Source organism: Bos grunniens, chromosome 2 (genome assembly GCF_055505025.1).
Source record: "Bos grunniens cultivar Pamir isolate PY7600 chromosome 2, Bosgru_T2T1.0, whole genome shotgun sequence".
Classification (NCBI taxonomy): domain Eukaryota; kingdom Metazoa; phylum Chordata; class Mammalia; order Artiodactyla; family Bovidae; genus Bos; species Bos grunniens.
The window spans coordinates 8,656,074-8,727,390 of NC_141166.1; the positions used below are offsets into that span (position 1 = coordinate 8,656,074).

The 71,317-nt window shown below is 46.8% G+C and overlaps 1 protein-coding gene and 1 long non-coding RNA gene across 6 annotated transcripts; one reads left to right on the forward strand and one right to left on the reverse strand.

The window, feature by feature from the left end:
* The first annotated feature begins 1,708 nt into the window (after nucleotides 1-1,708).
* NCMAP (non-compact myelin associated protein) lies at nucleotides 1,709-49,780 on the forward strand. 5 transcript variants are annotated; one of them, XM_086328505.1, is made up of 4 exons: nucleotides 1,709-1,802; nucleotides 39,384-39,474; nucleotides 41,463-41,547; nucleotides 46,467-49,780. In XM_086328505.1, the coding sequence occupies exons 2-4, from the start codon at nucleotides 39,393-39,395 to the stop codon at nucleotides 46,606-46,608; spliced, it is 309 nt and encodes a 102-aa protein (XP_086184631.1). In that variant the 5' UTR covers nucleotides 1,709-1,802; nucleotides 39,384-39,392; the 3' UTR covers nucleotides 46,609-49,780. The 5 variants fall into 5 exon arrangements, with proteins under 5 accessions (XP_086184631.1, XP_086184645.1, XP_086184663.1 ...); XM_086328519.1 differs by having other exon boundaries at nucleotides 1,786-1,923; XM_086328537.1 differs by lacking the exon at nucleotides 1,709-1,802 and adding an exon at nucleotides 23,897-23,941.
* Nucleotides 49,781-54,941: 5,161 nt separating this feature from the next.
* Nucleotides 54,942-58,764, reverse strand: LOC147377404 (uncharacterized). Its single transcript, XR_015137623.1, has 3 exons — nucleotides 58,672-58,764; nucleotides 57,749-58,530; nucleotides 54,942-55,322 (listed from the first exon to the last, which is right to left on the reverse strand). It is a non-coding gene; the product is annotated as an uncharacterized LOC147377404 (long non-coding RNA).
* Nucleotides 58,765-71,317: the final 12,553 nt, after the last annotated feature.

Genomic DNA, 71,317 nt, shown 5'->3' on the forward strand with positions numbered 1-71,317 from the left:
CACAATCCAACTTTAAAGACAGCTATAGAGTGGGAGTAAACAAAAAGACAAACACGCGTGTTAACGGCTGTGCGCGAGCACTCGGGATGAAAGCCTGAGCAGGAATGGCCTCACCGCAGCGTTGATGCTGGGCAAATAGATGGTGATGGCAACGGTGTAGAACACGTGTTCAAAGACTAACCCTAAAACCCAGAGTAAACATCTATGCTCAGAGTTAGCATAATTTGGAGCTATTCAGGAATTGCAGAGAAATGCATTTTCACAGAAATCAAGATGTTATTTTTGTATACTATATCACTTAGACAACTGTGTTTCATTTGCTGTAATCAGTTTTTAAAAGTCAGATGGAAAAAGCAACTGAAGTCCTAGAAAATAGAAATGTAATTTTAAACTATCCAATAAAGCTGGAGGAGGAAGGGGAAAAAAAAAAAAAATAAATAAAGACAGCTATACAGGTACATAGGCTGCGGTCCATGGGGTCGCTAAGAGTCAGACACGACTGAGCGACTTCACTTTCGCTTTTCACTTTCATGCACTGGAGAAGGAAATGGCAACCCACTCCAGTGTTCTTGCCTGGAGAATCCCAGGGACGGGGGAGCCTGGTGGGCTGCCATCTATGGGGTTGCACAGAGTCGGACATGACTGAAACGACTTAGCAGCAGCAGCAGCAGCATACAGGTACAGCCACTACAGAGAATAGTATGGAGGTTCCTTAAAAAACTAAAAACGGAACTAGCATATGATCCAGCAATTGCACTTGTAGGCATAAACTCAGAGAAAATCATACTTGAGAAGGTACCTGCACCCTAGTGTTCATTGTAGCACCATTTACAGGACATGGAAGCAACCTAAATGTCCGTAACAGAGGACTGGATAAAGATAGAGCTCATATATTGCTCAGCCATTAAACAAGAAAAGAACAAAATTAATGCCATTTGCAGCAACATGGATGAACCTAGAGACTGTCATACTGAGTGAAGTCAGACTCAGAAAGACAAATATCATATGATTCAGCTTAATGCGTAATCTAAAAAAAAGGAGACTTTTTTGTAAATGAACTTATTTACAAACCACAAGTAAAGTCACAGATGTAGAGAACCAACCAGGGGGTAGGGGAATGGGGAGGGGTAAATTGGGAGATCGGAACTGACATATGCACACTACTATATATAAAATAGATGACATTATACAGATAAAGTAGATGACTAATGAGAATCTATTGTATAGAATAGGGAACTCTACTCAATACTCTGTAATGGCCTATATTCCAAAAGAATCTAAATAAAGGGCGGATATATCTATTTGTGTAATTGATCCACTTGGCTACATAAGTAAAACTAACACAACTTTGTAAATCAACTATACTCCAATAAAAAAAAAAATTTAAGGCCACAAATATTATTTTAAATAAAAAAGACACCTAACGAACTCCCTGCAGTTCACATCTAGCTAGCCTGGCATGTTTGTAAAGCTCCTTCTCCCGTTCGGCCCTGGCTGAAGTGGCCTTGGTGGACCGAGGGACTGGGCTGGGCGAACTGGAACCCCAAGAAGGGCCTGGACCCGGAGAAGCGTGAGGACACGGCCAGGAAGCGCCGCCCAGCCAGTGCCCCGAGCCTGGCGCCCCTGGGGCGGCCCCCAAGGCAGGGACCGCGGGGGCAACGGGGCCCCTCCCGGGATCACCTGCGCGCGATGGGGCGGGGCCGGGGGCGGGATCCCGGGGCAGCCGGAGCCCGGGCTGCTTCTGCGGCGCTGGCGGGAGGCGGAGCGGGGCGGCGGCCGGTGCGCGGGGCTCCCCCGAACAGGTAGGAGCAGCGGAAAGTGGGGGACCCCGAGTCTCCGGGGGCACGGGCGGTCCGGCTCGGGCGCGGCGGGTCACAGGCCACCTGCCGGCCTCGATCCTCGGAGGGGAGTCGGGAGAGGAAGGTGAGGGGTCCCCAAGTCCCACCCACCCCCCTCCCCCTTCGTTGGAGGAAGTGCCTGGGGTCTGCTCCTGGAGGGCGGTGGGCTGTGATCCGAGTGGAGAGGAAGGTCGGTTGTCTTTTTCGGGCTTTGGAAATGGGGACGGGACACGCGTCGCAAGCTCGACCCTCGCGGAGAAGCCCGCCTTTGGGGCGTGTTAACCCGAGCATCTGGCAGGCGAGTCGTTTCCTTGTCCCACCTCCCTCACTAAGCCTTTGGCGGAGGGGCCGAGACTCCCCGGAAGAAAAGAGACCCGGCCAGCCAGGAGGTTGAAATGATTTTAAAGCACTCAGGACCTCTGTTGGCTTCATCTGTGAAATGGGCATCTGGAAGGGTCGGCCCTGTGCGGAAGCCCCTCTTGGAGGAGTATCTACAATGAAAACTCACAGCTAGGAGGAAGAACCCAGGGTTCTAGTTCAGATCAGCCAACTCAGCAGCTCTGGAGAAAGGAGGCGGGACACGTTCTGTGGTCTGGGTACCTGTCAGGAGGAGGACATGGGTGTGTCATATACTAGGCGGGCTTCCAAGAATCTAGGAATCCCTCTAGTCTGGGAGGAGAGTCGGGAAGTTTCCTTGGAGGAAGTGGGATTAAGTGGCGCTAGTGGTGAAGAATCGGCCTGCCAGTGCAGGCGCTGCGGGAGACATAGGTTCAGTCGCTGCATGGGGAAGATCCCCTGAAGAAGACTGCCTGGGAAATCCCATAGATGGAGGAGCCTGGCAGGCTACAGTCCATGGGGTCACAAAGAGTCAGACACGACTGAGTAACGAAACAACAGCCATGAAGAAAGAAAGCATAGTGCTAAGAGCTTCTGCTTTGCAATCAGTCAGCCTGGGCGTTGGAATCCCTGCTCTGCCCCTTAAGTAAGGGTTAGTCGCTCAGTCGTGCCCTACTCTCTGTGACCCTATGGACTGCAGCCCACCAGGCTCCTCTGTCCATGAGATTTTCCAGGCAAGGATACTGGAGTGGGTTGCCAGTTCCTTCTCCAGGGGATCTTCCCAACCCAGGGATGGAACCCAGGTCTCCTGCACTGCAGGCAAAGTCTTTACCGACTGAGCTACAAGGGAGTCTTGGGCAGGACTTTGCATTTCTCTATTGTTTGCTTTACTCTGTAAACAAGGCAATTTCTTTGACATATTGTCAGATCCTCATCTGATTATCTGACAAGTGCTTAGGACAAGGTCTGTATATTATAGGCACTCAGTAAAAATGAGCTGTTAATTTCCACCAGACTGTAGCTTCCTGGAGTCAGGGGCCACGTCTCTTTGTTCACCATTATATGGTGCCCCATGGACAGAGGAGCCTGGCGGGCTCCAGTCCCTGGGGTCACAAAAGAGCCGGATACAACTTAGAGACTAAACAACAACAAAAACAGTAGGTCTCACCGCGCATTTGTTGAATGAATGAACGGTAAGTGAGCATGTAGTACCACAGTTGGCGTGTGGCAAGTAGTCAATAAATAGTGAATTTAGAGATGGCCAGGCCCTAACAGATGGGTATGGATAGGAGACGGTGGTCTAGGTGGATGGAGCGGTGTAACAGATTAAGATAAGCCCAAAGCAACAGATTTGGGGCACCCCTTCTTGAGAGGGGCAAGGGAGTAACATGATAAGCTCAGCCAGAGCGCAGAGTAGGGGAAGGCACACAGAATGCTGGAATCCTGACCTGGTGGCCACATGGCAGTAGATGGAGCAGCTGGAACTCTAGGTAGGTCAGATGCCTTTCTCACATCCTCTAAGTGTCCATCCCCAAGTTGCAGGGGTCAGGGATGCCAAGAGACAGCAAAGGACGGCGGGTGCCTGATGAGAACGGAAGAGGAAGCGGGAAAGGGGCTCCCGTGGCCCCTTCATGGCAGTGGGACCTTTCTCACCTGGTCCTGCTGTGTCCTGGCTGCTGGTGAGATAGCTGAAGGGGGCCGTGTGGGGCCAGGAGGGCCGACCCCCCCCAGGTGTGCGTGCTGAGCCAAGCTCATGGGGAGCTGGGCCAGGGGATCGTGCTGGGTCTCTGGGGAAATCTGCTCTGTGGGGAAAAGCTTATCCCCACAGCTTATCCCCACAGTCCTTTGTCTCCTCCTGTGGACCATGGCCACTGCTGCCTCAGGCCGGGAGGGAGCTGTGTCCTCGAGGTGGAACCACTCTTAGCCAAGTGAGGAGCCTACAGCCTGTCTTACGTCCTGGCAGGCAGCCTGTTGAGGGTTCCATCTCCCTGCAGTGACTAGGAAAGCAGAGATCTGAACTGGAGGTGAGAGATTTGGGCAAACACATCAAGAGGACATGGGAAGCACTGTATCTCTCTCAAGAGCCAAGTTCAAAACATTTCCTCTTAGCACTTTCCATAATTGCTCATAATCGTTGGATATCTGTGTTTCCCACTGACTTGTAAACTCAGGGAGTAAGCCTGCCGCCTTTCTCACCATATGCCTGCCTACAACAGTGCCCCTGCACAGAGCAGGCATTCAGTGAATGTCTGTGGAATGCATGAACCCAGGCTGAGAACTGGGGCTCTTGGCTTTGAGAGGAGAGCTTTGATTTTCCAGAGAGAGCATCTCTTTACAGAAGTGATGTAGACACCCCAAATTCTCCCCTCCTAACCACCTCCCCACCGCCACCCTTATCTCCCATCCAATCCCCACCCTCTACCTTGAAAGGCGTGTCCCCCATCACATCTTCTGAGCCTCTGCCTTCTCTCCTGCCACCATCAAGGTCTTTTCTCAGGGAAGAATCCCCTGCTGGTAGAATTTACACCTGAGGGACAGGCCTGGACACTGTGCTGCTTCTCCCAGCCGGATAGTCAGCCCTCTAACGACCCCCTAGGCTCTGAGAGGAGGAAAGCAACATCCAGTCTGATCCCTATCCTGCAGGATCACAGGGTATAGGAGCTACAGTTCAATTCAGTTCAGTAGCTCTGTCATGTCTGTCTCTTTGTGACCCCATGGACTGCAGCCCGCCAGGCCTCCCTGTCCATCACCAACTCCCGGAGTTTACTCAAACTCATGTCCATTGAGTCAGTGATGCCATCCAACCATCTCATCCTCTGTCATCCCCTACTCTTCCCACCTTCCATCTTTCCAAGCATCAGGGCCTTTTCAAATGAGTCAGTTCTTCACATTAGGTGGCCAAAGTATTGGAGTTTCAGCTTCAGCATCAGTCCTTCTGATGAATATTCAGGACTAATTTCCTTTAGGTTGGACTGGTTGGATCTCCTTGCAGTCCAAGGGACTCTCAAGAGTCTTCTCCAATCAGCTCAGTTCAGTTCAGTCGGTTAGTCGTGTCCAACTCTTTTTGACCCCATGAACTGCAGCACACCAGGCCTCCCTGTCCATCACCAATTCCCAGAGTTCACTCAGACTTACATCCATCAAGTTGGTGATGCCATCCAGCCATCTCATCCTCTGTTGTCCCCTTCTCCTTCTGCCCCCAATCCCTCCCAGCATCAGAGTCTTTTCCAATGAGTCAACTCTTCGCATGAGGTGGCCAAAGTACTGGAGTTTCAGCTTTAGCATCATTCCTTCCAAAGAAATCCCAGGGCTGATCTCCTTCAGAATGGACTGGTTGGATCTCCTTGCAGTCCAAGGGACTCTCAAGAGTCTTCTCCAACACCACAGTTCAAAAGCATCAATTCTTCAGTGCTCAGCTTTCTTCACAGTCCAACTCTCACATCCATACATGACTACTGGAAAAACCATAGCCTTGACTAGACAGACCTTTGTTGGTTATTGATATTTCTCCCAGCAATCTTGATTCCAGCTTGTGCTTTTTCCAGCCCAGCGTTTCTCATGATGTACTCTGCATAGAAGTTAAATAAGCAGGGTGACAATATACAGCCTTGATACACTCCTTTTCCTATTTGGAACCAGTCTGTTGTTCCATGTCCAGTTCTAACTGTTGCTTCTTGACCTGCATACAGATTTCTCAGGAGGCAGGTCAGGTGGTCTGGTATTCCCATCTCTTTCAGAATTTTCCACAGTTTGTTGTGATCCATGCAGTCAAAGGCTTTGGCATAGTCAATAAAGCAGAAATAGATGCTACAGGAACCCTTAAAGATAATAGAGGGCTCCTTCAGGTGAGGAAACTGGAGTCCAGAAAGGATGAGATATACCCAGTGAAGAACTGTTAGGGGAGACTCAAGTCTCCTTATCCGAGTGCTTTGTCACTACAGCGATCTGGGAGATTCTCTGGGAATATGAATACTACAACACTTCCCTTTACTTTCCAGTCTTCCAATAAAATAGAATGGAAGGTTAAAAAAGGAAAGGTTAAGTGGATTTTAAGTTGCCCAGTAAACCCTTTTAATTAAAAAGAAGAAAAAAAAAAACCTCATATATATTGAAAATAAAGACCCCAAGTTATATATGTTCAATTTACTTTTTAAAAGATATATGTTTGATATTGGAGAAAAATAATCCAAAGCAGGAATCTCTCTAACCTTGGCCAGGTATTGCTGGCCAAGCAGTGCCTGTGCTGGGGTGGACCCTGCAGGCTACCATGCCAGGGCCTCTGCAGGCAGCCCAGAATCAGTGGCGGGTTTGTTTGTCCTGGACCACCTCCAAGCACAGAGCGCACTGCCCTATCGGTTTCTGCATCTCCATCCATCCGGCCTCCTGATGCAGTCATTGGCGTCTGGGTTTCTGATATCCCACTCTTTGCTTCGGGATCTGGCAGGGTGGATCCTGCTTTGTCTTTTTTCAAAGGAGTTCCTCATCAGGACGATAGGTCCTCCGTGGGCAGGAGGAGGCAGGAAGGGAGAAAGGGGACCAAGCCAAGGCCAGAGCCTGCCAGTCAGCAAGTCTCCGTGGATTCCTCAGCAGGGCTGGGTGTCAGTACAGTTGAGGGGTAGGACCAGAGCATGGCAGCTGGGCTGGAACCTCTCCTGTGGTTTGATGCTCCCGGGGCTGGTGGCTGTAGTTTGGCCTAAGGAAGGAAAAGGGGGTGTGCCGATCTCTAAAGACAGAAGAAGCCTGTTCTTCAGCCAGCTTCCAGGCCTGTGGTGAGGAGCCTCCTGCCTGGGCCGGACACTCCTGAGCCGTTGGGGCCCTCAGCAGGGCTGCCAGGTCCTATGGTACCCAGTGGGTGGCTCGAGGAGGTGGAGGGGGCAGGGTTGGAAGCTCCTGGCATGTCAGGGGTCCGTCAGACCCTGGATGGCCAGGGCAGCCTCAGCCAGCCGGGAGGATGGGGCGCAGAGCAGGGAGGGAGGCCTCGGTTTTTGAGCTGTGGGATTTTGTTCAAGCCACATCACCTCCCTGAGCCTCGGCTTCCCAATTTATTAAAGGGGATGCTATCCAAGGCCCTTAACTTATAAAGATGCGTTTCCCTTCCCCTTCAGAGAAGCTTGTCTCGGTACCTACTGAGTCAGCTGTTCGGGCCAACGAGCATCAGGGTGTTTCAGTTCTTCCACAGTTCACCCATCGTTCATTCATTCACTCAGTCACTCACTCATTCGTCAAGACTAACACCTGCCTCTGGCCTGTGCTGAAAGTTCAGGGAGACCTCGTTTTCCTGCTGTGTGTCTAGTTTCTTGCAGAGCCCCCAGCACATGCGGCCTGGCCTTCCGCAGCTCCCATCTGTTCCTCTACCAGGGATCATCTCTTTCAGTCTGCTGTGCAATAAAAAGCAATAGTGTGGGGCTTCCCTGGCGGTCCAGTGGTTAAGTCACTGTGCTTCCAATGCAGGGGGCGTGGGTTTGATCCCTGGTTGGGGAACTAAGTTCCCACATGTCCCGTGGCACAGCCAAAAAAAATTAACCCTATGAGGACTTCCCTGGTGGTTCACAAGTGGTTAAGACTCCACTCTCCCAATGCAGGGGGCATGGGTTTGATCCTTGGTTGGGGAACTAAGATCCCACATGCTGCACTGCATGGCGGAAAAATAAATAAAATGAATAAAAAATTAAAAATGCAGTGGTGTAACTTGTTCCCTCAGCTGCTATCCCTGATCCCCTAATGCTCCTTCAGATATTCCTAAGGTTTTAGCCTTCAGGTCTCAGAGAGAGATAAATGGTCAGTGGTTAATTCCTGCTTGCTGAGGGTTTGCTGGGGCCCACACAGCACTAAATGCGCCACATGCCTCCGTCCCTTTCCCACCCACGGCAGCCCAGGAAGTGAGTGGTTTTCCCTCGCTCGCTGCCGAGGTTCCCAGAGGGCTGGCGGTCACAGAGCTCACCCGGGATGCCATTTTGCCTTGGTGGCCCCTTGCTCCATAAAAAACATTCAGTTATATTAATAACTGTATTGGTACATTAAAACATTTTCTTCATCCTAAAAGTTCCTGTTTTCTTCTGATTTTGAAAGAAATAAGAAACATTTTTATGTTTCCCAAAAGTCTTGTGAGCCCTGGGCACTTGGTCTCCTGGGTCCTGGAGAGATGCAGACCCTGAGGCTAGGCAGAAGCTAGGCTGAGATTCCAGGAAGTCCTAACCTCCTCCCTGTACTGCCCTTCAGCAATTAAGAAAAAAAAAAAAGAACAGGCAAGAAACTGCAGAAAAGGGACTAGTTATCCAAACTCCTAATGCCTGTGGTGGTGTTAGTAGTTCTTTCTGGAAAATGTCACTTGGTTTATTTCCTCACCTCCCTCCCAACTTTTCTCCCTCCCTCTCACTATTTCTTGACCAAAACTTTTCCAAGAGCCAAGTCCAGTCTGTCCTCTTTTGTGGAAACTGTAGGTGCCCTACGTTGGTCTTCTCTCCAGTCTCAGACCTTAACGGTAACTGGTTTGCCCAGAGGACAAAAGAGGATTGATTTATTGTACAGAAGCAGCTCCATGTTCCTACCTAATCCCCAGAAACGATGTCATTGGTCAGAGTAATAATAACAACAGCGATTCATATTTTTGAGAGCTCTCAGGGTGCTCGGCATTTGCTAATCATTTGTAATCACTTGGCATGAATTGTCTCCTGAAAACCTAACCCTATGGGAGAGTAGGGGGAAAATTGAGATATCTTCTCCGTCCTCCAGAAGAAAAGGTGGCAGAATGTGAATCTAGAATCAAGGTTGACAAATTTAGTTATCTTTAAGCATGAGGTATGTCAATTAAAGAAAAGCAAGATGATATTTTTTTCATCTCCATTTTGCAGATGAAGAAACTGAGGCTTAGAAAGACTAAGTGAGATGCTCGAAAGGCAGGACCAGGATGGGGACCTTAGTAGGGAACTAGGCTGAGTCTGTTAGTCTGCTATCAGAGCGTGAACCCCGCGAGGGCAGGGACCGTATCCCATGGTCTCCCCCATCATCTGGCACAGTGCCGTGGTACACACACTTACAGTGTGGAATGAGTGACTGACGTCTGCACTGTTCTCTAAAGACACTTACCCGCTTTGGGTCCCTGCTCCTTGTCTTGGGACAGTCACTGCCTCCTGTCCCTGTAGTGCAGAAGTTGGCAGCTACAGCCCTGGGGGAGTCTGCTGTTGTTTTAGTCGCTAAGACATGTCCAACTGTTTTGTCACCCCATGGACTGCAACCCACCAGGCTCCTCTGTCCATTGGGTTTCCCAGGCAAGAATGCTGGAGTGGGTTGCTATTTCCTTCTCCAGGGCATCTTCTTGACCCAGGGATCGAATCTGAGTCTCCTGCATTGGCAGGAAAGTTCTTTACCACTGAGTCACCACGGAAGCCCCTGGAGCAGCTCAAAGCCCTGCTGAGATGAGGAATCAATCAAAACAGACCAAGGCTCAGGTATTCACTTGCCCATCAATGCCCTTCCAACCCCAGCCCCCACCCTAGTCTGTAGAATCCCTCCGAAGGAGTTGACCTCCTGCCAAGGCTGCTGCTCCCTGGAACTCAGAGATGAAGCCTGGCAGACACACAGGCAGCGTGCCAACCAGAAGAGAGTGGCTGAAGGAGTCTGTGTCTCTCTGCCCCTGGGCTCATTTTTTCTTTTCCAAGTGCCTCTGGCTCTTCCGCAGGGCATATTACCGGGCTGAGAGCAAGTATCCCCAGGGGAACCTGAATTCACTCACCAAAATAATTAGATGCCTAAGAAGTACAACTGTTATAAGAGACAGTAAATCAAGCAGCATATGTCATCTGAAGCAGAACGATTGAAGTAGATGGACCAAGATTTTGAAGTAAAGCATGATAATTTTATTATCTTTATTAAAAAGACAAGAGAAGACCTTTGTAGAATAATACAAGGACAAGTCATAGGAGACAACCAAAGCACAAGATTAGCTATGAAACTTCCAGTTTTTGTTGGTTAACTGCTAAGGGGTGTCCCACTCTTTTGCTACCCCATGGACTGCAGCACCCCGGGGTCCTCTGTCAATGGGATTTTCTAGGCAAGAAGACTGGAATGGGTTGCCATTTCCTCCTCCAGGGGATCTTCCTGACCCAGGGATCAAACTGTGATGCCTGCTTGGCAGGCGGATTCTTTGCCCCTGTGCCACCAGGGAAGCCCATGGAAGATATACTACTTAAAATAAAGGACACACCTGGCAGAAGTCCTCGCCTCCCCTCTACTTAGCCGCAGGTCTAAGCACCACAGAGGAAAGCGCTCTGTTCTCACGTTCCGTAAACAGAACAGAGCTCTGCAATCCAGCCGGACCCTGTGCCCCAGCGACGAAAGAGACATTGCTGTCTCTCAGCCTGTTCCTTTCTCCACTTCTTCATTCAGAAATGCTTCACATTGCCTCATTATACGTTTTGGGCCAATATGGCTGTCAAATTAACTCTGAATCAGGTTCTGGCACAAAAGAAAAAAAAAACAAATTTGTAGTGAAAAAAAAAATAAAGGACACAATAGATGGTTAAAATATCAGGTTGGATACAATTGAATTAACATTTCCCAGCTGGTGCTAGTGGTAAAGAGCCTGCCTGCCAATGCAGGAGACATAAGAGACACACGTGGGTTAGATCCCTGGGTCAGGAAGATCCCCTGGAGGAGGGCATGGCAATCCATGCCAGTATTCCCCTAGAGAATCCCATGGACAGAGAATCCTGGCCAGGCTATGGTCCATAGGGTCACAAAGAGTCAGACACAACTGAATTGACTTAGCATGCATGCATTCAGTAAAGAGGAAAATCAGATTGAGAACTGTCCCAGAAGGAAGCAGGAAAAAATAAAAAGATAACAAATGAAAAAGAAAATCAAAGAGAGACGGAGAGTAAAAGTAGGTGTCCTGAAAGGAGAGAAGACAAAAAATGCAGAATAAGGAAGAACTGAAGAAATAATGGAGATTAAATGTTCCAGGATTAAAGGAAAATGAATGAAATCAGACTGAAAGGACTCATGGAGTCGCCAACAGCAGAAAAATCCACACAAAATATCGTGATAAAATTGAAAATCTGAAAGACAAAGAGGAAGGGCAGAGAGAAATAGCCTCCCTTACAAAGCGCCAAGATTTAGACTGATGTTATACATCTTAATAACAACACTTGATCAAGGAAGTCAAAGAATAATGTTATTATAAGAATTGAAAGAAGACAGCCCTTTCAATCCAGAATTTTAAAGGCAGCCAAATCGTCATTCAAACATGAGGTCATACTAAAAATATTCTTAGACAAATAAAGCCTTAGAAGGTGGAACACACAAAGACCCACATTGAAAATACTCTGAAGGAACTACTTAAATAATAAAAGAAACAAACCCAGGAGCTGCTGCAGGAGCTGTCGGAAGTCAGGGGTCAATGCAAGAAACAGAAATAGAAATCAGCATTTTTGGTAGGAAGGGATTTTATGCACCCGATTCTTTTAAAATATTGGAAAGGCCGGAGGCTTCCAAAACACTGCAGACTGGAGAGCTCTGGCACCTGCCATAGTCAGGAAGGCGAAGGAATCATGAAGCTTCGTGGAACTACTGAATTTAAGGATACATGACCACGGTCATGTGATCCAGGGATCCAGACGCTGGTCTGCTGTAACTACCTGGATTCTGAATCTCAGAGTCTGGCTACAACACTCACTCCATCTTTTTAAACAGAAGACCTGCCTTGGGACCAGACAATTTGGGAGGTAACACTGTCCAGCTAGAATGACATTGATCTGTTTCATCTAATTTATTTTGTTGCTTTCTATTGATGGCAAGTTTTCCATTTTCAGAAATAATAAAACATTTCTGTTTACAGGTTATTTTTTAATGTTTTAAAAGAAAAGTCGGTCCAGGGATCTCAAGCCATCATAATTGGTGCAAACAATTATTATAAGTAGTCAGAGGTGGAAGAGGTGTCCTGGGGAGGAGAAGATAGTCGGGTGTCATGACCAAGGAAGGTTTAGATTGGGGTAGCATTGGGAAGACGGCACTGGAGGAAAGGCCAATGTGCTGATTGTCTGTCCCTGTGTAACCAGCTGCTCCAAGACTTAGTGGCCTGATAGCTCTAAGGTTGAGCGGACTCAGTGGAGAGGTCCTCACTTGGGGTCTGACACGTGGTTTCTGCCTGACATTCACGTCTCAAGGCTCAGCTGGTCTGGGTGTCTATGGTGGCTCACTCACGTGGCGGCTTAGTGACACGTGGCTGTCAGTTGAGGGCACAGCTGGGGCTGTCAACTAGCACATCTACCCATGGCCTCTGCACAAGCCTGGGGCTTCTCAGAGCATGTCAGCTGGGTTCCAAGAAGGAGCGAGCATTTTTAGAGGCAGGAAGCAGAAGCCTCCCTGAAGGGCTTTAACCCCAACAGCCAGTATCACTTCTGCCATATCCTAGGGGTCCCAGCAGTCATGGGGCCCACCTAGATTCAAGGGAGTAGAGAAACAGACTCCATCTCTTCAGTGGGGAGATAACTGTGCAGCTAGTAATAGCTTCCCAGTGTGGGAGGCACAGGTGAGGCATGGGTGAGTTTAGGGAGACAGGAAGTCACTCATTCCTGCCTAGGGTTGGGAAGAAAGGGAGGAGACAGGTGCTGGTGGATAAAACTGGAAAAGGTTCATGGAAGACTTTGGTTGATAAGACAGAGAATGATGGTTTTATTCTGTGACCAGACAGAAGTAGATGGATGGTACTGGAATAAAAGAGAGACACCATGCAGAAGGCCAAGGTCTCAGCAATTTTTTCTCCAACAAAGGATCCCTAGGGGAGACAGTAGTAGCTTCTGTTTCTTTACAGTAGAATATCCCAGCAGCATGAAGGAGTGGAAAATACACACACACACACACACACACTGCCCTCAATCCACTAAGCACTTGTTAGACAATTATTGTATGGCAAGTGCATGGCCACACCAGGCACTGTGGAAAGAAGTCTATGATTCAGAAACCACTGGGCTGTCCTGCAAATTCTGGCATTTCTACATTCATTCTATAGCTTCTAGTTCTCCTCTTGGACTCTTCATTGCCCCTAGATCCTTTGCAAGGACAATGAAAAAGCAAAAAGATAGGACACTGAAAGATGAACTCTCCAGGTGGGTAGGTGCCCAATATACTAACACCCGGTTGAGGATATGACTGGTGATACAAGTAAAGTCTGATGCTGTAAAGAGCAATATTGCATAGAAATCTGGAATGCTAGGTCCATGAATCAAGGCAAATTGGAAGTGGTCAAACAGGAGATGGCAAGAGTGAACATCAACATTTTAGGAATCAGTGAACTAAAATGGACTGGAATGGGTGAATTTAATTCAGATAACCATTATATCTACTACTGTGGGCAGGAATTCCTTAGAAGAAATGGAGTAGCCCTCATAGTCAACGTAAGAGTCTGAAATGCAGTACTTGGATGCAATCTCAAAAATGACAGAATGATGTCTGTTCGTTTCCAAGGCAAACCATTCAATATCACAGTAATCCAAGTCTATGCCCCAACCAGTAACGCTGAAGAAGCTGAAGTTGAATGGTTCTATGAAGACTACAAGACCTTCTAGAACTAACACCCAAAAAAGATGTCCTTTTCATTATAGGGAACTGAAATGCAAAAGTGGGAGAAGGCAATGGCATGCCACTCCAGTACTCTTGCCTGGAAAATCCCATGGACGGAGGAGCCTGGTAGGCTGCAGTCCATGGGGTTGCTAAGAGTCAGACACGACTGAGCGACTTCACTTTCACTTTTCACTTTCATTGGAGGAGGAAATGGCAACCCACTCCAGTGTTCTTGCCTGGAGACAGCAGGGCCTGGTGGGCTGCCATCTATGGGGTCGCACAGAGTCAGACACGACTGAAGTGACTTAGCAGCAGCAGCAGCAGAATGCAAAAGTAGGAAGTCAAGAGATACCTGGAGTAACAGGCAAATTTGGCTTTGGAGTACAAAACGAAGCAGGTCAAAGGCTAACAGAGTTTTGCCAAGAGAACACAATAGTCATAGTAAACACCCTCTTCCACCAACACAAGAGAAGACTCCACACATGGACGTCATCAGATAGTCAATACTGATTTCGGACTGATTATATTCTTTGCAGCCAAAGATGGAGAAGCTCTATACAGTCAGCAAAAACAAGACCGGGAGCTGACTGTGGCTCAGATCATGAACTCCTTATTGCCAAATTCAAACTTAAATTGAAGAAAGTAGGGAAAACCACTAGACCATTCAGGTATGACCTAAATCAAATCTCTTATGATTATACGATGGAAGTGACAAATAGATTCAAGGGATTAGATCTGGTAGATAGAGTGCCTAAAGAACTATGGACAGAGGTTCGTGACATTGTACAGAAGACAGGGATAAACACCATCCTCAAGAAAAAGAAATGTAAAAAGGCAAAATTGTTGTCTGAGGAGGCCTTAGAAATAGCTGAGAAGAGAAGTGAAAGGCAAAGGACAAAAGGAAAGATACACCTATTTGAGTGCAGAGTTCCAGAGAATAGCAAGGAGAGATAAGAAAGCCTTCATCAGTGATCAGTGCAAAGAAATAGAGGAAAGCAATAGAATGGGAAAGACTAGAGATCTCTTCAAGAAAATTAGAGATATCAAGGGAACATTTCATGCAAAGATGGGCTCAATAAAGGATAGAAATGGTATGGACCTAACATAAGCAGAAGATATTAAGAAGAGGTGGAAAGAATACACAGAAGAACTGTACAAAAAAGACCTTCATGACCCAGATAATCATGATGGTGTGATCACTCACCTAGAGCCAGACACCCTGGAATGCAAAGTCAAGTGGGCCTTAGGAAACATCACTATGAACAAAGCTAGTGGAGGTGATGGAATTCCAGTTGAGCTACTTCAAATCCTAAAAGATGATGCTGTGAAAGTGCTGCACTCAATATGCCAGCAAATTTGGAAAACTCAGCAGTGGCCACAGGACTGGAAAAGGTCAGTTTTCATTCCAATCCCAAAGAAAGGCAATGCCAAAGAATGCTCAAACTACCACACAATTGCACTCATCTCACACGCTAGCAAAGCAATGCTCAAAATTCTCCAAGCCAGGCTTCAAAAGTACATGAACTATGAGCTTCCAGATGTTCAAGCTGGTTTTAGAAAAGGCCGAGGAACCAGAGATCAAATTGCCAACATCTGTTGGATCATCAAAAAAGCAAGAGAATTCCAGAAAAACATCTACTTCTGCTTTATTGACTATGCCAAAGCCTTTGACTACGTGGATTACAATGAACTGTGAAAAATTCTGAAAGAGATGGGAATACCAGACCACCTGACCTGCCTCCTAAGAAATCTGTATGCAGGTCAAGAAGCAACAGTTAGAACTGGACATGGAACAACAGACTGGTTCCAAATAGGGAAAGGAGTACGTCAAGGCTGTATATTGTCACCCGGCTTATTTAACTTACATGCAGAGTACATCATGCGAAATGCCGGACTGAATGAAGCACAAGCTGGAATCAAGATTTGCTGGGAGAAATATCAACAACCTCAGATATGCAGATGACACCACCCTTAAGGCAGAGATTGAAGAACTAAAGAGCCTCTTGATGAAAGTGAAAGAGGAGAGTGAAAAAGTTGGCCTAAACTTCAACATTCAGAAAACGAAGATCATGGCATCTGGTCCCATCACCTCATGGCAAATAAATGGGGAAAGAGTGAGAGACTTTATTTTGGGGGGCTCCAAAATCACTGCAGATGGTGACAGCAGCCATGAAATGAAAAGATGCTTTCTCCTTGGAAGAAAAGCTGTGACCAACCTAGACAGCATATTAAAAAGCAGAGACATTACTTTGCCAACAAAGGTCCTTCTGGTCAAAGCTGTGGTTTTTCCAGTAGTCATGTATGGATGTAAGAGATGGACTATAAAGAAAGCTGAGCATCGAAGAATTGATGCTTTTGAACTATGGTGTTGGAGAAGACTCTTGAGAGTCCCTTGGACTGCAAGGTGATCCAAGAAGTCCATCCTAAGGGAAATCAGTCCTGAATATTCATTGGAAGGACTGATGCTGAAGCTGAAACTCCAAAACTTTGGCCACCTGATGTGAAGAACTGGCTCATTTGAAAAGACCCTGATGCTGGGAAAGATTGAAAGCCGGAGGAGAAGGGGACAACAGAGGATGAGATGGTTGGATGGCATCACCAACTCGACAGAAATGAGTTTGAGTGAACTCCAGGAGTTGGTGATGGACAGGGAGGCCTGGTGTGCTGCAGTCCAGGGGTCACAAAGAGTCAGACACAACTGAACGACTGAACTGAACTGAGGACAAGTGTCCTGAGTTTTGACTAAAAAATTGTGGTACAAGTGCAGGTACAATTATTTAACCTTATTGTATAAATAAATCAGGCATTTATGAGGGTTTTGCATGCATAAGGCATTTAGCAGTGCTTTTCAAGCCTCTAGGAGAGTGACTGATGCTTGTTTTCCAGTCGCTAAGTCGTGTCTGACTCTTTGTGACCCCATGGACTGCAGCATGCCAGTCTCTTCTGTCCTTCACTGTCTCCCGGAGTTTGCTCAAATTCATGTCCATTGAGTTGGTGATGTTATCTAACCATCTCATCCTCTGCCGCCCCCTTCTCCTGTTGCCTTCAGTTTTTCCCAGCGTCAGGGTCTTTTCCAATGCATTGGCCTTCGCATCAGGTGGCCAAAGTATTGGAGCTTCAGCCTGAGGCATAGTGGACTAATAATAATAAGTACTAGTTTCCTCCTCCAGGATCTGTCCAAAGTCTCCCCCGGATCTCAAGTAGGTCAGTCTTTTCTGAGAATTCCCAGCACCTCTTAGGTACTTTGCTTATAGCACTTATCACATGAAAGTCTTATAATTAGCAAACAGGTCTGTCTTCCTTTCTATTTTAGGACCTCCTTGGGAAATGAATTCATCCACGCATAGAGGCTGCATGGAAGAGATGAGTCCGGTTATTATTAGCAATGATTATCTCATTTGATTATTGCAACCAGGAAAAAGACAGGAATCACCAAGTCTAGTTTACAGATGAGGAAACAGGCTCAGAGAGCTTAAGTCACAAGCCTAAAGACACTCAGGTCAGAATTCAAGCCCATTGTTGTTCAGTTATCAAGTCGTGTCTGACTCTTTACAACCCCATGGACTGCAGCGTGCCAGGCTTCCCTGTCTCTCACCCTGTTCCAGAGTTTGCCCAAGGTCATGTCCATTGCATCCGGATGCCATCCAACCATCTCACCCCTGTCTCCCTCTTCTCCTTCAAGCCCATGTCTAACTCTAAACCCCCACCTCTGTCACCTTCACCACACCACCATGTCAAAGAGAGGAGAGGACTTTCCAGGAGAGAGACAAATCCTATGAGGTTGTGGGGGACTCAGTAGTCCAAGGTTAGGGGCATGTCGGTGCCAAGGGGGAATGGGGGAGCAGACAGGAGAGAGATGGGAAGAGCTTCGAATGCCAGGCCTGGATGCAGGGAGCAGTCTGGAAAGACCTGCCCGAGGGTCCCAGCATTCCCCAGATCACACCGTGATCTCTCCTCCCAGCTCACTAGTCGCCTGATGTCCACGTCCTCCCGGTCAGGACTGGGCCTGGAACACAGGTCTCCTGACTCGCAGCCCTGAACTCACCTCCCCCAGCTTCCTCCTTGTCATGGCCTCCCTTTCAGGCTGTGGTGTTTGCTCAGAGCCCAAGCCCGGGGCAGAGAGCAGAGAAATATTTATTTATGTCACCGCCAACCCTGCCTCCTGGAGGCCCCCAAGGGCTCCCTCACAGAGAAGTTCAGTTATGTAACCCCGAGTTGACACAGCAGGAAGGAGAAGGACATAAATTATAATTACTCATTTTTCCGCAGTCTTGGACGCTCTTTGGATAGCTTGACACTTTGGGTACCTCCCTTCTTCCTCATCGAACTGACCTGGGGCCTCCAGGGGGAACTTGGCGGTTCTCAGCCGATTTTAGCCTCAATTGGGGTGAGCCTGGGGCTTTGAGGAGACCTTCCTAGAGGCTGGGGAAGGGAGAGAAATGAGATCTCAAAGGGCTGCTTTATTCCGAGCACTCTGCCAGGGGCTTTATATTCATAACCTCGTTTTTGCCTCATGAAGAAGGTCCTGTTTATTACCTCCATGGAGTGGGAAAGGGATGGAGGCTCAGACAGGTTCAGTAACTTCCCAAAGGGCGCCCAGCAGAGCCAGGTCAGGAGCTCTGAGGCTCCTAGTTTTCAAACAGCTCACGTGGAATCTGCGACGTAGGGATTCTGGAGAGAGTAAAGTGTGCTAGCATCTGCCTGTGCAGGAAATTCTTCCCTACCTTAATCCCCAAACATCCCTCACATTCACTCTCCACTGTGACCTTCCCTGAACACTCAGCTCCTTTGTGCTGGGACCCTCACAGCCCCACCCGGCTCGCTGCCCCACCCCCCTCCCCAGTCTCACACTTCCCTTTCTAAAGTGTTCATCCTCACCCCCATCTCCCAGTCTTCATGCTCACTGTTCTTCCCAGCCACAACGTCCCTCCTCCTTTCTCCACCTGACAAAATCCTAGCAAAATAATAATAATAATGCACCTTCATAGAGCAGAAGGTGTGGAGTGGAGTGGTTAAAAGAATGAACTCTGAAAAGAGTTAAAAGAATGAAACTCCAGGTAGTTAAATCACTTTTGCTGGCTGTGTGACCTCAGGCAAGTTAGTTAACCTTTGTGCACTACAGTTTCTTCACTTGTAAGATGGAGATAGTGATACCCAGCTGACCTGGAAGAAGGAGAAAAAATGGGATGAAATGAGTTCTAAAAATAAAAAAGATACAAATAAAAGCTTCTTTGTGAATTCCTTAGAAAAGTTCTTGGCACAGAGTAAGTGATCAAATGCTCTTTCTGATGGTCAGCCCTTTGAAATGTGGAGCAGACTCTGAAGTCGTGTTGCTTGAGTTCACATCCCACCTTGGTTGGTGACCTTAGACCAGTTAGTTAATCTCTCTGGGTCGTGGTTTCCTCTGTAAAAAAATTTCAACAGCAATGTGCTTTCCACTTAGGGTGGAGGAGACAGTCAAATAGACTTACAGTGCCAGAGGATTTGGCACTTAGTGACAGGTAAATACGGGGAGCCCTTGTTTAATTAAAACCTTGTTTAATGTTAATGTTAGCTTCCCTGGTGGCTCAGATGGTAAAGAATCTGCCTGCCATGCAGGAGACCCGGGTTTGATCCCTAGGTTGGGAAGATCCCCTGGAGAATGGAATGGCAACCCACTCCAGTATTCCTGCCCGGAGAATTCCATGGACAAAGCAGTCCATGGGGTCGCAGAGTCAGACACGACTGAGTGACTAACACTTGTTTAATGACCACATGGCGCCACTCAGCTTTTCCCTCCCTGTGCAGCTTGCCCTGTTCTCTGGTCCCCTGCTCAGCACCCTCTCCCACACTGAGCTCCATAGCATTCACAGCCTGTCTGTGTCTTACCGTCTCATTACTGGTGCCCACTTGTGGTGGAAAGACTCAAGCCCTATGACCTGTGCTTGGTCCTTACTGGATGCTTTGGTTCAGCCAGAAGCTATTAAACCCCTAGTGCTGTGAGGGTGCACAGCATGGGAATTTGAAGTGATGCTTGGGTTAAAGTATCAGAAATGCCAGGAGGTGAGGAAAGAGTGCTCTGGCATATGCAAAGGTCCCGTGGCCACAACAGGACAGAGTGACAGAGCAGAACTCAGACAGGGAGGCGACTGGAGGGGTCTGCAGAATCCTGATCCTGTACAGAGGACTTGCTGACCATCGTAAAATTCTAGTGTGAAGTAGACTTGGGGTTTTTAAAGATCACTGCAGCTGCTGTGGAGGACTGCAGGGACGCAGAGCAGAGGCAGTCCTGGCCCGCTGGGCAGCAGTGGCAGCATACAGGTGAGAGAAGACAGAAGCCTGGACCCCAGCAAGGATAGGGATGCTGGAGGAGGTTAGTTAGGAGATATGTAGGAAATGAAGGTAGATCTGAAAGGGCTTGGTGATGGGGGTGGCAGACTGGTGACAGGCAATGACTTTAGTGGGTTTCTGGCCTCAGAGGCTACGTGGATGGCAGTGACATTTCCTGCCACGGGGAACTCTGGGAGAGACTAGATTCTGTGAATCGCTGGGGCATGACAGAGCCCAAGACACTGCCCAGGCCCTCAAGAGGGGGAAGGCAGACATATAATGGTGATGGTGGTGACCACAGTGGCTAATTGAGTGCGGATGTGAACCCAGTGGTCCGACTCCAGAACCTTTGTTATAACACCCTGCACCATTTGGCGAACAGGCCATCATCTTATTTTCCTTTTGTTTTTTTACATTTTGGCTGCCCTGGGTCTTTGTTGTGGCACAAGGGCTTAGTTGCCCTGAAGCATGTGGGATCTTTTTTTTTAATTAATTAATTTATTTATTTAATTGGAGGATAATTACTTTACAATACTATGATGGTTTTTGCCATACATCGACATGAATCAGCCATGGATGCACATGTGTCCCCCCATCCTGAGCCTCCCCCCCACCTCCCTCCCCACCCCATCCCTCTGGGTTGTCCCAGAGCGCCGGTTTTGAGTGCCCAGATTCATGCATCGAACTTGCACTGGTCATCTATGTTACATGTGGTAATGTACATGTTTCAATGCTATTCTCTCAAATCATCCCACCCTTGCCTTCTCCTACAGGGTCCACAAGTCTGTTCCTTAACATCTGTGTTTCTTTTGTTGCCTTGCATATAGGATTGTCATTACTGTCTTTCTAAATTCCGTATGTATGCATTAATATACAGTGTTTGTGTTCCTCTTTCTGACTTCACTCTGTATAATAGGCTCCAGTTTCATCCACCTCATTAGAACTGACTCAAATGTGTTCCTTTATAGCTGAGTAATATTGCATTGTGTATATGTACCACAACTTCCTCATCCATTGATGGACATCTGGGTTGCTTCCATGTCCTGGCTATTGTAAACAGTGCCGCAGTGAACACTGGGGTACATGTGTCTCTTTCAATTCTGGTTTCCTCAGTGTGTGTGCCCAGCAGGGGGATTGCTGGGCCATATGGCAGTTCTGTTCCCAGTTTTTTAAGGAATCGCCACTCTGTTTTCCATAGTGGCTGTACCAGTTTGCATTCCCGCATGTGGGATCTTAATTCCCAGATCAGGGATGGAACCCAAGTCCCCTGCATTGGAAGGTGGATTCTTGACCACCAGGAAAGTCCCATCTTCATTATCTAAGTGCCTACTAAGTGCCAAGGACTGTACTAGGCACTGGGATGTCATCTCTGAACAACAAAGACAAGTGCCTGCTCTCACAGATCTTAGGGTCTGGAGGGTTGGATGGGTCACAAATGAGATAGTTTCTGCTGGTGGTTGATCTAAGAAGGTTAAAGAGGGTAAATGAGACAGTTCCAGGGGTTGGGGGAAGGGGGCATCTTAGAGTGATGACGTTTAAACTGACACAATGGTAAAAGTGCACAGTCACGGTTAATAGTTCAGAACCCCAGCAGGGACTGGGGGTAGGAGTGAACAAACTGCATGAGGTAATTCTTTTTTAACCGAAACATTTGACTTAAGTGCTTAAAGTGTTGGAAGGTTTGGGTTTTGAAGTATAAATAGGAATTCACCAGGTAGACAGGATTAAGAAGTCATTTTACAGAAAAAATATGAGCAGCAGCAAGTAACCCTATGGGATATATGTGTGTATTGTTCAGTCATTCAGTTGTGTCAGTCTTTGCAATCCCATGGACTGCAACATGCCAGGCTTCTCTGTCCTTCACCATCTCCCAGAGCTTGCTCAAACTCACGTCCCTTGAGTCAGTGATGCCATCCAATCATCTCATCCTCTGTGGTCTCCTTGTCTTCCTGCCTTCAATCTTTCCCAGCATCAGGGTCTTTTCTAATGAGTCAACTCTTCGAATCAGGTATTGGAGTTCAGCTTGGAACTACTGTTGTATAGTTGAAAGTTGTATTGTTGAAAGTATTGGAGCTTCAGCTGCAGCATCAGTCCTTCCAATGGATATTCAGGGTTGATTTCCTTTAGGATTGACTTGTTTGAGCTCCTTGCAGTCCAAGGAACTCTCAGTAGTGTGTAGGATACAAGTATAGTTCATAAGCTCCATGTGAGCAAATGCCAGGCCTATATTCTTTCCTCATTGCCTCTAGTGTTTAGCATATGGTGAGTCGGACATGACTGAAACGACTTAGCAGCAGCAGCACTGAATGAATACATGCATGAAGAAATGAACAAATGGGGACTCCCCTGGTGGTCCACTGGTTAAGACTCACATTTTCACTGCCAAGGTCCCAGGTTCAATCCCTGGTTGGGGAACTAACAACCAATGTGGCATCGCCAAAGAAAGAAGGAAAAAAAAGGAGCCAATGAATAAGCTAATGTGGGTAGGAGAGGCAGCAAAGAAAGGACAGAATATAAATAAGTGTAGTTCAGTACATTATGAGCCACATACGTAATTTTAAATGTGGCCACATTAAAAAAGTAAAAAGAAACAGATTAAATTTTGATAATATATTTTATTTGACCCAATATATGCGAAGGGCCTATGACTCACTGGGGAAGACTGAAGGCAAAAGGAGAAAGGGGTGACAGAGGATGAGATGGTTAGATAGCATCACCGACTCAATGGACATGAATTTGCGCAAACTCCGGGAGATGGTGAAGGACAGGGGAGCCTGGTGTACTGCAGTCCGTGGGGTCCGAAGCGTGGGACACGAGTTAGCGACTGAACAGCAACAACAATCCCAGTATTAGCAAACGTCTAATCAATATTTTTTTTAACTTACTAAGATAAGCAAGATATAAATTACTTAGCTCTTTTATTATGTGCTAAAGTCTTTGATGTCCCACGGGTATGTTACACATATAACACATCTCAATTCAGACCGGCCACATTTCAAGGACTCCACAGCCGCCTGAAGCCAGTGGCTACCACATGTCTGAGCACGGGTCTACATGCTGAGGGGTTTGGACTTCATTCATCTTAGCTGGTGAGATGTCACTCAAGGTCTAAGCAGAGGTGACCAGAGTCAGATTTGTTTCTAGAAAGCTTGCTCTCTGGGGTGGCCGTGAAGCTGATGATTTTTTCTTTTATCCTGGTTGTACTATGTGGCATGTAGGATCTCAGTTCCTTGACCAGGGATCAAACCCGTGCCCCCTGCATTGGGAGCAAAGAGTCTTAACCCCTGGACAGCCAGGGAAGTCCCTAGCTGATGGTTTTTGAGTGGAGTGAGCCCTCTCCAACCTGTCCGCTCTGGGTAGAAAGGTCACACTCAGGGCGTACCCCATTCCCCTGGCTGCCGTGTGACTGGGTGGAGACAGGCGCCCTGCTCCCAGCAGAAATCTCCCTCCTCTGGCGAACGTCAGAGCCGGAGCCCCCAGCCTGCAATCCTCCTCGGTGACTCTGAGCTCCTCTTTCAGGGGCGGTGCTCCCTGAACAAACGGGATCTGCCTCGGTGTGTGCGGAAACAGGTGCGGCCCTCCACAGTTCAGAGAAAATAAAGTGCCTACAGGCGTGTCTGGCAGTAGCCCTGCCTGGCTGAGTTTCTTGCCGGCTCAAGAAATCAACACAGAGGCAAAAGCTGGCACGCTGGCCCTGCCTCCTTCCCCTGCTCTGCCCACCACCCCCAGGAGGTGTCCCTGGCACACTCAACCCCTGACACACCTCTCACACCCTTCCTGGCACTGCTCTCCTGCTCATTTTCATATTTTCTTGGACCCCAGGCTCACACTGCCTTGCCACGTTCTGCACACCCTCCAAGCCTCTTCCCTGTTCCCGTTGAGTCTTCACAGATGGCGGGGTAGGTACCGGGAGGCCCCTGGTTTGGGAAGTTGAAGACTGGATGCTTACCCTGCTCTGTGACTTTGGGTGAATTGCTTGACGTCTCTGAGCCTCAGTTTCCTTGGGTATCAAGCAGAATGGGTGTGACGAGGGGTAAAGGAGATCATGAATGTGAAGCCCCAAGTACAGTGCTAGACACAGCTGCTGCTGCTGCTGCTAAGTCGCTTCAGTCGTGTCTGACTCTGTGCGACCCCATAGATGGCAGCCCACCAGGCTCCCCCGTCCCTGGGATTCTCCAGGCAAGAACACTGGAGTGGGTTGCCATTTCCTTCTCCAATGCATGAAAGCGAATAGTGAAAGTGAAGTCATTCAGTCGCGCCCGACTCTTAGCGACCCCATAGACTGCAGCCTACCAGGCTCCTCCATCCATGGGATTTTCCAGGCAAGAGTACTGGATGGGTTGCCATTGCTTTCTCCGGCTAGACACAGTTCAGTTCAGTTCAGTTCAGTTCAGTCGCTCAGTCGTGTCCGACTCTTTGCGACCCCATGAATCGCAGCACACCAGGCCTCCCTGTCCATCACCAACTCCTGGAGTTCACTCAGACTCACGTCCATCGAGTCAGTGATGCCATCTAGCCATCTCATCCTCTGTTGTCCCCTTCTCCTCCTGCCCCCAATCCCTCCCAGCATCAGAGTCTTTTCCAATGAGTCAACACAGAGGTGGTCCCAAAAGGGACGAGTGGTGATTGTGAGTGTTAAGTGCCCATCACCCCAACCCCAGCTCCTTGAAAGCCAGGCTGACCTACACACCCAGGGCCTCTGGACTCTCCCTGCTGCCACACCTGCTGAGCTCCTGGGACCCGACAGCCATGGGCAACAAGGCTCATATTGCTTTGAAACAAAGATAATGGCAAAAACAAACGTCCACAGGCTCAGCTCTGGGGGGTGGGGGGTAGGCGTCAGTGACCCACTAGAGCTGCTTCAGAGATGGCACTGGGGGCCCTTCCTGGGACAGGGCAGCCCGGCCAGGACCCTGACCCAATACCAGGCCGACTTACCCACTGGGCAGAGCAGATACAAGGCCATCTAAATGTTTTAATTTCTTTTAAAATCGGGAGGGGGGTGGGAATCCATTTTAGGGTGGAAACAGCCTGCAAAAGCTACACCGCAGCCCTGACCACATCTTCATTCATTCAACCGCATATCCTGGGCAGGGTACTTCCTGTTGGTTCTTATTTGATCCTTATGATCTTGTCTGGCGGCACACATCATTTTTCTCCCTGAGATGAGGAAGATGAGGCTCCTGGAGGGTAAATAAGTTGCCTCCAACTTAGATGTGACAGAGGTGGGATTTGAACCCAGGTCCCCCTGAGTCCAAATGCTTTTCTTCCCTAGACCACGCCCTTTGCAAGTTCATCATCTTATTTGATTTACAGCATAAGGTGGGATAATCAGTCCCAAGTTTTTTGGGGGTTTTTTTGACTGCACCATTCAGCTTATGGGATCTTAGTTCCCTGATCAGGGATCAAACCCACACCCTCAGCAGTGAAAGTGTAGACGCCTCACCACTGGACTGCCAGGGAATTTTCAACCCCATTTTATTTTCTAAGATTTTTTTTAATGTTGACCATTTTTAAAGTCTTTATTGAATGTGTTACAATATTGCTTCTGTTTTATGTTCTGTTTTTTGTCCACAAGTCATGAGGGATCTTAGTTCCTCTACCGGGCATCCAACCCACACCCCCACCAGAGAAGTCATCTGACCCCATATGAAAGCGGAGGAAACTGAGGCCTGAGGCGAAGGGGACCCCTTGCTCACCGGGTCCTTTCCTCGTAGTCAGTGAGGGTGGGGAACAAGCCCCCGCTCCCACGCCCCTCCCTACGTACGGCCCCTGTCTGGTCCAAAGCCCTTTCCTGCACCCCCCACGGTGCCCACCCGCTGCCCTCACTGTGGGCACCCTGTCCACGTGGCTCGCCTGCCTTTCTTCCCGCCTCCCTCTTCCTGTCCAGTTTCCCAGCCCTTAGAGGAGCTGCCGACATCCCACCTCCTACCAAAGCTGCCACCTGAGAGGGAGGGAGAGCACGAAGGTTCAGATGCAAACCTGGGTCCCCCAGACAAACGCCCCTCTGTATCTTGGGGCCCGTGGTGACTGGCTGCGGGCCAGCGCTCCCTGCGGGCGGGCGGCTTGAATGGCCAGGATTGTTCCCGCACCTCCTGTCCCTGTCTGCTGCCCAGCGCCTGCCAGGCCCCCCCCCGCACAGACAGGAAAGGGGAGGGCCGTTCCTTCTGGAATGGAAGGTGTGGGAGGCAGGCGAGCCGTGGGGAGGGTGTGGGGGGTGCTGTGTCCTGAACCAAACTGGGGAGGCAGGAGAGTCGCAGGATGGAGGGAGCGTGAGAGGGAAGTCACCGTCCCAGCCTGAGCTCTCTGCAGGAGAGCAAACTGAGGTGCAGACAGGACAGGTGACTTGCCCAAGGTCGCACAGCACGGCAGTAACAGAGGTAAGACTCGAACCCTGGACGCCTAACTTCCAGCCCAGGGTCCCTGCCCTCCCACGTCAGGCCTCACGCTGGGGTTTGGGTGGTGAGCCTGCTGAGCCGGTGAGGTGGTGAGCGCCATAGGCTGGGACACTGAGCTGCAAAGGAAGAACGTCAGGTAGCGGCTGCACAGCACCAGGTTTCCTCTCGTTCTGTAGTCATGTGCAGATGCTGCAGACAGCGTTCATCCTTAACTCCTTCATGACAAAGACTCGGAGGTTAGCCAAGCCCTTGCAAAAGGTGGAGGAGAGACCATGCATCAAAGGCAGACCTCTGAAAAGTCAACATCAGGGATAACCTCAGATGATTGGATTTTGTAGGACGGCACTGGCCTGGGTTCTTAAATAAGCAGCAGCTAGCTAGGGGCATTGGAGGTCAGGGCACCTGGTTCTGAAGAGACTTGGGTTTGGTTTCTTCTCTGCACTCCCAAGCCCAATTTATTTTCCTTCAGAGGTTCACAGTGGCCTGCCCACGGTCTACACACTGTTACATCTCTGTGTTCTTGCTTCAGTGGCAGCAATGAAAAGTAACTCAGAAGCCTCAGTTGGTGTGTTTTAGAAACGTGGCAGTTACCAGGCAGGGTGGCTGAGGGCAAAGCTGAGGGGGGAACACTGGTCCAGGTGGGACTTAAGTGCACTCACCGGCCAGGGTTCCTTCGGGTTGTCTTTGGTTCTTGCTATTGTTGTTACTGATCTTGTCTTGAACGAATCAGAAAGGAGTTCTGGAAAGAGTACCCAGTGAACGACCAACGCACCTTCCTGTCTGTGTGCCCTGGGCCCCTCGCTGGCCCCTAGCTTTCTCGTTTGTCAGGAGAGTTTTCAGAGTGGCTTCCACCAAATCCACTGATCATGGGCGCTGCCTCCTAGGATCACCACAGAAGGTGTGGGGAATCAGGGAAAGAAACCTTGTGGGAAGAGGAGTGGAAGGGAGGTGCCTTTTGGAGGAGCTGGATTTTCCATCATAAGTTCATCCCCCAAACTCTCCCGCAGAAGAGTGGATCTCCTTTCACTCTGAACAAACACATAGAAAATCGACCAGTTTCACTTTTTTCTTGACTGGCAGAATTCTCCTGCACCTCCCTCCTCCTCCTAGTCAGACTGGCTACCCCTGGCATCATCCGGGCGCCCCCTGGTCCCTGGGTCCTTTGAGTGTCTCATGCAGTTCACGCCTCTGCCTTCACGGGGCAAATCCTCCAGGAAAAGGTGCATGAGGCGGGCTGGATTTTTTGTGTGAAGCTTCTTCTGCCCCTAAATGTTGTTCTTCTACCCTTCCACTCAATATTTAGTTTGGCTTCTGTCCACTTCTAGGCTGGAGATAATTTTCCCTTAGAATTTTGGAGAGTTAGCTCAGAGCTTCAGGACTGCTGCTGTCAAATCCATGGACATTCATCTGAGTGTTGGTTCATCTGGTTTCATCTGAGTGTTGATCCTTTTCTGGATATTTGACCTTGCTATTTTTTATAATTGATAGATGTGTGGGACATTCTCTTTACACCCTGCATTCTGGGAGGTAATGATGATGAGCCCCGTTGTGCGTCTTTTTTATTCACTTTTCTGGTGAGTCCACAGTCTTCTCATTCTGAAAATTCATGTCATTCATTTCCGGGAAATTTCCAGGTATTCTTTGGTAATTGCTTCCCCTTGATTTTTGTTCCACTTAATCACTTCTGACATTCTTATCATTAGAATGTTGGACCTCCTGGAGTAATTTGTTTTTGCCTCTCTTCTCTCTCAGTCTTTTTTGGTTCCACTTTATGAGACATTTCCTCAGCTGTCTTCGAATGCTTCTATTGAACTTTTACTTTTGTCATATTTTAAATTCCTAGCACTCTTTCTTGTTCTTAGAATATTCTTTTCTTATAGTATTCTGTTCTTGAGCCTCAGTCTCTTCCCCAGACCGGGGATCGAACCTGTGTCCCCAGCATTGGCAGGTGGATTCCTATCCACTGCTCCACCAGGAAAGTCCAAATTTGTGTTATAAGTTGTAATTTTGTTATGGCAGCCGTAGGAAACAAGCATCCTAGCTCCGCTATATACTAGCACTGAGACCCTGGATGGGTCACTTAACCTTTCTGAACCTCAGGGCTTTTTTATCTGGAAAATAGTGATAATGTAAGTGAGAAGATACATACAAGTGTTTAGCGTGGTAACTGACACATGGTAGTCACTTGCTAAATGACAGCTGCTGTGTTTGTGGCCACCACCATCATCACCCTCATCCTTGATGTTACCGGTGGTCTACCCACAGATGTCAGTACAGATGGGACCTTTCCTGTTTGTCTAGACCTTTTTGAATAGAAAGGCTAGGAAGCTGTTATGAGACAAGCCTATAGCTCTCCTCCAGTAGTTCTCAGCCAGGGGCGATTTTGCCTCCCAGAAGACACTGGAAAACGTCTGGAGACATTTTTTGTTGTCGTAGGTGGAGGATGCTACTGGCATCTGGTTGTAAAGGCCAGTCCCACAATGCACAAGATGCCTCCACAACAAAGAATGCTGTGGCCCAAGGGTACACAGTGCCAAGGCTGAGAAACCCTGCCATTCTCTGAGTTCTGTGGTACCTCCTGGGCTCAAAGTATCAACACGTAGTGTATCGCTGTTCGCACTGTTTGCGACGCCAGTTGTCTCGCTGTATCTCACTTACGCGAATGGTTCGTTGAACCCGGTAGACAAGGTGCAAGCGGGGAAGCTGGAGGAAAACTCAAGGAGCTGTAGGAATTGCTGATGGGTTTATTCTCTCCTGGCTGGCACCGCGGCCGTAGCAGCACACACGCTACATTCTCTTTTCTCCTGGCTGACCCCACGGACACAGCTGAGTCACCGCCGTTTTCTAGGCGGAGCTCACGCAGGCCTACTGCACAAAGTAGCACGTGACCAAGTATCTCGTGATGCGCATGCGCAGTGCTTTAATACGCTCAGCTGTTACACAGTCATTATTTACAAAACGTGGGGTGAGAGAGCCTGAACATGCCATCTTGGCTAATTTCCTCTCTCCCCCCACGTAGTAAAAATACTAAGAGTCCTGCCCCAGCAGGGCCACTGACCCTCTGAGTAGCCCCAGAAAAATCGCTTACCTCCTGGAAGACTAGGCAGCCACTCCAGTTTGGAAGTAGATCTGAATTTGAGATTGAGCATCTCACTCATTTGCTCTAAGACTTTAGGCAAGTCCCTTAACCTCTCTGAGCCTCCATTCCTTTTCAGGAGAGTGGAGATAAAAGACCCACCTTGTCATGTTGATTAAGTGAGAAAACACGTGAATGCATAGCACCTGACACTTCATTAGCATCCCCTTAAATGTTAGTTTCCTTTCCTTCCTGATCAGAATGTTGGGGTCGAATTATTTTCCTCTGACATATTCACATAGAGCCATCAACTCTTTACCCTTGTGCCTTTTTTCCCTTGGGGACAGTGGGACACCTGGAGATTTATATAGAAACTCAGGTATATTTGAGAACCCTTGGAAGTTGGGTCCTTGGCTTGAGCCCAAAGACTGAGGGGTAAATGGAAGGCATAGGTCACATTCCGGCTCTCAGTCAGTCTCAACCAGGACGCCCACTGGTCTCCTCCTCCCACTGACTCCTGGCACACCCTATGCCTCCCATTTGGCACCAGGCATAAGTCCGCCTTGTGACCACTCTCGTCTGGGATTTCCATCTGTAACTTTGTACATGGAACTTAGACTTGCAGGTCTTGGGTGGGAAGCTCCTTGCGGCATCTTTCTATATAATGTGGGCCACAAAAATCAGAAACACAGGATGTTCAAGCCTGAAATTGACAGGTGGGTAAAAAAAACTTAATAGATGTGGTAAACCTAGAACCCAGACTTCCAGATCTACAGGCCACTGCCTTTTCCAAAGGACTTCAATATGATGTTAATCAGCTACCTCTCTATGATCAAGGCTGGACCAGGCAAGAGGGGGATAACCCCCCACTAACTACTGGTAGAAGGAAATTTTCTTAAAAGAAATATTCTCATCCTCTTTGCCTGAGCTGTAGAGACATGATCCCCATGGCCCCTCTTTGAATCATCTCAGAGCTGTGTACATGGTGGGTGCTGGGTGAATGAATGACGGAAAGTGGACAGAACAGGTGGGAGAATGAGTGTGTGCACAGTGGGTGGGGGGGTGGGTGGATGAGTGGATGGGAGGATGGAAGAGTAGATGGATAAATGGAACAAGAAATGGGCTTCCTAATTTCTGAGAACCAACAGCAAGGAACATATTCAGTATGTAATTGTGGGGGGCGGGGACCTAAATTCAAGGTAGCATTATGCCAACTCAGCCTCACCTTTGGGACCTCTGACACACAAGGGGACAGAGCCAAGTACAGGCAGAGCAATTAGAGTGGGGGGAGATGATATGGAACCCAACAGGAATGGAGGGTGTAGGAGGGAGCCAGTCTGGATTCAGGCAGACTGGGATCACCATATACTCAACAAAGCATTTGGAGGTTCCTATAACACCAGGCTATGGTAATTTAGGTTTAAAGTCTCCTCTGTGTTGGAAACAATTAAATCATACTAAGGATAATCAGTCTAGTAACACTAGAAAACTGGGCTATGTGCCTTATAGACAGTGTTGCCAATATATAATTTCCCTGGAAGATAAGATTCTACAGAGTAGACTAAGTCAGATGACCTGAGATATACTGGGCTACATCTAATAGAAGCTCTTAACTTAAGTCTTACTTGTGATTTTACTAATACTGCTGGCTATGTTATTTGTTGCAGAAGGAAATGGTAACCCGCTCCAGTATCCTTGCCTGAAAAGTCTCATGGACAGAGGAGCCTGGTGGGCTGCAGTCCATGGGGTCGCAAAGAGCTGGGCACAACTGAGCGACTAACACTTACGAACTTACTAAAGGGTCCAATATGCAGTCTGCTGCCATGTCAAACCCCTCTGTAGAGTTCTCCTCGTTTTATTACAGTCCCAACTACCTTCCAGGAAGGATTCCTGCCTTCCATCCTGACTTGTACACACTGTCTTCCCTCATCCAATATCCCCCGAGTCGATAGCTACAAAGAAAGATGAGCTTTAGGAAGACACAGGTTCTTGAGATCAGCTATGAATGGCTGGTCCATACCCTAGAACCACAGGTTGGAAAGGCCGTTAGACATCGTCTCCAAATTAGGCCATTTTGCAGGTGGGAAAATCAAGGTCTAGGCAAGACGATGACTTTCCAAAGTGTTATGGCAAGTGAGTAACAAAAGGAAACCATGTCTCCTGATTCTCACCCCAGGTTAAGAATTCTTTAATGCTTTTTCCCGGCACGCCCAGCAGCCCCCAGGCCCTACCAGTCCTATTAGGACTTTTGCCTGCTTGGGGTTGGTTTCACTCTTTCCTCTGTCTCTGCCCTCGGTGGAGATGCAGGAGAAGGTCAGTGTTCTGGATGTTCTGCTGAGTCTCTCCTCAGATCCCCTCCTTGGGATATCAGCCTTTACAGTCTGGCTCCCTGACTTCTTTGTTCATACTTGAACTCGACCAAGCGCAGCAAACACTACATCAGGTGGAGAACTGGGGGCTCCAAGAAGAGCAGGGGGAACACAGACTGGGAGACAGGAGGGGAAAGAGAAGAGGAGCTAGGATGAGCGTTCACCAATCACCCACCATCCAGCAGGCACTGTTCATTGTTCCGTTGCTCAGTATCTGACTCTCTGCAACCCCATGGACTGCAGCACACCAGGCTTCCCTGTCCTTCACTATCTCCTGGAGTTTGCTCAAAGTCATGTCCATGGAGTCAGTGATGCCATCCAACCAACTCATCCTCTGTCACCCCCTTCTCCTCCTGCAGGCACTGTGCTGGGCAGTTATAACATCTCATTTATTCTCAGAACCCCACAAGATAGGGAATGTTTTATAAATGAGACTGTTTTTCCTGTTTTATAAATAAGAATGCTGAGGCCTAGAGAAGTGGCTTGGCTTGTAGAGCTGGTCAGCAGGGATCCCAAGATTAAAACCCAGGACTCCCTGACCCCAAAGCCCCTGCCAGGTCCGGAGCTCCCAGACCACGTGCTTTGTCACAGTAACATCAAGAGTTCTCGAACCACCAGCAGGAGCTGGAGTTTCTCTCCTAAGGGCCCAATCAACAAGGTCAAGGCTAACAGGAATCAGTGCAAAGTCCTGCACATAAGTTCAAAAAGACAATTGCATAAGAGTGTCCTGGAGGTCTGGTTACTAGACCGCAGCTCATCATAGGATCATCACCAAGTGTAATACAGCTGTCATTGCCTTCTAGTTCCAAAGGACTCTGAGTGTAGAAAGTCCTAGGCTTTGACAGAACATAAACAAGCACAAGATAAATGAAGAAAAGGTTTGGGGGTGGTGTCTCAGCAGGGTGTGTGGAGCAGTGGGCTGTGGCTGCCTGAAAAGCTAAGGAGCTATTTGTTTGCATTAATCCAGTGTAATATCAATAGTTTTGTGCCCAGTCCCTGTGCTAAATGTATCACATGTTTTATCTCATTTAATTCTCACATGACCCCGTGGAGTCTATAATTCTTGTTTTAGATCAGAAAACTAAGAAGTGAAGAAAGTTGACCAAGGTCACGCAGCTAGTAAATAACTGAATTCAAGCTCAGGTCTGATCACTGTCAAGAAAAATGTCATTCTGGACAGTTCAGGTCCCCTTTGGAGTCAAGCATCCGCTTTGGGGTATTTTATTTAAGGAAGATACTGACACATAGAGAAATGAGGAACCTATTCATGAGGGGTACTAAAGACTGTTTGAAGAAGCTGAGAATATTTATCCTGGAGAATAAAATCCTCAGAGAACATATAGTTGCTGTTTTCAAGAGCAGAAAGCATCTCGACTTAGAAACAGGTTGGATTCACGGGACATTTGTATGTGCTCAGTCATGTCTAACACTTTGCAACCCCATGGACTATAAGCCACCAGGCTCCTCTGCCCATGGAATTTTCCAGGCCACAATACCGGGGCAGGCAACCATTTCTTATGCCAGGGGATCTATCAAACCCAGGGACTGAGGCCCCCGTCACCTGCATTGGCAGGCGAGTCTTTGCCACTGAGCCACCTGGGAAGCCCAACTGGACGTCTACCGATCATTTGTTGGTTAAGGTCAGAGGGGCACACTATAGCCGACTGCTGTTGCCGCCTACTGGTAGAAGGTGAAAATGACATGCTGATTTCAGCTACCATCACTGTTCCATTCATAGAACTTTAACTTTTTGTACGTGTAAGGGCTTTTAAACATGACCATTGTCATGTGTAAGAGGTAATATAGGTTACTTCTGTGGGAAGAGAATTAGGACCAATGGGTTAAAATCACAAGGGAAGAGATTTTGGTTCCAAAATGAAAGTTACTTTTCTGACAATTAAACCATACCACTAACCTAAGGGACAGCTTGGGAGTAGTTAGGTTTTTGTCTGTGGAAGAAACCAAGTCATGCTGAATCTCCCATCTCTCAGATGAATGAGAGAAATCAATCCCAGTGTCTTGGCGGGTCTCAGGCATTCATGGCTTCCCGATTCTGAGTTATAGTTGGCCATTTGGGTAGCGGTCTGCCAGGCTTGATAGCATCTGGGTTTTCTTATCCGGGGAGGAACATCTAGGCTAGGCCAGACAGAGGAGGATACCATGGAGGCAGAGCGGAAGGGAGAGGGATATTCTGGACAGGTGGGGTCTGGCAACATTGATCCTCAAGTTATGACCTTATGGACTTGCCTGGTGGCTCAGACGGTAAAGCGTCTGCCTAAAGTATGGGAGACCTGGGTTCAATCCCTGGGTCGGGAAGAGATTCTGGAGAAGGAAATGGCAACCCACTCCAGTGTTCTTGCCTGGAAAATCCCACGGACGGAGGAGCCTGGTGGGCTACAGTCCATGGGGTTGCAGAGAGTTGGACATGACTGAGCCACTTCACTCACTATGACCTTATACCTGACCAAGGAACAGAAAAGGATGGTTCAGTGAGTAAATGGTCATGACTCTCCATCTCTTTCCAAACTGACCTCCCACATGCAACCATGTGTAAACAACCCTAGGAAACAACAGCTCCTTGTAGATTCTGTAAATATGATTAAGGCTCTGCTGGAGACAAAGGTTCAGAGTATAGGCAAGGTCAGGGACCAGTCTGGGTCAGGGTTAGATCAAGAGCTCTGCCCTCTCTTCCACAGCCTGTGAGGGCCTTCTCATCAAAGCCCTACATTGATTTGGCCCCCAGATGCTGGCCATTGCACCTTGTGCATTGTCTGGGGACCAGTCTAGTGAGAGTTTATGGAGACGGGGCGGTGAAATTAGACAAACCCTAGCTTGAATCCTAGCATAGCTACATATTAGCCTTGTGAAGTTAGATTGATATCTTCTCTGATCTGAGTCTCAGTTTCCCCATCTGTAGAATGGGCACAGTGACTGTATTCTAATCAGACAGATATGAGGATTCAATGAGACCTCTCACATAGATCACTGAGTACAGTGCCTGGGGCACATGGTAAATTATTATTAAATTAACCTCTGTCCATAAAGTTCAGCCTCACCTCCCTGTACACTCCCCCATTTTCTGTGGCCATGGGCCCTGGTCATGGACATACTTGACACTGACATCTCCCTGCTGGACCTCACTTGGTTAGCAAGAATCACAGGGGCCCCACACATGAAAACACCCACACCCTTGGCTATCAACACTCCACCACCCTCCCTCCCACCTTCTCTGATGTGGTAGGAACAGAGATGTAATTGAGAGCCCTTGGCCCTTAGATGAGGCAAGATATGCTCTGGGATTACTCATTCTTCTCTCAGAAAGAGGAGCAGCTGGGCCCATCCAAAAGGGAGTCCCTCCTGGAACCCGGCACCCAGGAGGTCATCCTGAAAGGCCTGCGGAGGAGCCTGTGCCCTGGTGGCCCTAGACGGCTCCGTCACCGGTCAGTATGTGTCTGTGTGCACGTGTGCGGGTTCCTGCAGTGACTGGTCTTGAGCCCCTGCCCCCACCCCCGGTGTGTGCCAGGGTCGGGTGGTGCAGAGGGAAGGATACAGGCTTCGAAGTTTGCAGTGCTGGGTTCATTTGCCAAGCCTGCAGCACTCAGGCCATAAAGTCTCAGGGTCCTCGTTTGAAACAAGGGGAAGGAAGACCTAGTTTACATGGCATTTGCTAATGAAATCAGAGGATGGATAAAAATATCTGGCACAGGGTCTTCACACATGGCGGACGCTCAGATGATGGCTTCCGTCAATTCTGTGCTTGTTGGTTTAACGGGGAATGAGTCCACGACAGGGTTTAGTTTATCTAGTGATTATGCCATCTCTCTCTCCTTAGGTGACCCTTGGTCAACGGCCACGTATTTGCCTCTTTTTTCTATTTTTAAAAGGAACTGTGGGTAATTCCCTAGTGGTCTAGTGGTTAGGACTCGGTGCTTTCACTGTCATGGGCCTGGGTTCAATCCCCGACTGGGGAACTTAGATCCTGCAAGCCGCAAGGTGCAGCCAAAAAAAAGGGGGGAAATTGTGAGAAAGCATTACTGGTGAGTGTTCTCAGCTTGATATTGGTGGAGACAGAAGCAGAGAGTTTAGGCAAATGCATATTAAAAGTCTTTATGTGCCAAGATAGCAGTGTGTGTTGCAGGAGGGAGCAGTTCAGCTACTTCTCCCTGGGAGTAGGAGTTGGGGGTGGAAGGTTGGGGAAGACTTTTATTCCATGTTCTCTTGTTGGTCCATACTTGTTTTTATAAAAAGAATTTTTTTTTTTTTCCTGTTTTGAGCCCCTGTCTCTAATTAGTTTGGACTTCCCTGGTGGCTCAGATGGTAAAATCGTCTGCCTACAAAGTGGGAGACCTGGGTTCGATCCCTGGGTCAGGAAGATCCCCTGGAGAAGGAAATGGCAACCTACTCCTGTACTCTTGCCTGGAAAATCCCATGGACGGAGGAGCCTGGTAGGCTACAGTCCACGTGGTCGCCAAGAGTTGGACACGACTGAGCGACTTCACTTTCACTTTATCTAATTAGTTCAGCCAATATTCATTAATACCCGCTGAAATCCTAAGGGATACCCCTTATTGAGCACTTAAAAGCACTTTCCATACTTAACCTTGAACCCTCAGTTCCCTTGGGAAAACCTGCCTCCTTTTACAAACAGCAAAGCCAGCTAGGAGAAGTTCAACCACTCACCCAGGTCCTTCCACCCACAAAGGTGAGGAGAGCCAGACTCTTTTTATCTGAAGGAGGCAGAAAGATGTGGGAAAAAAGCCAAAAGCAGTCTCTAACTCAAGGGCCTGACAATGAATGCAGAAAGTTGGCTGCCAGACCCAGAACGGAGGCACGGGCCGTGGCAGTGCATCTTTGCTGAGTGCTGCTGTGGGAGAGCGGAGGGCAGGAGGGTTGATTCCGTCTGGCGGGAAGTCTTCCTGGAGGTGACCGGGCTGAATCTGGAAGCTTCCTTTTGGAGGGGGAGTGGGCAGCAGAGCATGGCTGGCAACCCAGGCCTGTTTAAGGTGGACTGGAGACAGGAATCTCAGCCAGGCCAGAAGGTTGGCCAGTGTGGGGATGTCAGATAGCGCCACAGAGGGGTCCTTCAGGGAGCCTGAGTCATCCAAGTCCTGAGGATCTGGTTCGGGGGAGGAAGGGACAGACAAAGCGGGGCTTGGGTCTGTGACTGAGGCAGGACTTCAAGACTTAAAGGAAGGCAGAGACAGGGAAGGCAGAGCCCATCCTGTGGATCAGCAGGCCCAGCCACACGGGGTCATTCTGTGGTTGAGAATGGGAGGGCTGGCCGGGAACAGGTCGTAGCCACCAGAGCCACCAGCCTGGCTGCAGGTGGCCCCAGTGGAGGGGGTGCTGGCCCCTGTTTCCATCACGAGCTGGCACAGGTAGGAGACCTGGGGCGAGCCAAAGCCTGTAGCCACAGCTCAGAGACAGCAAAGACCGGGAGTGATGTGGGAGGACGGAGTGGCCCATTGTCCCAACGATTTGACAGAGGTTGGTGTGGGGAGCCAGGAGGCTGAAAAGGAGGTTGGAAACAGCCAGTGAAGGGCTTTCACTTCCAGACATTCAGGTGTGGGTACTGGGGAGATGGCTTGTTTTTTGAGCCTGGGAATGCCGTGATCAAACCCAGGGTCTCTCACGCTCACCAGAATGCGAGCTTCTGGAGGCAAGGAGTTGGCCTTTGGGCCAAGTTCCACGTCTCCCTAGCTGGGGGACCATGGTCGAGTCACTCAGCCACACCGAGCCTCAGTTAGTTTCCCAGCAGAAAAATGCAATGATTGAGAGCATTAAATGAGCTGACAGATGCCACATGTGAGGGCACCGCCAGCAGCCTTGTGCAAAGAAGATGCTCTCTTTGCTTGGAGGGTTTTGCGAAAATTCAGCTGCCTCTCACCCCACCCCCAGCCCAAACCATGCCCATCCTTCAAGGCCCATTCAAATTAATCATCTTGAAGTCACTCTTCACAACCCAATAGCTCATCTCACTGACTGCTTATATCATACATCATAGTTAGTTTTTTTAGCTGCTTCCCCCCACCCCCAGCTTACATTGTAAAGATTTTGAAACCGGGAGCAGCATCTCAGGCATTGTTGTAGGGTGGTCAGAGTCTCACTAGCATGGGCAATAGATGCCCTGGGTTCAGTTCTCCTGGGTAACTTGGGGCTCCATGTGGTATGGGGGGCTTCAGTTTCATCAGTAAAATGGCAACAATAACCTTCCTCACACATTCTCCAGAAGATCAATTTAGATACTCGGTGTGAAACATAGTTAGGAGGAGTTGAATAAATATTGTTGAATAAATTGAAACTGCTTTGAAAAATGGAATCTTTAAAAATGTCAAACCTTATTTTTAACTCTCCATTGTTCATTGTTCAGTTGCTAAGTTGTGTCCCACTCTTAGCAACCCCATGGACTGCAGAACACCAGCCTTCCCTGTCCTCCACTATTTCCCAGAGTTTGCTCATGTTCAGATCCATTGAATCGGTGTTGCTATCCAACCATCTCATCCTGCCGGCTTCTCTTTTTATCTTCAGTCTTTCCCAGCATCGGGGTCTTTTCCAATGAGTTGGAACTCCCATGCTGCTGCTGCTGTCGCTAAGCCGTTTCAGTTGTGTCCGACTCTGTGTGACCCCATAGACGGCAGCCCACCAGGCTCCCCCATCCCTGTGATTCTCCAGGAAAGAACACTGGAGTGGGTTGCCATTTCCTTCTCCAATGCATGAAAATGAAAAGTGAAAGTGAAGTGCTCAGCTATGTCTGACTCTTCGAGACCCCATGGACTGCAGCCTACCAGGCTCCTCCGTCCATGGGATTTTCCAGGCAAGAGTACTGGAGTGGGTTGCCGTTGCCTTCTCCGTGGACCCCCATAGTATATAGTAAAAGGCCTGATGTTTACTTGCTGCTAAGAGAAACTTGCCAACAAAGGTCTGTCTAGTCAAGGCTATGGTTTTTCCAGTAGTCATGTATGAATGTGAGAGCTGGACTATAAAGAAAGCTGAGCGCCGAAGAATTGATTCTTTTGAACTGTGGTGTTAGAGAAGACTCTTGAGAGTCCCTTAGACTGCAAGGAGATCCAACCAGTCCATCCTAAAGGAAATCAGTCCTGAATATTCATTGGAAGGACTGATGCTGAAGCTGAAACTCCAACACTTTGGCCACCTGATGCGAAGAGCTGACTCATTGGAAAAGAGCATGATGCCGGGAAAGATTGAAGGTGGGAGGAGAAGGGGACGACAGAGGATGAGATGGCTGGATGGCATCACCAAATCGATAGACCTGAGTTTGAGTAAACTCTGGGAGTTGGTGATGGACAGGGAGGCCTGGCATGCTGTGATTCATGGGGTTGCAAAGAGTCGAACACAACTGAGCAACTGAACTGAACTAACTGAAGAGAAACTACATGCTTAAATATTTTCTCCAGTCACCCAGATGAAGACCAAAAGAGGCATCATACAGGGATTATAAAATAACTGGTTTTAACCAAAATTTCATCTTCCTTCTCAGCACATCGAGATGACCACAGCCACCCCTTTGGGGGGTAACACCATCTTCTCATTGAACATGACCACCAGAGGAGAAGACTTTCTGTACAAGAGTAAGTCAACTTGGCTTGGCGGCCAGGGGATCGAGGGTGGGACAGAGTTTGTCTTTAGCTCCTGGTGTCAAGGTCAAGAGCGTGGCCTCTGCAGACAAAGTGCTTGGGTCTCAATAATGCCATTTGCCAACTGCGTGAACCTGAGCACGTGACTTCACTGCTCTGGGCTCGTTTCATCATCTGTGCTGCTGCTGTTGTTTAGTTGCTAACTCGTGTCTGACTCTTTTGTGACCCCATGGACCATAGCCCGCCAGGCTCCTCTGTCCATGGGATTTCCCAGGGGACAATACTGGAGTGGGTTGCCATTTCCTTCCCCAGGGAATCTTTCTGACCCAAGGATCAAACCCAAGTCTCCTTCATTGGCTGCTGCTGCTGCTAAGTCACTTCAGTCGTGTCCAACTCTGTGTGACCCCATAGACGGCAGCCTACCAGGCTCCCCCGTCCCTGGGATTCTCCAGGCAAGAACACTGGAATGGGTTGCCATTTCCTTCTCCGATGCGTGAAAGTGAAAAGTGAAAGTGAAGTCGCTCAGTTGTGTCCGACTCTTAGCGACCCCATGGACTGCAGCCTACCAGGCTCCTCCGTCCATGGGATTTTCCAGGCAAGAGTACTGGAGTGGGGTGCCATTTCCTTCTCCAATGCATGAAAGCAAAAAGTGAAAGTGAAGTCGCTCAGTTGTGTCTGACTCCTAGCGACCCCATGGACCACAGCCCACCAGGCTCCTCTGTCCATGGGATTTTCCAGGCAAGAGTACTGGAGTTGGGGTGCCATTGCCTTCTCCAAGGGATATTGATCTTGAACCTAAAATTAGAAATTGACATTAGGATTGGGCGCTGATATTGAAAGTAGAATCTGAGATATTAAGCTACAAGGACATTCATTATAGCTTTGTTTTTAATAGTGTAAAATTGAATGCAACATAAATATCCTCAATAAAGAATTGGCAAATAAATCATGGCCAGCCAACCAATGGAGTACTATACAGCCTTCAAAAGTCATGAAGACAAATATATAGCAATATGATCAAGATATTTTGTTATAAAACAGTTTATGGAACATGGTTCCATTTTTATCAAATGCATATTTTTCCATATTATAAATATTTTCTTAGGATAGACTTTCAGACGTAGGATTATTAAATTATTCAAAAGGTTATGGATATTTAATATGTATATATGCAAAAATATGATCACATTGGTAAATGTATACATATGTAGACTCTCAGTGGTTCTTGGGGCAATGAGGTCTTATCCTCCCCTCCTTTTTGGCTTGTATTTATATTACCAAATTATCTACAGGGGCTTCTCTTGCAGTCCAGTGGTTAAGACTTCACACTTTGAATGCAAAAGCATGGATTCAATCCCTGGCCAGGAAACTAAGATCCTACATGCTGTATGGTACAGTCAAAAAATTATATAAATCTACAAAAATGGCATATTACTTTTGTATTATCAAAAAGAAGCAAGGATGTTTTGTTTCATGCAAGAAGTTTGAAGTTATGTTGGGGATGATAAAAGCAGGACGGACCTTCAGCAGAATTTTGGCAGGTAATGTGCTGAGGGCCCTCACACACACAGCAAGTAGAGGTGCTCTGCCACTCTGGAGCGATTCTCTCCTGGGGTCCGCAGTGAGTGTTCCAGCAGTGAGTGTGGCATTCTGTCCTCTCCTGGACCCAGGGAGGATGCAGGGTGCCACCATATGGGTCCCGCTCCCACCTTCCAAATCCTTCTTTGGACTCCGTTTGCACACTAGCCTGGGCTTCCCTGGTGATTCAGACTGTAAAGAATCTGCCTGCCATGCTGGAGACCCAGGCTCGATCCTTGGGTCGGGAAGATCCTCTGGAGAAGGGAATAGCTACCCACTCCAGTATTCCTGCCTGGAAATCCCCTGGTGTGCTGCAGTCCATGGGGTCACCAAGAGCTGCACATGAGTGAGCAACTAACACTTCCACGGCACACTGGCCATCTCCACTCCTCTCTTCCTCGTAGGTTCTGGAGCCATCATTGCTGCCGTTGTGGTGATTGTCATCATCATATTCACCGTGGTTCTGATCTTGCTGAAGATGTACAACAGGTATGGGACGCCCTGGGCTTTAGAACCATCTGGTCCCCTCAGCGATGCTAGAATGGAGGCTAATGCTTGTGGTTGCCTGTTACGTGCCCAGCAGTATCTTTGAGTTCATTTTCAAATGCTCTTACCTTTTGTGGGTCCTTTTTGGATGTTTATTCTGCTGGAAGAATAAACTTGCCTGGTGGCTTGGACGGTAAAGCGTCTGCCTGCAGTGTGGGAGACCCAGGTTCGATCCCTGGGTCGGGATGATCCCCTGGAGAAGGAAATGGCAACCCACTCCAGTACTCTTGCCTGGAAAATTCCATGAATGGAGAAGCCTGGTAGACTACAATCCATGGGGTCACAAAGTCAGACAACTGAGCGACTGGAAGAACTTCACAGTGACCATAGATTTTTATATTTGGAGAAGTATTTTCGATATACAATAATGATAATGGCTTTTTTTTTTGGCTACCCTGTATGACATACATGATCTTAGCCCAACCAGGGATCAAACCCGTGCCTCCTGCATTGGGAGCGTAGAGTCTTAACCACTGGACTGCCAGGGAAGTCCCATGATAATGATCTTGAGCTCTGTGATAAACTCATGTAATTTACAGATAGGAAAGTGGTGTTTCAATCCTCTTCTGTTGGAGAGCCCTCTGTGAGGTTATACTGAGTGGCCCATGTAAGCGCTTGGTGTGACAAACACTGAAATGTGCATACCTGCAACTTTATTTTCTGGGATCAAATAAGAGGAAATAAAATAATATAAATTGATTGCAAAAAGAATAAATGTTGTGTTATCACCTCTAGTCACAACTTTGCTAGTTGTTCTTTGGAGAGAAGAAATCAAAATAAAAAGACTGCATTCGTTTACATCATAGAAGACCCAGAAGCCATTAAAAAAAAAAAGTTTTTATAGAAATGTATTTATTGATGAGAAAAACTGTTTACAACATATTGTCAAAATTTGCAAGGCAGTAGGTATATCATGATCATATGCATGGGTTGCACACACACACCCAGGAAAAGTTCAAATAATACACAGCAAGGTATTAACAACCGGTACGTCTGCATAATGGAATTTAGAGTAGGTTAGTTGGTAGGTTGGCTTTTGCACGGTCAGGGGGTGCACTTCTTGATTTCTGCATTGTTTTTATAATGACAATGTTATTTGTAAAGGTAGCTAACATATATTGATCTCTTACTATAAGTGAAAGTGAAAGTCGCTCAGTCATGGCCAACTCTTTGCAACCCCATGGACTATACAGTTCATAGAATTCTCCAGGTCAGAATACTGGAGTGGGTAGCCTTTTCCTTCTCCGGGGGATCGTCCCAGCCCAGGGATCGAACCCAGGTCTCCTGTATTGCAGGCGGATTCTTTACCAGCTGAGCCACCAGGGAAGCTTACTATGTGCTGGGACAATTCTAAGCTCCTTACATGTATTAACTCAGTTAGTCTTCATAACAGTGTCAGAAAGTGGGTATTCTATATCCCCAGTTTTGTACTTTTGAAACAGGCAGGGGAAGATTAAGTGACATGTCCAAGTTTCAGTTCAGTTCAGTCGCACAGTCGTGTCTGACTCTTTGCAACCCCATGAATCGCAGCACGCCAGGCCTCCTTGTCCATCACCAACTCCTGGAGTTCACCCAGACTCACATCCATCGAGTCAGTAATGCCATCCAGCCATCTCATCCTCTGTCGTCCCCTTCTCCTCCTGCCCCCAATCCCTCCCAGCATCAGAGTCTTTTCCAATGAGTTAACTCTTCACATGAGGTGGCCAAAGGACTGGAGTTTCAGCTTTAGCATCATTCCTTCCAAAGAAATCCCAGGGCTGACCTCCTTCAGAATGGACTGGTTGGACCTCCTTGCAGTCCAAGGGACTCCCAAGAGTCTTCTCCAACACCACAGTTCAAAAGCATCAATTCTTTGGCGCTCAGCCTTCTTCACAGTCCAACTCTCACATCCATACATGACCACAGGAAAAACCATAGCCTTGACGAGACGGACCTTTGTTGGCAAAGTAATGTCTCTGCTTTTGAATATGCTATCTAGGTTGGTCATAACTTTTCTTCCAAGGAGTAAGCGTCTTTTAATTTCATGGCTGCAGTCACCATTTTCAGTGACTTTGGAGCCCCAAAAAATAAAGTCTGACACTGTTTCCACTGTTTCCCTATCTATTTCCCATGAAGTGGTGGGACCGGATGCCATGATCTTTGTTTTCTGAATGTTGAGCTTTAAGCCAACTTTTTCACTCTCCACTTTCACTTTCATCAAGAAGCTTTTTAGTTTCTCTTCACTTTCTGCCATAAGGGTGGTGTCATCTGTATATCTGAGGTTATTTATATTTCTCCCGGCAATCTTGATTCCAGCTTGTGCTTTTTCCAGCCCAGCATTTACTCAACCCTGATTGATAGAGTTGGGATTCACACTCATCCATCTTGTTTCAGAGAAAATATTCCTACCATTATACATATAATAATAATATTATTATTTCATACGTTATTTTAAAAAATATTTACAATTTGGGTCTATTTCAAACCAAGAAGTGGCATCCAACCCCAAGGTCTACCTATCATTCTTCTCCATCATTGCTGGAACTCTGAGCCCCGTTCTAGGTTGAAATCCAGATGGAGGCTCTGCTCAGCCCATCCTACTTACAATGATGCCTGAGCTGAGAACTGAGAAACCTGGATTCGGTCTTAAGTCTGTCAAAAGCAGTCAAGTTACTGAACCTCTCCATGCCTTGATTTTATCATCTTTAGAGTGGAGATGTCTCTAAATAGACATTGCTCCAGAGAAAACACACGGATGGCCACACTCAACATGACTGAATGTTAGAGAATTGCAAATCAAAGCTATAATGAGGTCGAGTTACAGATATATCAGATATACTTAGGGTTGCCAGTTGGTAAGGAGAGAGGGACAAATTGGAAGATTGGGATTGACATATAAATAGTATTCTATATAAAATAGATACTTAATAAAAACCTACTGTATAGCATAGGGAACTCTGCTCAGTACTCTGTAATACCCTATATATGGGAAAAGAATCTAAAAGAGAGTGGATATATGTATATGTATAGCTGATTCACTTTGCTGTACAGCTAAAATTTATACAATATTATAAGGCAACTATATTCCAATAAAAATTTGAAAAAAAAAAACACCTATAATGAGGTATCACCTCATACTGATCATTATAGTTCAGTGGTCCCATTTGTGTTTTTGAATATTTTTAATTAAAAGTACTTTTAAGAAAAAATAGCAATTTCCCTTTAAAAATGTGGTGGCCCAGTATCACGTGGTGTTGCTTCCTCCAGGCACTGTAAGTTAAACCATACACAGATTAAATTGGACAATAGAAACATGTTCAGTGTGTGGAATGAAAAAATACACATATATTTTTTGGAAAAAAAAATTTTTAATCTGCAAATAATAAATGCTGGAGAGGGTGTGGAGAAAAGGGAACCCTCCTGCACTGTGGGTGGGAATGCAAATGGTACAGCCACTGTGGAGAACAATACAGAGATTTCTTAAAAATCTTAAAATGAGAGTAACCATGCGTGAGTGCTAAGTTGCTTCAGTTGTGTCCAGCTCTTTGCAACCCCATGAACTATAGCCCACCAGGCTCCTCTGTCCATAGGATTCTCCAGGCAAGAATACTGGAGTGGGTTGCCATTTCCATCTGTTCAGTTCAGTCGCTCAAGTCATGTCCAACTCTCTGCGACCCCACAGACTGCAGCACACCAGGCTTCCCTGTCCACCACCAAATCCTGGAGCTTGCTCAAACTCATGTCCATCGAGTCAGTGAATCCATCCAACCATCTCATCCTCTGTCATCCCTTTCTCCTCCTGCCTTCAATCTTTCCCAGCATCAGGGTCTTTTCCAATGAGTCAGTTCTTCACATCAAGTGGCCAAACTATTGGAGTTTCAGCTTCAGCATCAGTCCTTCTGATGAGTATTCAGGGCTGATGTTCATATGAACTAGCAGTTCCACTCCCGGGCATATATACAGAGAAAAACCATACTTCAAAAAGGTACATGCACCCCAATGTTCATAGCAGCACTACTTAACAATAGCGAGACATGCAAACAGCCTAAATGTCCATCAACAGATGAATAGATAAAGAAGATATGGTATGCATACAGGATGGAATACTACTCATCCATGAAAAAGAATGAAATAATGCTATTTGCAGGACATGAATGCACCTAGAGGTTATCATACTAAGTGAAGTAAGTCAGAAAAAGACAAATATCATATGATATAATTTATTTAAGGACTTCCCTATAGCTCAAACGGTAAAGAATCTGCTTGCAATGGAGGAGACCAGAGTTCGATCCCTGGGTCAGGAAGATCCTCTGGAGAAGGGAATGCCAATCCAATCCAGTATTCTTGCCTGGCGAATCCCATGGACAGAGGAGCCTGGCGGGCTACAGTCCATGGGGTCACAAAGAGTCGGACACGACTGAATGACTAACACACACATCATTTGCATATGGGATCTAAAATCTGATACAAATGAACTTATTTATAAAACAGAAACAGAGGCTTTCCCTAAGTGTGGCTAAGATACCACACTTCCAACGCAGGGTGTGCATGTCTGATCCCTGGTCAGGGATTCTTTTTGGCAGTGTGGCCAAAAATGAAATAAGTAAATAAGATAAAACTGAAACAGACTCATAGACATAAAAAACAAACCTATGGTTACCAAAGGAAAAAGGTGGGGTCAGGGGAGAGGAATAAATTAGGAGTTTGGGGTTAGCAGATACTATATAGAAAACAGATAAACAGCAAGGTCCTGCTGTATAGCACAGGAAACTATATCAATATCGGTATCTACATTAATCTCCTCGATGGAGCTGTGGTTACAGAGCCTGTTCCGCAGGGCACACACGAGGAAGACTCAGCCTTATGTGGGTGTCTCCTTATAGGAAAATGAGGACGCGACGGGAGCTGGAACCCAAGGGCCCCAAGCCAGCTTCCCCTTCTGCCCTGGGCGCAAACAGCAACAGCAGCCAGCAGCCTGCAACGGTGACCTTCAGCCCTGTGGATGTCCACGTGGAGACTCGGTGACTCCCTCACTGGTGCTGTCTCGGCCACTGTCCAAAGAGCCTTCGGTCAAGACCAAGAAGCACATTTCTCCTCTGGCAGCTTCATGATGAGTCCCTTCTGGTCAGGTTGACGGGGGCATCTCTTACTCAATCCCTTATGCTTCTGGCGACCCCCAACCCCATCCTGCCAGGCCCCAGCCCAGCTTCATCCGTATCCCTGTCACCACCCTTCCTAAAAGTTCTGCTAACGTTGGGAATCCACTGATGTGGGTTTAGCTGTCTCCCCTAAATGCAACAGCTAGACAGACAGGTAGGCAGGCAGGCAGATAGCCCGGGCCTCTTCTGGTTAGGAGTCAGGAGTCAGGACATGCTCCTGAGTGGGTCTGCCTGGGGTCATATCAGAGGAAGGGCCCTATCCATAGCTTTGCAGCCCAATACTCGATCCCATAATCAGGCACAGGGGAACTAACTGGGACTAACTAACCAAAACTCAACTTGTTCATATATAACTTGTTTTAGGACTAAATGAATACTAGCTAGCTTCTGACACCTCATCTGCATATTTCTCCATCTTCAAGAAAGGTTATAGAAAAAACTGAATTCTCCAAAGGTGTCTACATCTTTAGTAAAGAGTCAAAGTCAAGGACACAGGATGACCTTAGGAAAACATGGGAAGAATGGCCAATGGGATGAAAGCGTATTGCAGTGTCCACGGCCAAGAATGAGCCTGGAGACTGGCCAGGGCCCCTCCCACCCCAGGGGGTGGTGTGGCTGGGTTAACCTGGACTCGGGCTCATTTCTTGGCTTCCCTGTATCTGGATTCTGAGCAGTCCTCACTCTCCAGTTACCACCTTCCCTCCAAGGTCAGGTATTTGGAGACTGATTAGATTTCAACTCTGTTAATGTTACCTCTACCCTTCCTGGTCACTTTACAAAGATTCTGGATCTATTCAAAGTACCATATTCACAAACCATTCCCCTGGACAGAACTCATCTCTTTGACTCCTTAGCCTGGATAACAATTGAAAAAGGAAAGAATTGGGATTAAAGTGACCTGTTTTCTAAGCCCCACTTCCTGGTCGTGAGACCTTGGGAGAGAGACTCGACTCCTCCCTATTTTGTTTCCTAACATGAAGTGGAATAATGTCTGCCCCACTGGGTGACCATGACAAGTCAAGGACCTAGGAAAGTAGCTCAGGTGGTGCCTGGCACCCAACAGATGCTTTCCAAATGGGAACCACCATTATTATCATGAATTTCTTCATTGCAAGACATATGCTTGTTCCCATTTTAATGATTCTGAAGTCAGAATATGTTTTAAAATTGATGGTCCATTAACAAAGTTGTATTTTTTTTCCTCTCAAAAAGCTGTTTTTTAACCAATTGTACATTTTATAATTGACAACATCTTGGAAACAAGGTAATAAATCTGTATTCTGTTACAGAAAGTAACACACTCCAACATTTAATCTTAAATTCTAGGAGGTAGTCAGATATCCCTTTTGAGGGAAAACTGAGGATCTTGGAGGTAGGAAGACTGACCCAGAGTTATACAGCTCCTGTCATCCCACTATAAAAATGCTCACTTCAGTATGTCTGGAGAGGGACTTCCCTGGCAGTCCAGTGGTTAATACTTCACACTCCCAATGCAGGGAGCACAGGTTTGATCCCTGGTCAGAGAACTACAATCCCTGAGGGCCATGTGGCCAAACAGACACACACAGACACACACACACAGAAACACAGACACACACACAAGAATACGTCTGGAAAAACACTGCCAAATTCTTTCTTTCCAGACATCTCTTCTCCATCCTGTGTTTAAATATCCACTAGACACTTCGCAAGGTGCTTTCATGTAAGTTTTCTCCTGGGATTTACCTTTCGCAGTTACCCTGGGAGATACTATTTTTTCCATTTGCCATTGAGAATTTCAAACTCAAAGAGAAAAAATACTTGCCAAAAGTCTCACAGCTAGTAAGTTGCAAAGACAAGATTCAGATCCAGGTCTCTTTGACTCCAAGGTCCATCTTTGTGTTGTATTACACTCTTCCCTAACATCCTGGCTCAAAGTATGTGGATTCTTCTGTGAGTTCAACAAGAGGAGGACAGGCTTATCCACATGTCTGAGTGGAGGTCAGGGTCTAGCTTCCACAACAAAAGTGGGGTAAATTCACTTTGGTAGCTTCTTTGGGCTTCTGTAGCCAAGGGGGCCTTTTCCAAGTCCATTCAAGATCTAAGGAGTCCTGCTTCATTCCCCCTACCATTCAGTCTCAAGGAGCAAGGCATGAGATGCCTCAAAGCAGGGCTAAGCCCTTTAAGGACTCAAGCCCACACAGATATGTTTCCCAAAAGTATTTTGCTTAAAAAAAAATAAATAAATAAAAGTTGACCATAAAGAAGGCTAAGCACGAAAGAACTGATTCTTTCGAACTGTGGTGTTGGAGAAGACTCTTGAGAGTCCCTTGGACTACAAGGAGATCCAACCAGTCCATCCTAAAGGAGATCAGTCCTGGGTGTTCATTGGAAGGACTGATGTTGCAGCTGAAACTCCAATACTTTGGCCACCTGATGCAAAGAGCTGACTCATTTGAAAAGACCCTGATGCTGGGGAAGATTGAAGGTAAGAGGAGGAGGGGGCCTCAGATGATGAGATGGCTGAATGGCATCACTGGCTCAATGGACCTGAATTTGAGCAAACTCCAGGAGATAGTGAAGGACTGTGTGCTGCAGTCTATGGAGTTGTAAAGGGTCAGACACGACTTAGCAGCTGAACAACAAAAACAACTCTAAAACCAAACTCTGCTGCCCACAGTGGAATCTTCCAAGAAAGAAAAGCATATTCCTCTAGTATAAATGAAGGTTTGGAAATGGAAAAGGCAGGTAGAGAGGTGAGGGGGAGGCAAAGAAAAAAGGATTGTTGTGTTTGGGTTTTCACTGATTAGGGTGAACTCAATAAACATCCTTAGGGCTCCTGTGTGCCAGGTGAGCTGTCACTACACACAGTCAGCATGGTCCCTGCTCTCAGGGAGTCTGCAGCTGGCCTCCTGAGACAGGCATCTTGCAACACAGTTGTATTTTGTTTCTGACAGGTGCCTTTCCGCACTGAGCAGATGGTGCCCTATTTGGCTACTGAATCAATGAAAGATATTAAATGCTTAAATGTCTAAAAATAAAAAAATGTTTAAATCAAATATTTGTTGAGTTGATTTCATTTTGGAGCTAACAAATACCTTTTCTGGAAACTTCCTTTCCTTGACAATGTAAACAGGATCCTGAGGGAAGGCCAGAACTGTTTCAAACATTGCACTCTCAGTTCGAAAGGATGGTGGAAAAGATGAACTGCTGTGTGAGCCAGAAAACTTGTTAACTTCATTAAATATTACAAAGGGAATTCCATTTCATAGTAGGCTGAGAGGCCAAAGTTTGGAGACCGCTAGGAGTGGAGGAGACATTAGAATGGAACCGAAATCACCAATAATGATGTTTACCATTAGTTAAGCTCTTCTGTGTGCCAGGCATAGGATGAGTCCCTTCTACCCACTAGCTCCTTTAGCCATTACAGCTCCCATGCAAAGGGTGAGCATTATTTCTGTTTTTTGGATGAGGAAACAGGTGCAAGTGAAACAGGAGGGAAGGGGGCAGGGCACAACTTTTAAAAGAACAGTATAGTCCGAGGACATGACATAAACTTATTAGAACTAAATAGGTTCAAGATGGTGGATTTATCAACTTCCGCTAAACCCGGAGCCTCGGTATGCATTCGTTGTAACACATCAGCAAGCTAAATGACACACTCAAAGGAGCCACGACAATTCCCAGGCAGACCTTAAAGGTCAAAAAGTGGTCGACGGCCCAGTTCCTGGAAATCTCCACTGCTTCCCCAAAAGAGCTGGAACACTTCTTCCACACGTTAGCCTACGAAGTTACCCAGCCCATAAAAGCTAACCACACCATATTTCAAGGCCACTCTTGCCTTCTGAGATGACTCACATCCTCTGTGCGGAATGTGTTCCTCTCTAAATAAATCCACTTCTTACCTATTACTTTGGCTCTCATTGAATTCTTTCTGCCATGAGACATCAAGAACCTGAGCTTCTTTAAGTCCGAAAACCAGGTGTGTGATCTCAGTTGGGAGATCATGGATTTTGGCTGGATTTGAGCCCCCACACATGAGTTCAAGTCCTAATCTGAGGCGAACAGTCTCAATATCATTGACATTTGTCCTTTTGGTGATGTTGAGTTCATTTGGCTGGTCTAACGATTAAATCGACACAAGACAGATTAACAGGAGAAAAAGATTAATTCATACGCACAGAGGTCAGAAATGAGACCTCTGAATTGAACAAAGCAGGATGTTTATGCAATATCATTCTTGGTTCATTGTGATGGGATTCCCTGGTGGCTCAGATGGTAAAGAATCTGTCTGCAATGCAGGAGACCCTGGTTAGAACCCTGGGTCACGAAGATCCCCTGGATAAGAAAATGGCAACCCACTCTAATATTCTTAACCTGGAAAATCCCATGGACAGAGGAGCATGGTGGGCTACAGTCCATGGGGTCACAAAAGAGTCAGACATGAGACATGACTGAGTGACTAAACAACAGCAACAACAATGAAAGAAAGAGGCTTGGGCTTGGAGTAACAGATGAATGAAGAAGTGACAATATTTGTTTATACAGGTTTTGTTAGCCTTGAATTCCCTAACTGCTGATAAGGATGCTCTCTCTCCTGGTACAGGAAGGATACCTTCACATGGGAGATTTATTTCCCACTATCAAGGAGAGAAAGGGATGTTGCTGCTGCTGCTGCTAAGTCGCTTCAGTCGTGTCCGACTCTGTGCAACACCATAGACGGTAGCCCACCAGCCTCCCCCGTCCCTGGGATTCTCCAGGCAAGAACACTGGAGTGGGTTGCCATTTCCTTCTCCAATGCATGCAAATGAGAAGTGAAAGTGAAGTCGTGTCCGACTCTAGCGACCCCATGGACTGCTGCCTACCATGCTCCTCCCTCCATGGGATTCTCCAGGCAAGAGTACTGGAGTGGGTTACCATTTCCTTTTCCAGGGAATCTTCCCGACCCAGTGATCAAACCCAGGTCTCCCGCATTCCAGGCAGACGCTTTAACCTCTGAGCCACCAGGGAAACCCAGTTGGCCCAAGGCATGTGGAATCTTAGTTCGTGGAACGGGGATCGAACCCATGTTCCCTGCATGGAATCCCCTGAACAGGCAGATTCTCAACCACCAGACCACCAGGAAAGTCCCGGGGGCATCCTGGAGTCCAGCCCCAGTGCCCATTGGAGCTGGCTGTGTGAGCTCAACCACAGCCATGGGATCTGTACCAGACTGGTTCTGTAGTGTAATTTTAAGCATCATGCCGGGCATTATGCCTCTGAGCCTGCTTCTGGCCTTCTAGGAATTCTGGCAACTACCTGATTCCTTTTTCTGCTTAAATCAAGAGTCACTTCCTGCTGCTGTGGCTAAGTACCGTGTGGCTGTGGGGGACTTGTCTATGGCTACCTACATGGGAAGTGGCTGGCACTAGAACCCAGGTCCCCAAAGCTCTCGCTCTTTCCATGCAGATGCTTCCAGGTGTGTGATCAAAGGATCCCAAAGTGCTATGAGATCATAGAGGAGGTAGATCAGATCAGTCACTCAGTTGTGTCCGACTCTTTGCGACCCCATGAATCGCAGCACGCCAGGCCTCCCTGTCCCTCACCAATTCCCGGAGTTCACTCAGACTCACATCCATCGAGTCAGTGATGCCATACAGCCATCTCATCCTCTGTCGTCCCCTTCTCCTCCTGCCCCCAATCCCTCCCAGCATCAGAGTCTTTTCCAATGAGTCAACTCTTCGCATCAGGTGGCCAAAGTACTGGAGTTTCAGCTTTAGCATCATTCCTTCCAAAGAAATCCCAGAGCTGATCTCCTTCAGAATGGACTGGTTGGATCTCCTTGCAGTCCAAGGGACTCTCAAGAGTCTTCTCCAACACCACAGTTCAAAAGCATCAATTCTTCGGTGCTCAGCCTTCTTCACACTCCAACTCTCACATCCATGCATGACCACAGGAAAAACCATAGCCTTGACGAGACAGACCTTAGTTGGCAAAGTAATGTCTCTGCTTTTGAATATGCTATCTAGGTTGGTCATAACTTTCCTTCCAAGGAGTAAGCGTCTTTTAATTTCATGGCTGCAGTCACCATCTGCAGTGATTTTGGAGCCCCAAAAATAAAGTCTGACACTGTTTCCACTGTTTCCCCATCTATTTCCCATGAAGTGGTGGGACCGGATGCCATGATCTTCGTTTTCTGAATGTTGAGCTTTAAGCCAACTTTTTCACTCTCCACTTTCACTTTCATCAAGAGGCTTTTGAGTTCCTCTTCACTTTCTGCCATAAGGGTGATGTCATCTGCATATCTGAGGTTATTTGTATTTCTCCCGGCAATCTTGATTCCAGTTTGTGTTTCTTCCAGTCCAGTGTTTCTTATGATGTACTCTGCATACAAGTTAAATAAACAGGGTGACAATATACAGCCTTGACGAACTCCTTTTCCTATTTGGCACCAGTCTGTTGTTCCCTGTCCAATTCTAACTGTTGCTTCCTGACCTGCATACAAATTTCTTAAGAGGCAGATCAGGTGGTCTGGTATTCCCATCTCTTTCAGAATTTTCCACAGTTTCTTGTGATCCACACAGTCAAAGGCTTTGGCAGAGTCAATAAAGCAGAAATAGATGTTTTTCTGGAACTCTCTTGCTTTTTCCATGATCCAGCGGATGTTGGCAATTTGATCTCTGGTTCCTCTGCCTTTTCTAAAACCAGCTTGAACATCAGGAAGTTCACAGTTCACATATTGCTGAAGCCTGGCTTGGAGAATTTTGAGCATTACTTTACTAGCGTGTGAGATGAGTGCAATTGTGCAATAGTTTGAGCATTCTTTGGCATTGCCTTTCTTTGGGATTGGAATGAAAACTGACCTTTTCCAGTCCTGTGGCCACTGCTGAGTTTTCCAAATTTGTTGGCATATTGAGTGCAGCACTTTCACAGCATCATCTTTCAGGATTTGGAATAGCTCAACTGGAATTCCATCACCTCCACTAGCTTTGTTCATAGTAATGCTTTCTAAGGCCCACTTGACTTCACATTCCAGGGTGTCTGGCTCTAGGTCAGTGATCACACCATTGTGATTATCTGGGTCATGAAGATCTTTTTTGTACAGTTCTTCTGTGTATTCTTGCCATCTCTTCTTAATATCTTCTGCTTCTGTTAGGTCCATACCATTTCTGTCCTTTATCGAGCTCATCTTTGCATGAAATGTTCCTTTGGTATCTCTGATTTTCTTGAAGAGATCCCTAGTCTTTCCCATTCTGTTGTTTTCCTCTATTTCTTTGCATTGATCGCTGAAGAAGGCTTTCTTATGTCTTCTTGCTATTCTTTGGAACTCTGCATTCAGATGTTTATATCTTTCCTTTTCTCCTTTGCTTTTTGCTTCTCTTCTTTTCACAGCTGTTTGTAAGGCCTCCCCAGACAGCCATTTTGCTTTTTTGCATTTCTTTTCCATGGGGATGGTCTTGATCCCTGTCTCCTGTACAATGTCACGAACCTCATTCCATAGTTCATCAGAGGAGGTAGAGTTACCATCAGTTCCTCTTAACCCAGAGACTGTGTGACTTTTTGAATGCTATTGAGGGAGTATGTTAAAAGTACATGGAAGAATGGGTAGGATTTTTTTAATTTTTGAATTGAAATATCACACACACACATACAATGTGTGTATGCAGCTCAAAAAATGTTCACAAATGGGCACACTTATGTAACTGTCATGCAAATGAAGAAGTAAAGTATCACAAGCACCCTGGCACCTCCCACCTTTTCCTCCCACCCTACTCGCCTCCCACAGGGAGTCCCCACTATCCAACCTTGTCCCACCAGAGAACAACTGCGTCTGTGAGTAGAACTGTGGTGTGGACTCTCGTTTCTGGGTTGTTTTGCACAGCACGGCGTTTGTAATACGTGTTCATCTTGTCACCTGTAGGTGAAAAGCATCAGTCCTCATTGTGGTAGTACTTCATCATGTGACAAAAATTAATTTTTTTTTTTTTTGGCCTCACCACGCAACATGTGGGATTTTAGCCCCATGCCCCTAATCCCACTCGTTGGAAGAACAGCCTTAGTCACTGGATCCCCAGGGACGTCCCTCGTTGTGCTTTTTAACCTGTTTATTTTTAACTGGAGGATAACTGCTTCACAGCACTGTGTTGGTTTCTGCCAGGTATCAACATGTCAGTAGGCTTTACCTCGCATTCCCTGATGATGGGTGGACCTGATCACTTTCATGTTTATTGGCCATTTCAATTTCATTAGATTTCCTCTTTTACAAAGTTGCCCTTCCATTTGTCTATCCATTGTTTGTATTTGGTTGTTTCCTTTTGTATCATTGACTTGCTGGAGTTGTGTATCTGTTCTGGATATAAATCCTCTGTCATTTTATGGCTTGCATTTTAAAAAAAACTAACAGTTTTTTTTTTATATCTAAACTGCATTCCATCAAGTTCACCCTTTTAAAGTATGCACTTCAGTGGTTTTTGGTATTTTCACAGAGTTGGGCAGCCATCACCACTATCAGATTCCAGAAGAGGGTTGAGTTCACTTATTCCTTCTCTGTGGCTCGCGTTCACAGGCACCGGAGAGACAAAGAGGGCGGGATAGACACGCCCCCTGACATCACCGAACTTCCTGTGTAGCAAGAAAGACAATGAAACAAACACCTGCAGTGTGGAACAACTATTCTCATGATAGAAGGAAGTTCAGGGTGTTATGGAAGCCTCTTGCTCTGGCACCTAGCTCAGCCCAGAGGTTGGCACATAGGGAAGAAGGTTCCTATGTTGAAACAACATCTATGTGAAGAGAGAAAGAGTGAGTGGGAGTCAGCAGGGGAAGGTGGGAGGAGAGGAAGAGACAAGAGGAAACCCCTGAAGGGGAAAGAAGCTGCAGCTGAGCAGGTGTTCAAGGAAGCAGTGGGAGATGGGTGAGGGAAAGAGATGAGAGGTTCCAGGATGAAGGATCTTCCGGGCTTCGCTGTTTTAAAGGCAATGTGGAGCCATGGAAGGTGCTGGAGCATGGAAGTGAGCAGATCACAGCTATGCTTTACAGAGATGGATCCCGCTACAGTGTGCAGAATGGATTGGTGTGGGAGAGACCAGAGGCTGGGAGGACAATTTTGAGTCTATTGAAAGAAGTAACAGGAGCGTCTGTTAATTTTTAAATGCCTTTCCTAAATAACCCTCGAATTATGAAGTTTTGTTCTTTTCCTTGTTTTTAAGTAGCTATTTGTGGGTGTGCAGTAACCCAACAAAAATGTCTCCAGGAGTCGTCTCGAGCCCACTGGATGGCAGCACACAGCGGGCATTGTGTCAGCTCTGTAGCCCTTTGTCTTCAGACACCCATTCCCTGCACAAAAAATTTCCTGGCAAACAGGCGAATTACTGTAGTTAAGCAGATACTACTGTCCTGGGCTCTGATGGTCTGCCCACGTTCGGGAGGAGCAGGTAAAAACAAAAATGACCTTCAGGTCCCTAGTGACATAAAATCCTTGGTCTGATCACAGCCCAGGTATTAGCAGAAAGGGCCCCTTCCCGGCTCAAACTCAGTCTCTTGAATTGAACGGTACCTGGGACCCCAGATGCTCTTTAAAGATGCTGCAGTGCCTTCATTGATCTCAGAGAAACAGAGCAACCAATTCATTCATTCTTTCTAGCTTTTCAGCTCTTGTCTTAGGAGGCATATGGAGTAAAAGAGATAGAAAACATTAATGTCTGAGTATTCACAGCATTGAATGGAAGAACTGTGAATTAAGCAGTTTGCAGTGTGTAATAAACAACAGGAGGGGAAAAAAGGGTGTTGTTTTGTTTTGTTCCGTGTGTTTGCTTCTCCACCCTGCCTGGCCTCCAGCAGAGACAGCTCCACCATTCTCTCCAGATTATAGCTCTGTCATCCTTCACTTTCCATTTTCCACTTCACCCTGGCCTGCCGCAGTCCATGGGGTCCCAAAGAGTGGGACACAACTTAGCAACTGAACAATAGTGACAACTTCACCCTCAATCCCCACCCCTGCTTTTCTTCTCCACCATAGACACTCCCTTCAATTTTTAAAATTTATCTCATTGAAAACAAATGAGCAAAAACTTTCCATTGACCACGCAGGTCCCTCCTGGCACTGGGCCACATCTCTGCTTTCCCTGATAGCAAAACTCTTCCAAAGTGCTGTGGAACAGTCTTGGGAACAATGCAGGTGAGGACAGAAGGGAATGGAGGAGCGACCCATAGAAGAGGGCCTGAGTGGAATAAGACCGACCCCGCACAGGTATAGAGCTGAAGGTTAAGTGGGGTCACTGTTTCTGTCCCTCTGATCAGCTCGGTGGTTGGAGGCCCAAGGGTCGGCACTAGGTGCCCTTGTGGCTGCTGGTGGCCGGACATGAGGGTCAGGGAAAACTGCATGAGGACTTCCATGGTCACAGCTAGACACCCAGGTGTGGCTTTCCATCCAGGACACTCACAGGAGCGTCCAGCACAGGCACACTCACGTCACAAGCATGGAGGATTTGCCCCACGCCCCCACTGGCCACTCCCGTGACCGCCTCTCCCACAGAGCATGTGGACATGACCACGAGCACAGCCTATGCTCTGGGGCCACAGTGCTGGTCTCTGCTCTGCAGCTGCATTTTTCTTCCCCTTCCTTATCCCCAACGAGTCCAGTTTCCCCCAGCATTGCTCTCCACCCCCGATCTTACTCGGCTTTGCTTGGGGTGGGCTCCGGGGAGATGTCTTCCGGCACCTTGGCCTTCCCCCTGCCCTGAAACCTCATCCCCACCACCCTCTGGAGCACCACAGGAGGTCCTTGTTGTGTCTTGAGACGATGGGTCCTCAGGGGAACTGTCGCCTCTTTGTGAGACGTGTTAGAAGGATCGGCACACGCTCTGGATCACACGTGTAAGTCACAGATGTGGAAGACAGGGGGGAATCCTCTGAAGGAGAAGCAGAGCTCAGAGGAAGAAGAAAAGGAAGCGGGAGCTGGGTGGTCTCAGATGAGAAGAGGCAGGAGCACAAGACTCGAAGATGGGCCCGAAGACCCCGCAGCCCCAGAGGACAAATCAGGTTCTTACCTGCATGCATTAGGCTGAATCTGGCTGCCGAGGGGCACCAGCTTTGCAGATGGTCTGGAAGTCTGGGGCTGACCACAGCAGACTGTCCTGCTGCAGGAAGTGCCCCATGGAGTCAAGGACTTTGCCTTGTTTGTCCAATCTGGAAATAGGGGCTCCAGTGGGTATAGCCTGTGCCCTCCTCACTCAAGGAGGGGCCTGGGTAGTAACGTGCCAGTGGTTCAGATCCTAGCTGGGCTCTGCCACTCACCGCATTGTCTACGGAGCAACTTTGCCCTGTGTGCGGGCGGCCTGAGCTATTGAAGGAGGCATCGCCATTGCAGTCACTTCAGAATATGCCGGGACAGGTTGTCATGATGGTGCTGACAGTCCATTCAGGTGAGAGTTGGGATAAGCTGCCCCAAACTTCTAGCCTCTGATTCCTCTAGGTCAGGGGTCTGTGGAGGTTGGGGGACCCGGCCAGGCACCTCTGCTAAAGGAAGGAGCCATATCTGAGGGAAGCAGTGGCTTTGGCACAAGGACCATCAGAGTCTGGCAGTCTTACAGGGCCTGTAGAGACGAAACTGAGAGGCCAGAGGGACGGTGCTCGTGGGCGCGGGCGGGCCGTGTTGTTGGATTTGGGGGCAGGGCACGCGAAGAAGGCTGGAGGAGAGAGAGGGGAGGGCAGCCCACTCCGTGTGCCCCCCGACCCGTTCTCAGACGACCAAGCTGCCACACACAGGCTTTTCAAAGGTCTGCATCTCTTTTCCCTCTTGATGGTGCAGCCTTCAGGGAAGATCAGAGCCCTGGAGACAGAGGGAAGCAGAAGGAGGTGAGGACAAACATCAGTTAAACTTGGGACTTTCCTGATGGTCCAGTGGCTAAGACTCTGTGCTCCCAATGCCAAGGGCCCAGGTTCCATCCCTGATCAGGGAACTAGATCCCACCTGCCGCAACGGAGACTGAAGATTCTGCAAGGCCGCACCTAAGACCAGCTGCAGCCAAATAAATTAATAAATATTTTTTAAAAACCTTTGACCTGATCCGGGAGTGACTGGGGAGGTAAGGGATTAGCTGCTAATCTCATGACCTGATTTGTATATGAGTGTGTGTGGGTGAGTGAGTGTGTGTGGGTGAGTGAGTGTGTGTGTCTCTATTCTTTTTATATCACCGTTTGAATGGAGAGCAGAGGTGGTAACTGGAAATAGAGTTCTCGAGTCTTCCAAGCCCCACCACACACACAAGGTGCTGTCTCTACTTGCTTTACTGACTTCTTTTCTTGGTCTCTCTAGAGACAAGTCAGTAAAGCAAGTAGAGACAGCACTTTGTCATGAGATTAGCAGCTAATCCCTTACCTCCCCAGTCACTCCTGGATCAGGTCAAAGGTTTTTAAATAATATTTGTTAATTTATTTGGCTGCAGCTGGTCTTAGGTGCAGCCTTGCAGGATCTTCAGTCTTTGTTGCAGCATTCAGGTTCTTTAGTTGACACATGTGAACTCTCTAGAGCTCTTTCTAGTGAGGCTTTTATTTCCATTATTGCATTAAGTTAACTTTACCAAAACTCTTTAGTGCTGCCTCATTTTATTAACTTATCAGTAGAATTCAGTTCAGTTCAGTTCAGCCGCTCAGTGGTGTCTGACTCTTCACAACCCCATGGACTACAGCACACTAGGTCTCCCTGTCCATCACCAACTCCTGGAGTTTACTTAAACTCATGTCCACTGAGTCAGTGATGCCATACAACCATCTCATCCTCTGTCGTCCCCTTTTCTTCCTGCCTTCAATCTTTCCCAGTATCACTGTCTTTTCCAATAAGTCAGTTCTTCACATCAGGTGGCCAAACTATTGGAGTTTCAGCTTCAGCATAAGTCTTTCCAATGAATATTCAGGACTGATTTCTTTAGTGTGGACTGGTTAGATTCCTTGCTGTCCAAGGGACTCTCATGAGTCTTCTCCAACACCACAGTTCAAAAGCATCAATTCTTTGGTGCTTAGCTTTCTTAATAGTCCAACTCTCACATCCATACATGACTACTGGAAAAACCATAGCCTTGACTAGATGGCCATTTGTTAACAAAGTAATATCTCTGCTTTTTAATATGCTGTCAAGGCTGGTCATAACTTTCCTTCCAAGGAGTAGGCATCTTTTAATTTCATGGCTGCGATCACCATCTGCAGTGATTTTGGAGCCCAGAAATATAAAGTCAGCCACTGTTTCCCCATCTATTTCCCATGAAGTGATGGGACCAGATGCCATGATCTTCATTTTCTGAATGTTGAGCTTTAAGCCAACTTTTTCACTCTCCTCTTTCACTTTCATCAAGAAGCTCTTTAGTTCTTCTTCACTTTTTGCCATAAGGGTGGTGTCATCTGCATATCTGAGGTTATTGATATTTCTCCCGGCAATCTTGATATTTCACCCGGCAAAGCTTGTGCTTCTTCCAGCCCAGCGTTTCTCATGATGTACTCTGCATATAAGTTAAATAAGCAGGGTGACAATATACAGCCTTGACGTACTCCTTTTCCTATTTGGAACCAGTCTGTTGTTCCAGGTCCAGTTCTAACTGTTGCTTCCTGACCTGCATACAGGTTTCTCAAGAGGCAGGTCAGGTGGTCTGGTATTCCCATCTCTTTCAGAATTTTCCACAGTTTATTGTCATCCACACAGTCAAAGGCTTTGGCATAGTCAATAAAGCAGAAATAGATGTTTTTCTGGAACTCTCTTGCTTTTTCCATGATCCAGCGGATGTTGGCAATTTGATCTCTGGTTCCTCTGTCTTTTCTAAAACCAGCTTGAACATCTGGAAGTTCACGGTTCACGAATTGCTGAAGCCTGGCTTGGAGAATTTTAAGCATCACTTTACTAACGTGTCGGAGAAGGCAATGGCACCCCACTCCAGTACTCTTGCCTGGAAAATCCCACGGATGGAGGAGCCTGGTAGGCTACAGTCCATGGGGTCGCTAAGAGTTGGGCACGACTGAGCGACTTCACTTTCACTTTTCACTTTCACGCATTGGAGAAGGAAATGGCAACCCACTCCAGTGTTCTTGCCTGGAGAATCCCAGGGACGGGGGAGCCTGGTGGCTGCCGTCTATGGAGTTGCACAGAGTCGGACACGACTGAAGCGACTTAGCAGCAGCAGTAGCAGTTACTAGCGTGTGAGATGAGTCAATTGTGCAGTAGTCTGAGCATTCTTTGGCACCTAAGACCAGGTGCAGCCAAATAAGTTAATAAATATTTTTTTAAAACCTTTGACCGCTCCAGGAGTGACTGGGGAGGTAAGGGATTAGTTGCTGATCTTATGACCTGATCTGTATATGAGTGTGTGTGAGTGCTGTGTGTTTCTATTCTATTTATATTACTGTTTGAATGGAGAGCAGAGGTGGTAACTGGAAATAGAGTTCTCAAGTGTTCCAAGCCCCGCTACACACACAGAAAAAGTGCTGTCTCTAGTTGCTTTACCCATTTCTCCTTGTCTCTCTAGAGCCCTTTCTAGTGAGGCTTTTAATTTCATCATTGCATTAAGTTAACTTTACCAACACTATTCAGTCCTGGCTCATTTTATCAACTTATCAGTAGAATTGCGCACAGCCTATCGCTCCTACCTTCTGGAAATACTTTCTTGCTTGCCCTCCAGAATCCTACCCTCTCTTGGTTCTTTTCCAACCTCAGCGACCATTTCTTTCCAGCCCCCTTTGCTGGCTCCTCACCACCTTCCCTCCTTCTAAATAAAGAATTGTCTCTGTGCTTGATCTCAGTTTCTCTTGCTCATCCCTTGGTGACTTCATTTAATTCCTTGACCTTTTGTATAGGGTATGATTAATATAAATTAATTAAACACAAACCTATTATATTGAAATTATTAATGACATCAGTCAAGATGGTCCTATTCTTATTTTTTCTGCATTTGATAAAATATTCTCAGAGAAATGTTAGTTTGTCTCACTATGATTATATGTTTTCTTTTCCCTTATATTTTTCTTCTAATTTTTGCTTTATGTATCTTTGTGTCTTTGTTGTTAAAGTGTCTAATGGTTTATGATGTCTATCTTCTTTGTGAATTGTACCTTTTATCATTAAAATATTCATCTTTGTTTCATTTAAAAATAGATAAATAACCTTAAAAAAGAAAATCCCCTGATTTAGAGACTTCCCTCGTGGTCCCGTGGCTGAGACTCCTCACTCCCCATGCAGAGGGCCCAGGTCCCATCCCTGATCAGGGAACTGGATCCCACATGCTGCAGTTGGGAGTTTGTGTGCGGCAGCTAGGGACCCTGTGTGCCCCAGCTAAAGACCCCACATGTCACAAGGATGCTCGAGGGTCCCAGGTGCCTCAACTAAGACCTGGTGCAGTCAAATAAATAAATACTAAAAAAAGAAGAAGTGAGATACAAGAATACATACTGTATCCAAAAAAAAAATAATAATAATAATCCCATGAGTTAAATACCTTCTATCTACTGCAGCTTCCAAAAGTGTAACCTCAGACCTCTCCCCTGAATTCTATTCTAGACAAATGGGCAATAGACTCCTAATACCTCCACTTTGATGCCTAATGGGCATCCTGAACATCCAAACCGAATTCCTGGTTTTTTCACCTAAACTGACTCTCCTCCCCAGTCTTTCTGTCAATCTTCCGAGTGCTCAAGCCAAAACCCTCAACAACATCCGTGGTACCTCCAGTTCCCTCAACACCCATTCACTCATAAATTGTCTGCTCTTTTTAAAAATCCTCGCTCTTCTCCCAGTTTACAGCTGGTCCTTTTACTCTTGGTGGTATCTGTTGATGAACAAATGTTTTTCATTTAATGTAGTCAAATTTGTTTCTTTTATGCTTAGCACTTCTGAAAATATTTTGTTTGAGGTATCCTAGTCCTTAAAGATCGGAGAAGGCAATGGCACCCCACTGCAGTACTCTTGCCTGGAAAATCCCATGGACGGAGGAGCCTGGTAGGCTGCAATCCATGGGGTCGATAAGAGTCGGACACGACTGAGCGACTTCACTTTCACTCTTCACTTTCATGCATTGGAGAAGGAAATGGCAACCCACTCCAGTGTTCTTGCCTGGAGAATCCCAGGGACGGGGGAGCCTGGTAGGCTGCCATCTATGTGGTCGCACAGAGTCAGACACGACTGAAGTGACTTAGCATAGCATAGTCCTTAAAGATATTCTCTGGTAGCTTTTCGTTTTTTCTCTAAAGATTGGCCTTTCACATCTCTCATTCCACCCTCTTCTAAATCACCATCACCTTGTCCTGGATCACTGTAATCCCTCATTAATGCTTCCCCAGTCTTAGCTTTGCACAAAAAGCATGGTAATTCCTTAAAAATAAGCCAGATCATTTCCCTCCTCCCCTAAAAGCCTCTCATTTTGCTCCAAGCAAAACCCTAAGTGCATGCCACAACCTGTAAAGCCCTGTGTGACCTCGCCTGCCACACCTCTCACTCCCTATAACTCACTCTCTCACTACTCTGACCACGCGCTGGCCTCCTTAATGTTTCTAAAATATGCCAAACACACTCCCACCTCAGGACCTTTGCACATGCTGTTCTCTGCCCAGAGTTCTCCTCCCCCACATATCCAATCTTGTTCCTTCTCTTAAAGAGTTTCCCTTATCAGAGAGGACTTCCATGGCCACCCTGTATTAAAAAATAGCACATATCTGACTTCTCTGGTGGAACAGTGGATAAGAATCTTCCTTCTAAGGCCGGCTGGATCCCTGGTCCGTGAAGATTTCACATGTCATGGGGCAACTAAGCCCGTGCGCCACGACCACTGAGCCCAAGTGCCGCAACCAGTGAAGCCCGAGTGCTCTAGAGCCCATGTTCCGCAACGAGAGAAGCCACTGCAGTGAGAAGCCACAACGAAGAGTGGCCCCTGCTCGTGACAACTAGAGAAAGTCCAAGTGCAGCAACAAAGAACCGTGCAACCAAAAGTAAATAATAGAAAAATACAGTGAGTCTCTTAAAAAAGATACCACATCTCCTGCATCCACAATCTCCATCTTGTGTTTCTCATTTATTTTTCTTTATCATCTCATTTCTTCTAGTAGAATATAAGTTCTAGAAAAAGCACAATTTTCTTAGTTTGCTACTATATCCTCAATGTCAGGAGTGGTGCCTGACACATAATAAGTATTAAAGAATACTATTGAATACGTGATGGAGTGAATGAAGGTGTCTTGAAAAATATAGTGTTCATTTAAGAATAAATGTTTTGAATGTACATAAGTTTACAAAAATGTGCTTTGGAATTCTGCTTCTTACCTTCTCACTGAACGTATTTATGATACAGTCATACTGCTGAATGTAAATCCGGTTCATCATTTCTAACCACTGTACAATGTGCCATCAAAGGCCACGTTTTCTCATTTGTCTCCTTAATGGTAGATGCACAGTTTGCCTCCAGCTTCAGCTACATCAGATCAGATCAGATCAGTCGCTCAGTTGTGTCCAACTCTTTTCGACCCCATGAATCACAGCATGCCAGGCCTCCCTGTCCATCACTAACTCCCGGAGTTCACCCAGACTCACGTCCATCGAGTCAGTGATGCCATCCAGCCATCTCATCCTCTGTCGTCCCCTTCTCTTCCTGCCCTCAATCCCTCCCAGCATCAGAGTCTTTTCCAATGAGTCAACTCTTCACATGAGGTGGCCAAAGTACTGGAGTTTCAGCTTTGGCATCATTCCTTCCAAAGAAATCCCAGGGCTGATCTCCTTCAGAATGACCTGGTTGGATCTCCTTGCAGTCCAAGGGACTCTCAAGAGTCTTCTCCAACACCACAGTTCAAAAGCATCAATTCTTCAGTGCTCAGCCTTCTTCACACTCCAACTCTCACATCCATGCATGACCACTGGAAAAACCATAGCCTTGAGTAGACGAACCTTTGTTGGCAAAGTAATGTCTCTGCTTTTGAATATGTGAACTATCTAGGTTGGTCATAACTTTCCTTCCAAGGAGTAAGCGTCTTTTAATTTCATGGCTGCAGTCACCATCTGCAGTGATTTTGGAACCCCCCAAAATAAAGTCTGACACTGTTTCCACTGTTTCCCCATCTATTTCCCATGAAGTGGTGGGACCGGATGCCATGATCTTCGTTTTCTGAATGTTGAGCTTTAAGCCAACTTTTTCACTCTCCACTTTCACTTTCATCAAGAGGCTTTTGAGTTCCTCTTCACTTTCTGCCATAAGGGTGGTGTCATCTGCATATCTGAGGTTATTGATATTTCTCCTGGCAATCTTGATTCCAGCTTGTGTTTCTTCCAGTCCAGCATTTCTCATGATGTACTCTGTATATAAGTTAAATAAGCAGGGTGACAATATACAGCCTTGACGAACTCCTTTTCCTATTTGGAACCAGTCTGTTGTTCCCTGTCCAGTTCTAACTGTTGCTTCCTGACCTGCATACAGATTTCTCAAGAGGCAGATCAGGTGGTCTGGTATTCCCATCTCTTTCAGAATTTTCCACAGTTGATTGTCATCCACACAGTCAAAGGCTTTGGCATAGTCAATAAAGCAGAAATAGATGTTTTTCTGGAACTCTCTTGCTTTTTCCATGATCCAGCGAACGTTGGCAATTTGATCTCTGGTTCCTCTGCCTTTTCTAAAACCAGCTTGAACATCAGGAAGTTCACAGTTCACATATTGCTGAAGCCTGGCTTGGAGAATTTTGAGCATTACTTTACTAGCGTGTGAGATGAGTGCAATTGTGTGGTAGTTTGAGCATTCTTTGGCATTGCCTTTCTTTGGGATTGGAATGAAAACTGACCTTTTCCAGTCCTGTGGCCACTGCTGAGTTTTCCAAATTTGCTGGCATATTGAGTGCAGCACTTTCACAGCATCATCTTTCAGGATTTGGAATAGCTCAACTGGAATTCCATCACCTCCACTCAGCTACATACACAACATGAAATAAACTTTCTGAAACTTTATTGTTGTTTTTATTCACTAAGTCGTGTCTGACTCTTCTTTTTTATTATTATGTTTTTGTGTGGGTCCAGCTCTTTTGTGACCCCAAGAACTGTAGCCTGTCAGGCTTCTCTGTTCATGGGATTTCCTAGGCAAGACTACTGGAGTGGGTGGCCATTTCCTTCTCCAGGGGATCTTCCCAATGTAGGGACTGAACATGCGTCTCCTGAATCGGTAGGCAGACTCTTTTCCACTGAGGCACCAGGTAAGCCCTCTTCTGAAACTTACACCCTATTAATATGTGTGAAAGGTCTTTTTGGTATTTGGGGGTGGGGAGTGGAGGGAGTGAGATGGTCTATGCATATATACTCAGGAGTAGAATTGGTGAGTCACAGGACAAACATCGATATACTTACCTATGTACAGCATTTTGGGACAAAGCACACATAATTTATGCCTCCCTCCGTCAGCAATTTGTGGAAAATTCTGTGTTCTCCGTATCTTTACTGGCCCTTTGAATTGCCTTGAGTTTCTACTTTCTGGCAGTATGATAGATCCAACATGTTATCTAATTGTTTTTTCATTTGGATTTCTCTGATTACCAGCTAAGAGCTCATAGAGTTTTAAGTTCTGACATTTGCAATATTGGGGGGTTTTTGTTTGTTCTTGTTTTACTTTGTTTTTTGAGGGGACAGAGGGGAGGAAGGGGAGAAATCACTATTTAGATACTGATAGAATTTATGAAGTCATATAGTCTCCTTTATTCCCCATATCTCACCGATTTCTCCTTGATTCAGTTCTCTTCTTGCTCTGTTTACTTTAGGAGGGATATCAAACAAGGTCTTTCATGGCAACATTCCTGAGGTCTTGAATAAATATTTATTTTCCTAGAGTATTTAAATGACAGAACCGGTTGGCTGGTTTCTTCCACAAACCTGCATGCCTCCTGATTTTTTCATAGCTTTCCTCCAGACTTTTTAGGAATCTGACACCTGCATTTGGGGTAGGGGTCAGGTTGCTTAGGAGGAAAAAAGTGAGATAAGAGAGGGTAATGTAGACTTTACTTAGGAAATGTATACAAATTAGGTTATTTTACACAATTATGGTTTATTGTGGGAGAAGGCAATGGCAACTCACTCCAGTACTCTTGCCTGGAAAATCCCATGGACGGAGGAGCCTGGTAGGCTGCAGTCCATGGGGTCCCTAGGAGTTGGACACGATTAAGCAACTTCACTTTCATGCATTGGAGAAGGAAATGGCGACCCATTCCAGTATTCTTGCCTGGAGAATCCCAGAAACGGAGAAGCCTGGTGGGCTGCCATCTATGGGGTCACACAGAGTCGGACATGACTGAAGCAACTTAGCAGCAGCAGCATAACTAGAGATAAAATTCTTGTTCCAAAGTTCTTTGCCTTCAGCACTTTGAAAATATTAGTCCATTGTCCTTTGCATCCCAGCTATTAGGGAGTTCAATGATATAATATGGCCAAGAATTTTTCTCTGCCACATTGTGCTGTATTTGTAAAATACCAAGTGAAATGTGTAAATGTGGGGGCTTCCCTGGTGGCTCAGATGGTAGAGTGTCTGCCTGCAATGAGGGAGACCCAGGTTCAATGCCAGGGTCAGGAAGATCCCCTGGAGAAGGAAATGGCAACCCACTCCAGCACTCTTGACTGAAAAATTCCATGGACAGAGGAGCCTGGTAGGTTACAGTCCATGGGTTCATGAAGGATGGGTTCACGAAGAGTCGGACACGACTAAGCGACTTCTCTTTCTTTTCTAAGCGAAATGTGGAACATTTTTGGACTTTTCTGGTGATTCAGTGGTTGAGAATCCACCTTCCAATGCAGGGGACAGGAGTTCCATCCCTGGTCAGGGAACTAAGATCTCACACGCCATGGAGCAGCTAAACCTGCGTGCCACAACCAGAAGAAGCCCTTGTGCCTCAACAAAGACCCAGAGCAGCCAAAAAAAAATAACATTTCTAAAAAATGGCTCTGAACATGCCCTAATTCAAGAGTTGGAGCATTACCAGCGCTGTTTAATAATCTACTTCCTCACTCCTTCCCAACTTATCTTCTGTTCTCCACCATCACCCCATCAGTGAACCACTTTCCTGAATGTTCCTCACTTTAAAAATAATTTTGTCATAAACGTGTGCTTTCCTAAAATAATACATTGTTTAGTTTTGCTGGGTTTTTTTCAGCTTTTAATATATGAGCTCATATTGTGCATGTGAAATGAAATTGAAATGAAACCCTCTCAGTCGTGTCCGACTCTTTACGACCCCACAGACTGTAGCCTGCCAGGCTCCTCTCTCCAAAGAATTCTCCAGGCAAGAATGCTGGAGAGGGTAGCCATTCCCTTCTCCAGGGGATCTTCCCTACCTGGGGATTGAACCTGGGTTTCCCACATTGTAGGCAGATTCTTTACCATTTGAGGCCCCAGGAAAGCCATCAATATTGTGCATCATCTTCTGCAACTTGTTTTTTTAACTCAACTTTAGATTTCTGTTCCATCTATTTTGTTGAATGGAGCTGTACTTAATCCTGTTTCTTTTTGCATAATATCCCACTATGGAAACGTATTACAATCTATCCCTTATCCTGATGACAGACATTTAGGTTTAGGTTCAAGTTTTTGACAGTAGAAAGAATACTGTTATGAATATTTTATACATATCTCTTGGTACATGCATACAACTGTTTGGAGTAGAAATGCTGAGTCATATGGTTTGCACATCTTTAATTTTTTCAATAAGGCCAAATTGTTTTCTGAAGTGTTTGTAAAATTTCCTTTTTTTTCTAAATTGTGTTATAGCTGCTCACAGTGTTGTGTTACTTTCCACTGTACAATGAAGTGAATATGTTCATTCACTTCAGCTAGATGTATACATTCATCCACTGCCTCATGGATCTTCCTCCCCAGCAACCATCCCAGCCACCTAGGTCACCACAGGACACCAAGTTGAGCAACCTGCGCTATACCGCAGGTTTCCACTAGCTATCTCTTTTACCCACGACAATGCACATGTATCAGTCCCAATCTCCTAATGCACCCCACGCCCAATCCTCCCCGTGTTCACAAGTCTGTTCTCTGTCAGCATCTCTATTCCTGCCTTTCAAATAGGTTCATCTGTACCATTTTTCTAGATTCCACATATATGCATTAATATACAATATTTGTTTTCCTCTTTTGGACTCACTTCACAAATGACCCAATTTCATTCCTTTTTATGGTTGAGTTATATTTCACTGTATATATGTACCACATTAACCTGTTAATGAGCATTAGGTTACTTTCATGTCCTGGTTAGAATGAAACTATGTTCTTCAGAGGAAGATAACAGAATCTAGTTTCTATCACATATAATCCACAATGTCAAATACATAATAAAATTATTAGACTTTCAGACTTCCCTGGTGGTGCAGAGGATAAGTGGAGAAGGCAATGGCCCCCCACTCCAGTACTCTTGCCTGGAAAGTCCCACGGGCGGAGGAGCCTGGTAGGCTGCAGTCCATGGGGTCGTTAAGAGTCGGACACGACTGAGCAACTTCACTTTCACTTTTCACTTTCATGCATTGGAGAAGGAAATGGCAACCCACTCCAGTGTTCTTGCCTGGAGAATCCCAGGGACGGGGGAGCCTGGTGGGCTGCCGTCTATGGGGTCGCACAGAGTCAGACACAACTGAACTGACTTTGCAGCAGCAGCAGCAGAGGATAAGAACTTGCCTGCCAATGCAGGGGACATGGGTTTGATCCCTGGTCTGGGAAGGGCTTCTTCTTCCACATGCTGTGGAGCAACTAAGCCCATGCACTACAACTACCGAGCCCATGTTCTAGAGCCCAAGAGCAGCAACTACTGAGCCTGGGTGCTGCAACTACTGAACACCGGGCACCTAGACCCTGTGCTCCGCAGTGAGAAGCCCGTGTCCTGCGGCAAAGAGTAGTCCCCCACTTGCTGCAGCTAGAGAAAGCCCAAGGAAAGAGCAATGAAGACCCAGCACGGCCAGAAAGAAGTAATTGATTTTTAAAAATTATTAGACATTCAACAAAACAGGAAACTGTGATCTGTAATGAAGAGAAAGATCGGTCAATCTAAAGATACCCACAAATGACTCAAACGATGAAATTAGCAAAAAGTTGAAATAACATGGATGAATTTATCAGAGTCTACAGAAGATCTGCATAATGACTGAAGAGATGAGAAATTTCCGGAGAGAGTTGGGAACTATAAAAGAAAAACCAAGTTTGAAATCAGTTTGAAATCCCCAAACTGAAAATGCCGTATCTGCAGTCAAAAATGCTTTGGGTGTGATTAACATTAGGTTGGATATAACCAAGGAAATGATCAGTGAACGTAAAAACAGATCAGTAGATGGGAGTTGCTTGGTGGCCTAGTGGTTAGGATTCAAGGCGTTCACTGCTGTGGCCTGCCCGGGTTTAATCTCTGGCAGGGGAACTGAAATCCTGAAAGCTGCATAGTGTTGGGAGGGGGAGGGGGAAACAGATCAGTGGATATGGTCTCAACAGAGAGAATGAATGCTCGATAATAAAAAAAAAAAAAAAAAAAGACAATCCAATTAATGCCCAAAGGGCAATAACACAATAATCTTTGGAGTTGTCTTTTTCTTTTTAATTTAATTTTATTTTATTTTTGGCTGCGCTGGGTGTTCACTGCTGCTAGGATTTTTCTCTAACTGCGGTGTGTGGGGGCTGCTCTATAGTTGCGGTGCGCAGGTTTCTCATTGCAGTGCCTCCTCCTGTTGAGTCGGTGAGCTTCAGGAGTTACAACACGTGGACTCAGTTATTGCGGCTCCCCGGCTCTAAAACACAGGCTCAATAGCTGCGGCTCACGGGCTTCGCTTCCCAGGGGGCGCTAGTGGTGAAAAAGACGCCTGCCAAAGCAGGAAGACCTAAGAGACATTGGTTCCATCCCTGGGTCGGGAAGATCCCCTGGAGGAGGAAATGGCAACCCACTCCAATATTCTTGCCTGGGAAATCCCATGGACAGAGGAGCTGGCGGGCTATAGTCCCATGGGGTCACAAAGAGTCAGACACGACTGAAGCGACTTAGCACGCACGCACGGGTTTAGCTGCTCCTCGGCGTGTGGGATCTTCCCAGATTAGGGATCAAACCCATGTCTCCTGCGTTGGCAGGAGGATTCTTTACCACTGAGCTGCAACGGGAGCCCTGGAATTATCTTTTTCTAGTAAAAAAATTGTTTTGTATCGCTATTGGACAGAGTAGCATTGGCTTTCCGTGGTGGCTCGGATGGTAAAGTGTCTGCTCGCAATGTGGGAGACCCAGGTTCGATCCCTGGGTTAAGATCACCTGGAGAGAAGGAAATGGCAACCCACTCCAGTATTTGTTGCCTGAAAAATTCCATGGATAGAGGGGCCTGGTGGGCCACAGTCCACGGGGTCGCAAAAAGTCGGACGCGACTGAGCGACTTCACTTTCTTTCACTTTCTTTCTTCCTGGACAGAAAACATTTGGGTTAATTTCGTTACCCGAAAGCTCGGCCTCTCTGTACACCCTTGCCGAATCAAATCCCAGAGACATAAGTTTTGGGTGAAGCAGGAAAGAATAGCTTTATTGCTTTGCCGGGCGAAGGGAGACACACACGGGGCTTTTGCCTCGAAAACCTGTGTCTCAAATCCAGAGAACTTAATGATGGTT

Excerpts from the sequence above, each read along its gene's own strand:
- NCMAP (XM_086328505.1), top strand. The coding sequence starts at position 39,393 with ATGACCACAGCCACCCCTTTGGGGGGTAACACCATCTTCTCATTGAAC. Across the intron at positions 39,475-41,462 it reads AGAAGACTTTCTGTACAAGA|GTTCTGGAGCCATCATTGCT; the intron begins GTAAGTCAACTT and ends TCTTCCTCGTAG. Across the intron at positions 41,548-46,466 it reads TTGCTGAAGATGTACAACAG|GAAAATGAGGACGCGACGGG; the intron begins GTATGGGACGCC and ends GTCTCCTTATAG.